At 50.6% G+C, this 70603-nt stretch overlaps 1 protein-coding gene and 1 long non-coding RNA gene across 2 annotated transcripts; one reads left to right on the top strand and one right to left on the bottom strand.

The window, feature by feature from the left end:
- The first annotated feature begins 10994 nt into the window (after nucleotides 1–10994).
- LOC309858788 lies at nucleotides 10995–16395 on the top strand. The gene is made up of 2 exons (XR_014308322.1): nucleotides 10995–11067; nucleotides 16123–16395. It is a non-coding gene; the product is annotated as an uncharacterized lncRNA (long non-coding RNA).
- Nucleotides 16396–16479: 84 nt separating this feature from the next.
- On the bottom strand, nucleotides 16480–61830 carry KY (kyphoscoliosis peptidase). Its single transcript, XM_082718165.1, has 11 exons — nucleotides 61599–61830; nucleotides 58330–58392; nucleotides 54638–54700; nucleotides 44344–44418; nucleotides 42538–42600; nucleotides 39592–39674; nucleotides 35484–35592; nucleotides 33868–33985; nucleotides 25360–25548; nucleotides 23954–24144; nucleotides 16480–19720 (listed from the first exon to the last, which is right to left on the bottom strand). The coding sequence occupies exons 1-11, from the start codon at nucleotides 61732–61734 to the stop codon at nucleotides 18825–18827; spliced, it is 1986 nt and encodes a 661-aa protein (XP_082574291.1). The 5' UTR covers nucleotides 61735–61830; the 3' UTR covers nucleotides 16480–18824.
- Between the last annotated feature and the right edge of the window lie 8773 nt (nucleotides 61831–70603).

Below are 70603 nucleotides of genomic sequence, written 5' to 3'. Positions count from 1 at the left end.
CTTGGTCTGAGCAAGGACAATTGATAACACCCTTAATGGCTGACTTCTTTGAGGTTTGGTCATTTTCTATGATTACACAGACGCCGCCAAAGAAAAATGCTCCCTAACATCCGAGGCCTGGTGGTCTAGTCTATTCCCTGATCACTTGTTCACTGTTTCAGAGCCTAGTCAAGGGCCCCCATCTCTCCCAGAACCCTTTCCTTACTCAGAGAAATGGGAACCCTTATACATTGCTGATGGCAAAGTAAAATGGTGCGGCCACTCTGGAAAACAACTGGACAGTTCCTCCAAAAGTTAGAGTTACCATTACACAGCTGTACCAACCCTAGGTGTATGTCCAGGCTCCAAAAACACATGTCCACTCAAAGTGGAGCACATGAATGTTCATAGCGTTACTCCTGGTAGTCACAAGTAGAAACAGTGTAAATGTCCATCAATCTGTGAGCCCATAAACAAAACGTGGCATATCCAGACAGTGGAATACGTTTTGGGAATAAACAGGGATGAAGGACTGCTGCCCCAACACCGAACCACTTTGAGAACTTTCTACTATGTGACAGAAGCCAGTCACGAAAGACCACATATGTATGATTCCATTTATATGAAGCGGCTATGATGGGCAAATCTGCAGAGACAGAAAGTACATTGGTGGTTGCTAGGGGCAGGGAGAGGGAGGGTTTGGGGGGTGCTGAAGACTAAAGGGTAAGGGGGTTCTTTTGGGGGGATTCTGAAATGTTCTACAATAGGTTTATGACAGTTACCCAACCCCGAATATAACACCACCCGAATCTATTGAATTACACACTTTAAATGGGTGAATTACATGGTTTCTGAATTGTATCTTTCTAAAGCTGTTACCGAAAAAAGCCTCCCTGATGTGTAGCAATGCCTAGAAAATTCAAGTTTATATTCAAACTACATCACCGCACGTTCAGCACACGCATGCCAAAGTTTCATCGTTTCCACTCCGTGCTCACACTCAGGAGTAACCGTGGTGGCCCTCTGTAGAGAAGGGGTGGCCAAGCTCCATGAGCGGAATTGCCTGTGAGAGGAGCAGTTCCTCGCTGCAAGATAATGTGGGCAAGGGCTTTGCCGGGAGCTGGGTGCACTGCGAGGCTCCCGCCCTTCCTCCTGCAGAGTGTGCTCCTGTGCTGCCTGCGAGCGGAGCAGTTTCCAGCATTCCTGAGGGTCCTGGCAGCGAAGTCGAAGTCCGTAATAACAAGCCAGGCAGAGTTTCTTGGCTCAGTATCTCGTATGGAGGGGCTGCGGGAATGCTTGGCACTAACCTCAGTGGTGAGGAGGGCTGCGTACAGAACGTTTCGGAGAGCGTTACAGACCAATGATGGGGGAGTGTGTGAATATGGGACTTGTGCCCTAACACTGCTTGGCAAATCCTCCAATATCTCTCCAAGCATGACTGGGAAAAACAGAGAAAGAAAAGCCAGATCCATTACATAAACCAGCTCATTTCTTCAGCTATGGAACCCAGATGAGCTAAGACCATTTGACACTAGTTTGCCCAATGCTTTCATGGAACAGCCACTCCTTTGGGAGGCATCTAGTGTGGCTGAGCTAGTTGTTGGTTCCCAAAGCTATTCTAATTCCCACAACATTGGCTTCGGGAAGCAATGAGGGCCTCTCGGTAGACCACCTCTTGGATTTGCCTTGCCCCTGATGGATAGCATGAACTAAAACAACTCATCAGTCCCTGAATCTTTCTGGAAACTAGAATGCATGTTTTAGGTCCTCAGCTCCAAATTCAATCCCATAAACAAGATAAGAAGTGTTTTCTACCAGTTAGTTTCCTTTCTTTTTTTTAATTAATGAATTTATTTTTAAAAAAATATTTGAGAGCGTGAGAGAGAGAATGGGGGGGGGGGGTAGAGAGAGGGAGAGAGAAACAGAAACATTCTCCCCCCTGAGCATAGAACCTGACACAGGGCTTGATACCATGACTCTGAGTTCATCACCTGAGTGGAAATCAAGAGTCCGATGCTTAACCAACTGAGCCACCCAGGCGCAGCCCAGTTAGTTTCTTCAACCATGGTGGAATATAAGCCTGATCCCAGCAGGAGCGTATACTCTGTGCACAGTTCCCTCTATAACCCAACAGAGCTGTGGCTGTGCAGGAGCCCAGTGGTTTCCCCAGTGATCTTCCTCCTGGCTGACAGGCCCTCAGCCCAGCATGGAATCCTAACCTATTCATATTAACAAGTCCTGGACCATGAGCAAAGGATGGGAAAGTTTCTAGGTGGCTTGTACATTCAGCCTGTGACCTCCTGAGTGAGCCCTCATTTGTAGACTAAGAAGGCATCACCTGATCTTTTTATTTTGCTCCAAAAAGTCTTAATATGAAAACATTTTTAAACAACACCAGGCAATTCCAATCTTCTCAGGTGAAGTCATTCCCTAAATCCATATTTTTCAAAAACCACTTTCCAGAGATCTGAAATTTTTCAGTGTTAATATGTATTCCTTAGAAATATGCCAAAGCAGAATGGGAAATGCTGCATATCTTATCTCCTAGGGCCAGAAGTGGCAGAACAGCATCTCCTCCTTTCCCTGGCCAAGATCCCTCCACTCCTTCACCCTCCCCCAGCCTCCCATATTGTTTTCCAAATCACTGGGAGTGAAGGCCTTAGACCCTTAGCCTTCTTAACCTTTTGTGTGCCAGGGACTTCTGTGCAGAGTGGGGAAGCCTATGGACCCCTCAAAATCATGACTACTTGCATAAAATACATAGTGCTAAAAGGAAAACCAGTTATTTTAATGTTCTGTTATCAAAACCTAAGAGGAAACAAACTTGTGATATGGTATTATATATGTTTCTTTATTAACATTAAATAACAAGACCAAGTGGCAGGTCTGTTGCAGACGATGCTTTCAAAGCAGGAGTGCATGAAAATAATATTTTGAGATGTCTACAACAAGTGTAATGAGATATGAAAACATCTGTGATTTCTTTTTGAATAAAGCCCCAGGTACTGGTAGTTGCTGTGGTTTATGGCTTATATTCCTAATGAAATAAAAACCAAATTTCAGTTAGAGCTTGTTGGGAATTAGGGTGTTGGTTTTCTCCATCCAAGTTCATTCTCTCCTTGGCCCCATTTGTAGGAGGTCTGTGAACTCCAGTTTAAGAAATCCAGAACCTTGGGGCACCTGGGTGGCTCAGTGGGTTAAGCCTCTGCCTTCGGTTTGTGTCAAGGTCTTGGGGTCCTGGGATCGAGCCCCGCATTGCATCTGGCTCTCTGCTCAGCGGGAAGCCTGCTTCCCTCTCTCTCTCTGCCTGCCTCTCTACCTACTTGTGATCTTTGTCTGTCAAATAAATGAATAAAATCTTTAAAAAAATTTTTTAAATAAAAGAAATCTGGAGTCTTTTTTAGGGCTTTCTTATGGTTTATTTATACCTGGTCAGTCTGGTTCTCTGCGAACATTATTATAGAGAGGGTAGTATTTCTTTTTTGTTTTATTTTGAGAGAGAGGGAGAGCTAGCGCGCGCACGAGAGAGAGCGAGTGCGCGCACAAGGAGGAGAGGGAGAAGCAGGCTCCCTGCTCAGCAGGGAGCTTGATCCCAGGACCCTGGATCTTGACCTGAAGGCAGACACTTAACAGACTGAGCCACCCAGGTGCCCCAAGGGGATAGTATTTGTGCCTAGTGTCATCAACTTACACAATGGAACTTTTTTTTTTTTTAATTTTTTTATTCATGGCATACCTTTGAGCATCTTGGAGAACTAGTGTTGTGCATTAGCGGGCCAGAGCATCCCACCTGGGTCATTGGGGTCCTTGGGGTCCTAGAAGCTCTCAGCATTTGGGACAGCCAGATCAAGCCAGGGATGGGTGTGTGACCAGGGAGAAGCTGGACCACTCGGACACCTTCGACAGCTGCAGAAGGTGCTGCTGTCCACAGCAGACAAGGGCCCCATGGCCCACTGGAAGAGCTGGTGCTCTGTGCACCCAAGGAGAATTTGCAGCCCAAGTGCAGCTGTCTGGAGGCTGTGGGGCAAGGGACAGGTTGAGGGTGGTTGATGTAGGGGGTGACCAGGTGATATTCTTCTGGATGTAACTCTAGACAGCAGACTCAAATCTGTCTTCGCAAAAACACTCCAACAGTCTCAATCTTTCTGGAATCTCATGACATAAATGTTTAAATACTGCAAACAAGGCAAAAATTATTGTCCTGCTGAGGTCAGATAGTCATAGCTGTCTGCTGATGTACCCTGCCACCCCTTACTGCAAGCTAGCTACAGGTTGACCACTCCAAGATTCAGAAGTTTTTCAAATTAGTGTTTCACATTAATACTAGATCTAAAAGTGTTCGATTGGATTAAAAGTCTATCCATAATATTACTAGAAACCTCAACAATAGATTTGTCAATGAAAGAAGAGAAATTACAATTAGTCTTTAAATACAATCTGGATTATAATTTCCAAATTAATGTTGTAAAGAATATTATCACTACTTTGCAAAGTTTCTCATCAAGGTGGACTATGAAGAATTTAAAGACACTGTTAATTAAAAACACCTTGATCAGGAGTTGTGTGTAGCAGTTTTAAGTATAAATCCTTATATAAAAAGTTCAAGTCACAAAAGAAAGCTCAGGTTTTCATTACTTTCTTTTTTTTTAAAGATCATATTGGAAGTTTTATATAAAGTCAATGTCTCTTCTGATACTAGCATTTGTTTTATCATTATAGTTACATATTGCAGAGAAAATGTAATGAATTTTGTCCCATATAGACACCTTTAAATCCTCTCCTTTTACCCCAGAGGGTTGTACAAATATCACTGCTCATGTGAAGTCCTCTGTGAAATGTTCCGCTATGAGATGAGACCTCGTGGCGGGGCCTGACATGGGTTCTGGCATGTCGTAGGCCCGCCCTTCCTCCTCTTTATTTGCCTCAGCTCAAATATTTCTGCAGTTGAAATCTATTTTGATTAATGGTTAAACATAGGTGGGCTACTCTGATGACAGCTCATCCATTTATTAGTTCATTCATCAAACATTTCATCAAGCAAACCCCTCATCTTAGAGACCCGAGCTCCGACTACTCCCTGCAGATGCCAGCGCAGGTGACATGGACCCGAGCTCCCTTCCTGCTCCTAGAACCTCTGACAGGTGCACGAGGCAGCCTAGTAACACACTTGAGCCCTTAGCAATTTGCATCACCAGTGCTTCAAGACAGCCCCCACTAATGCCCAGGGCTATGGGGCCCTGTGGAGGGACTCTGAGAACAGAGGGGGAGGGCCTCAAAGCCAGAGGGCCACTTAGCAGCTGTACGCCCTTGGGCAGTTTCCTCCTCTGCAGAGTGTGGACTCTGATCCCGGATCAGTGGGGCTGTCAGGAGGCCAGGTGAGCTACTGAAAAGGAGGGGATGGAAAAGCTGGAGGTGAGGCCTTACAGGTAGCATCAAAGAGGGCAGCTGTAGGAAAGCAGGCACTCAGGCAGCTGACCCTGGCCTCAGGGTCTGGGGGACAGTCAGAGGGGCAGGTGTGGAGTGACCTGGACAGCCAGCTTGTCCAAAGGGAGTGCTGCAACTCAATCCCCTGTGATGATCACAGGCTTCTTGAGAAAAGTTGGACAGATTTTGATGTGACTTTCTTGATTTTTAAATGTTGGCACTGATAAATGCTTTTTTCTTTCTTTCTTTTTTTTTTTTTTTAAATACTGCATGCTGAACAGAAAAGTTTGCAACCTCTGCCCATACCAGTGTTAGGGTGATAAGGATGACTGGAGAGGCAGGGTCCCTACCACAGGCAAGGCCCCTTGGAAAGGGAGTAGAGAAAGCACAGTAGGAGGAAGGGTCATCTTCCTTGTCAGTGGGGCTCCAGGGGAAACTGATGCCACAGAGCTTGGTCAACCACCATGTGTTTCTTCCATCCTCCTTGGAGAATGGGGCTCATTTTGCAACAGCAACTTCTGTTAAGAGCTAAAACCATAAAACTTCTAGAAGAAAACAGGAGAAAATCTTTGAGACCCTGAGTTAGGCAAAGATTCTTTTTTTTTTTTTTTTTAAAGATTTATTTTTTAATTTGAGAGAGAGAACATGAGCAGGAGGGAGAGAGAGAATCTCAAGCAGACTGCACTGAGCGCAGAGCCCAATGCGGGGCTCCATCTCACGACCCTGAGATCACGACCTGAGCTGAAACCAAGAGTTGGACGCTCAGCTGACTGTGCCCCCCAGGCACACCACCCTTTTTAAAAAAATAGTGACATGAATGGTTTCTTTCCCCTGGAATTTAACAAACGCCAACATTTCAACGTATATTCTTTGAAACTTACATAGAATAAAGGATTACTGAAAATGTCTTTGTTTTGGTCTAATTCCATCCCTTTCTTCTGTTTCCAGAAGCAAATGCTATCCTGGTGATGGTGCTAACACCTCACAACTATATTTTTGGATTTGTACATGTCCACAAAGAACACACAGCATGATTTCACGTAGTATGCTCCTATGTATATGTCTATGTGCTAGAAACAATTAGAAATTGAACTTTAAAAAATTGGTACCATGAGCACATCATGAAAATACACCTGTCAATACCTAGAAATGTACCAAATAAAAGATATGCAAGACTCCACAAAACTCTACTAAACATTACTGAGAGAAAGGAAGAATTTGCTACCTCATCCTTAAAACTGGGAGACAGGAAAGGGGGCTGGAGATGGAATGGCATGAGGTGTCTGAACGCACCATCTAATGCACCATCAGTATTTCACATTTATGTTGTTAACACCCTGCAAATACTGCATTTAGTATACTGGGATTAATATGATATTTGGGGTATACTCTTTCTTCATGAAATTAGCATTTACTTTGTTTCAACACAGCTTTCACCAAATAGTCCTGCAAACTCCTCAGTGTCATTAAAATAGCCACGTGAAGTCACCTGTATCGGGTAACTGAGTCCTTGGTCTCATTTTATGTTTTCCTATGACATGCCTCCTTCCAAGGCTGGGTCCATCCTCCTTGCTGGGCAGCTGTTCTGCAAATTTGTCCTATTACCATCCTCCTGGGTACCCCCTTGTCCCCCCTTTCTGTAGGAGCTTCCTGGTCCCAGTGCACCCCATTACCTGTTTATAGGAGGAAGAGTTTTAATCGTGAACATCACACACTGTGATATCTGTCATGTTCTGTTTGTTCGAGGAGAGTCACTGAGTACAGCTCCCACTTCAGGTGATGGGAACCAGGCTCCACCTTAGGAAGGGAGGAGTACCAAAGAATCTGGAGATGTTTTTAAAAGCAAGATGCACTCACAAACTTTCTGTGTGTGTGTGTGTGTGTGTGTGTGTGTGTGTCTTTGGCGAGGGATTCCTAGAGGTGGTCCAATTGGGTTCTGGTCCTGTCACTGCAATGCTGCCTGTAGATTGTACCGATGGGTCATTTTTCTTGGGTTGGTCAGTTTCCTCAGAGAAGAAATGCTTGGAGCATATAAGTTAGGAAGGCCAGGTTCAGGGCATTATATGGGATGAGGACTTGGGGTGGGGTCACCAGACAGTATGCAGATTGTATAACTTTTCTAACTATTGCTTTAGTTCATGTAGTTTCGGATGCTGATTTGCAGGCTCTCTTGAATGGGAGATTTTCCTTTTCTTTCCTTCTCTTTGGGCTCTCCTTCTTTACCTAGGTAGCTGACAGCTGTTCGAGCCAGCTCCCAGAAGCCCCAGATGAGCTGGGTTTTGTACTGGTGGCTCAGGCTGCCTGCCCTGTGGTCACCTTGGACCTATTACAGCTATGATTGTGGACCATTGGGAGGACTGACTCAACTGTTTGAGTACACGGCGGTCATATATAGGGAGGATCTTTTAACAGAGGTGTCCAGTAATGGGATAGCTGTTTCACAGAGCAATGAGCTCCTGGTCTCTGGAAGATTCTAGAAGAGGCAGGTGGCCAAGTGTTGGAAACAGGATGTCTTCTTTTAGAGGCTGGCATCAGTGATGGCTGTGATTTCAGGAGGGGCCTGTGACCTCTGGATTCAACCCATAGCACAACACATGGCACTTCAGTCACATCCTCATAACGCCGAGGACACCGGTGGTGTGGGGTGATGACAGCTGACATTCACGGAGCAGGTACTATGTGCCAGGAGCTATCCTGCTCCCTGCATTCATGTTCAGTCATTCAGTCCCCACAGGAAACTTGCATGGGGGCTGTGACGATTATCCCCAGCTCACGGCTGAGGAAACGGGGACAGGGAGGATCAGCACTTTGCCAAAGGCAGCAGGAGGTGGCAGAGCTGGGACAGGAGCCAGGGGGCTGACGGAGGCTTTGTGCCCAGCCTCATGTTGGTGGACAGGGTCAGAGGTCTGGGGGCCGGCCAGAGCCCAGTGAGGAGGGGTCTCCAGCTAGCTATGAGGCTTCCCCAAGTCAAACCAATGTTTACAGAAAGAAACGAGGCTTCAATCATACATTAATGGCTCCCAACGGTGCGAGACAGCTTTCAAACAGGGGGCCAGCAGCTAAGAGGTCATCTTTCCAGAAAGATGCCATTGTCTTCTCAAACGGACTCTTAACAGTCTTCCTGAGCTTTAAAAACGTCAAGTGAAGCTTTGACTGACAGAATACATTTCCTCCTGCAACCAGGTTAACGTGTTCTCTTCACTGTGTTTCTCCTGGGAGCTGGGGAAGGAGGTCTGATGCTAAAGAAATGGATGCCAAGGGGTTCACAGTGCTCACGCTCGCTGCAGTTCCTGAGGGCGGAGCCATCATGAAATATATGGGCAGGGGAGGGGATAACCTCCAAATGCCTCGGGCATCTTGTCCACATTTAATTGTTTACAGTATAATAAAATGTTAATTTTCTTATCACCTTGGTGTTCACACACATGTAAATACATCAGCCAAGTATTCAGGGTGTATTTTGTAATCCTGCAGTGATTTTGTCTTAAATAAACATCTCCTCCCCATCCCCCAACCCCCCTCCCCATCACCCTGCTTTTTCTATGTGGGAGCCACCAGGGGCCCTCACCCCCAACACCTGCACTTCATTCATCAGGCAGCCCAATTGTTCCTGGCCATCCACTGTGGTGGCTGCTCGCGTGCCTTCCTACCGCAGGCTTCTCCACGGTCGTCCCTGCCACCCTGGGGCAGGGCACCACTGTCTCTGTCCCCGCACAGCTGGGGTGAGGTGATGGCTGATTCCTTGTGTTAGAGAAGCAGTCAGCCATCCCTCCTGATGGAAACAAAGCAATCTCAGTGCAGGCCAAGGGCGGTGGGCTCCTGCCAAAGAAGGGCACTCCTCTGATCGATCGGGAGCCCTGATGGTTTCCTGGTGGCAAACCGCGCAAGCACTCCCAGCTGGTGGCAGTTTCTGTCTTCCTGTAAACAGACATTTCCCACGGGGGGGCAGAGCCACTCACTCCTGGGCCTGTGCTTTTGTAGTTAGTTGAGCAAAAGAGGGAAATGACTTAAAGATGTTGTAACTTAACAGCCATGTAAATAAATCCAGTGATCTATGAATTCAGTCTTGAAATGACAGATGGATGTTCACTTCAAAAATGTATTGATCCTTTATCCTAAATGCAGGTGTCCTGTAAGCATGGTGATGAAACGGCGAGCAAATCCAACTGGCTGCCTTCTTCCTGGAGCCCAATGCTGGCGTGCATCTTCATGCTCCGAGTGGGTATGGCGGGTGGGGCCCTCCTGGAGCCCAGAGATGTCAGGAGGCCTCCAGACCTTCCTCGGACCTATGGATGGACGCTGACTGGTTGTCAGTGGGCTGGCTTGCTCTGTTTGCACGGCTGGAGGTAGGACTGGCAGACACCATTCGCTGAGTTTGCGTGCTGCTATACAGAGGCACCCAAAGCTTGGTTATAGAAGCTCCTTCAAACAGGGTCCTGGAGGGGAAGTCTGGGGCAGGAACCGCAATTAGGTAGAAGAAAGGCAGTTTCATAAAGCTATCCATGGCCAGAGGGTCCTGGCCATTGCCTGCCACCGGCAGTCACAGATAAGGTGGTCGTTCTTCCCTTGTCAAGTTCAAGTCATGTGTTCGTTCGAGTTCTGATCTGTGGGGTAAGCGCGTGTTCTCCTTTAGAGCCTCATAAATAAGTGTGGGCTGCTGGTCTTGGTAATAAGGCCACCATCTTCCTTGAAGACCCACATGAACTACGTCCTCAACCATCCCCAGGGTTCTCATTCCAGTATCGCCTCCAATCCCAGTTTCCCAGCCCTTTCTGGGGGGTGGACCTCCCTGAGAACGTCTTGGGTTCTCCTCGCAGTTCAGGCTCTGGTGTCCAGAGCTGGGCAAAAGCCACAGGAGCCAGTCTTTGTGAACTGGAAACATGTTTCGACAAATGTCAGTGAACGGTTATTGGACTGCTGAGTTATGTTACTTCACTGGTCCTGTCTTCATCTTTCCTCTCTGTTGTCCCAATGAAACACTTACCAAGCGTTTACCAAACCCCGATTTTGTGCCATGGAGAAAAATCAAAGTAACTATGTTCAAACAATTCATCACCAATGCACGAGCCTCCAAGTACCCCCCAATTTCATGCATCATGCAGCAAGTACCTGGTTGACAGATGAGCTGACAAAAGGCTAAGGGAGCATGGAGGGTGGACAGATAGGGGCTGGTTCAGATCCCTGAAGACCAGGCAGGGCTTCTCCAGACAGAGATGGGGGGAAGGGTTTCCCAGTGAGAAGGAACAGCATGTGTGAAAAGCACCGTGGTGAGAGGGTCCATGGCCTGTTTGATGTCATGTGGTTGATTTTTGCAAAAATGATCTTGTGGAGAGTAACTAGAGACAAAGCAGAGAAAACAGTGTGAAGCCACAGCGGGGATTATAGATTGAATGTTTGTATGCCCCCCAGAATTCATGGGTTGAGACCAAATCCCCCATGTGATGGTGTTTGGAGGTGGGGCCTTTGGAAGGTGATTAGGTCGTGAGGGTAGAGCTCTCATGGATGGGAGTAGCTTCCTTATAAAGAGACTCCAGAGAGTAAGCTTGTCCCCTCCACCAGGTGAGGACACAAGAAGAAAGCAGCCATCTACGAATCAGGAAGTGGGTTTTCATCAAACACCGAATCTGCAAATGACTTGCTCTCAGATTTCTAGCCTCCAGAATGGTAAGCAACAAAATTCTGCTGTTTATTAGCCTCTCCCATCTCTGGTATTCTCTTACAGCAGCCAGAACAGACTAAGACAGTGGGGGACTGAGTCTTACCCCTTGGACAATGGGGAGTTTTGGGCAGGTTTTAAGTAAGCGTGTAACATGAGCAGATCCTTCTGGCTTTAGTGTTAAGGCTGCTGTGGGTGATGGAAGCAGGAGGCCAAGATGGAGAGGGAAGGAAGAAGCTGCCTTCTGTCAGTCGAGTCTCCAGCACCTTGAAGGCAGCCCTTGGAGGATGTGTTCCTCCTGTCAGACATGGATCCCACCTCTGTCCCTTCAACAAACCATTTGGTGGCTTCTCACCAGTGATCACTGGATCCCAGATGGCTTTGAGATGAAGCTACACCCAATCTTTTCTGAATCCTTTGCCGTAGACACAGAGATGTATTGCTCAGCTTTCCTGTCAAGAGAGAACTTGATGGTTACCTGTAAGGGGTATGTCAGATAGCTGAGAGCTCTCAGTTGGCAATCCCTTCAGGGTCTGCCTTAGCTTTATACTGTGTTGGATTCAGTTTGCTAATGTTTTTGGAGGATTTTTATATCTGTTTTCATGAGAGATATTCATCTGTTTTTCTATTTTCTTATAATGTATTTTGTTTTGGTATTAGGATGATGCTGGCCTCAGATGAGTTAGGAAGCCCTCTGCTTCTATCTTCTGGAAGAGGTTGTAGAAAATTGAAAATTGGTATAATTTCTTCTTTAAGTGTTTGGTGGACTTCACCAGCGAACCTCTCTGGGCCTGGTGCTTTTTTTGTAGAAGGTTATTGATTATTGACTCAATTTCTTTAAAAGTTTATAGGCCTATTCAGATCACCTATTTCTTCTTGTGTGAATTTTGACAGATTGTGTCTTTCAAGGAATGGTAGGTTATCAAATTTGGGGGCATAGAGTTATCTATAGTATTCCTTTATTATCCTTTTATTTTTTTATTTTTTATTTTTAATTTCCTTTATTATCTTTTTAATGTGCATGGGATCTATAGTGATACCTCCTCTTTCACTTCTGGTATTGGTAATTGTGTCCTTTCTTTTTTTCTTAACTAGCTTGGCTAGAGGCTTATAGATGTTATTGATCTTTTCTAAGAACAAAGCTTTTGATTTTGCTGATTTTCTCTATTGATTTTTTATTTTCAATTTATTGATTTCTGTTCTTTTTGAATCATTTATTTTCTTTTGCTTACTTTGCTCTTCTTTTTCTAGTTCCCTATAGTGGAAGCTTAGATTATTGATCTCAGAGCTTTCTACTTTTTCAATATTTGCTTTTAATGCTCTTAATTTCCTTCTAAAGAGAGCTTTTGCTGCATCTTTCAAAGTTTGATAAGTTGTGTTTTCATTTTCCTGTAGTTCAAAATATTTCAAAATTTCTCTTGAGATTTCTTCTTTGACCCATTAGCTATTTGGAAGTGTGTTGTTTAATCTACAAATATTTTGGGATTTTCCATTTACCTTTCTGTTACTGATGTCTAGTTTAATTCCACTCTGGTCTGAGAGCAGACATTATGTAATTTCCATTCTTTTCAGTCCATTGGGGTATGCTTTATGGTCCAAAACGTGGTCTTTCTTGGTGACTATTCTATGTGCAATTGGAAAGAATATGTAATCTGCTATCGTTGGATGAAGTAGTTTATAGATGCCAGCTGTATCTAGTATTTGGGGGTGGTGTTGAGTTCAACTATTTCCTTACTAATTTTCTGCTTGTAGATGGATCCATTCCCCCTGTCCCAGAAGCATGAGGGGATTTTTCTCTGATATTCACTGTGAGACCTGGTAGAGATCCAGGAGATAAAACTCACAAAAATGTAGGGGTTCTGATGACTGGGTCACCCTGGAGAGTTTTCAACTCTCAAGACTGTCCACACTAAGCCCCAGCAATTTGTCAATTACAATTCAGGTTTTCCCACCCAGGCAATAATTCCCTGGGAGGCTCCTATTCTGGTGGACTGTGATTCTTGGTATCAGCTGTCATTCTCTCCAGTTTGGGGAGGGGACAATGGTTTACCTTGTGACTTCACTTCTCCTACAGACATAAGTTTGATTTTTCCATTTGTCAGCCTTTTATCTGTTGGAGGGAATGTTGGCTTCTAGACTTCTTACACGCTGGATCAGAAACCGAACATGCGTCTTAGCTTTTGAACTGGGTCCAAGCTTTTCCTGGTCAGCCCATAGCCAATGACTGAGCAGACTGGGGTCTATAGGGCTTGGCTGTTTAGACTTGGACGGCTGTCTGAAGTTCTCTCTGCTTTATCTTTCATGGGCATTACACTCTAGTACCTTGTTTGCATTCCTAACTCTGTCTCAGCATCTGCTTGCCAGGGAGCCCACCTGGCACATTTGAACATATATATGATCAATACTGTTTTGGTTCCAGGAGGAAAGCAGGGAAACCTGTGAACCACGGATGTGGATAATCTGATTTACAAGGTGTAGCTTGCTAACCTTCAGGCTAGTCTCCACCACTCACCCTGTCACAGGTCCCTCTTTAGGTGTGGTTCTATGAGCCACCCCACATAGTGCTGTCCGGAGTGAAGACCTTAGTTAGAACCTGGCCTCTTCAGAATCCAGGTAAAGGAGGAGTTTCTGCCTCTGTGTCAAAACCAGTTTTTGTTTGAAGACCTACCTTTTCCATCAGCACCTGACACAAATTATCCTTTCTCCAAAGACAGCAGACTTCTTCTGAAAGGCTTTCATGGAAACCTTGTCTTAACACAACCAATAGTTCTATATTCTTATAAGAAGATACACGGGGAGTCATGGGGCAACTGGTGGTGGTGGGGTTCATATCATCGTGGAAAGCAATCACCACAGCGGAGCTGTGAGATGATGAAGGCTTGAATTATGGCAAAGGCTGGGGTTGGATGTGAGGCTGGGAGAGTGGGTCAGAATGGCCCAGATTTCATCACTGAGGGGAATGAGGGAGTCACTAGTGACCATCGCGGCTCTGACTCAGCTACCTGGGGGATGGGGATGCATTTACTGCACTGGGGGCCCAGGAGGAGTTGGAGGGAATGTAGAGGAGAAAAGTGACTTCAGTTCAGTATCTTTTGATTTGGGGATGCCTGTGGGATATCTAAGGGAAGGCATCCCAATCGCTGCCTGACTTTTCATTTTCTTTTGTCCTGCTTGCAAAATCAGAGAGAAGCAGCATCCTGTCAGGGGCTGTTGCTTTCCCTTTGGTCCCTCTGCTGGGTTTGCTCCAGCCCCTTGCCCTCAGGCAAGAGAGGAGCAGGCAGCTCAATCTGCTGGAGGCTGCAGGGCAGGCTCTTAACACAGCAGGGCCCTTCAGACGTTCCCAAACACAATCCCAGGGCTACCACCTGCCAGCATATGTTCACAGAGATGCAGCATCACAAACTCTCCGGACTGGAAGGGACGTTAGAGGTCATCCGTTCCAGCCTCCTGGTTGGCACTCTCAGATTGTCCGAATCATTTAAGAGTTCCTTTTCTGAATGCAAGAGACTCTCTTATGACTTCTCCTTAAATATGCTGTTAAAGACACGGTCCATCCGTGCGTTTCCTTCCTCAGGAGACGTGCGTGGGGGCCTCACATTGGTGGGTCCAGCGGGGAGAGGTGCTACAAGGCCAGATTTGAGAACACAGTTCTTTCTGTCCTTCACACTACAGCTACGACGATGGTCTCCATGGTTACGGCAGCTTCTCAGGGGTACCTGGCTGTTCGTGTTGTCTATTTCCCTAAATGTCTAATTTGTGAATAACCTGTTTAGGTAACCTGCTGGGAAGTTTCTGTATTGTATCTGAGAATCAAGACATAGATATATACTCAAAACAACAAAAAAAGAAGGCTGATAGGCATTTTGGGTACATTTTTTTCTTTTACTAATAACAGAAATTAGGATTGACTTGAAAAATTTCAAGTTAAACAAGATTCAATGAAAGAAACACTGCCTTCATGTTCTTCAAAGGCATGTGAGCCAGAGAGGGGCTGATCTAACCTAATTATGTTTTCTTTAATGTGAAATAGCTATTTGCCTGACATTCCATTTGCATCTCCCCATCACATTCAAATGGCTGGGACATTGATTTTTTTTTTTTTTTCCCCGCGGACTCCCTTTGAACATGAAAGTGTTTTTTCCTATTTTTTTCCCCCCTGGTGAGAGCAGTGATAAGTACGGATCGATAATTACATTGTTGGATAAAAATGAATATAAATTTTATTGAAAAACAACACCAGCAACAATGTGGGGAAAGCCTACTCAACAGCCACTGGCCCACACAACTCAACACACACGTTATGAAAAGTAATCAGCTCTTAAGATTTCTGGCTACTTCTTTCCAATGAAAAGAAATGATAGACCCCAGAGAAACTGATGTGGGACACAGACGCACATCACCCCTGAACACACTACTAACAGCGAACGATGTGGCAATCAGTACTGTTCACTTTGTGTTTGTTGGGGACGATCTAGTGTACTTGAAGGATTAACTGGTTTAGAGAGAATTTAGTCCTTCCAGTTAGCCTAGCATCTAAAACCCAGACCACTGGGAAAACTTTTCCAGTTTTCAGAGTCCTTTGAGAAGAGGATTTTCACAAACTTTCTTGGCACCCTGCCCCTCCTGCTTGAAAACAGGAAATAGTTCTTTATGTCTAGCCTAAATCCTTCATGCTTCAGTTAATCTATTTATTTCCTTTTAATCTCCGCAGGCCATGAGGAGTCTGTCTGGGTGGGGCGGTGCAGCATATGGGGAACTCACAATGACCATAATCAGATTGAAACGGCGTCCAGCTGTGCTGCTGGCACACTGAAAGGAGTTAATTGCCGTTGTGGTTGTAGCCCATTTGCCCCCCACTCCCACACCCTCCCCGACCTTCTGCACCCTTCTGCCTGTGGCCAAAGCCCTGAGTGTGATCAGTCTCGGTCCTTCACCAGCGTAGTAACGAGCGCGGTCAGAGCGGTCTCTTCCGGTCCCATATCCAGCGTTGTTTCCATTTCAAGACGTGATTTCTCCGGAAAACACCCCCGAGTATTACATGCCTTGTCTTCTCACCCTGCCAGGCAGGCCCCGAGCTCGCCTCACGGCTTGCGCGTGCCAAAGATGTGCTCCGTGTGTACATGAGGGAACACCCAGTGAACTGAACATAAACGTCTCAGTAGCGAATTTCAGATTCTGCCTAAAACCCCCGGGGGATCCGCTCGCCCTCGCAGTTCCGCTCGCCGGCAGCTCCACGCTATGGGCACCAGGGGGCGCCCGTGCCATTCCACCAGACGCCGGGACTCGGGTACCAGGAAACAAAGATGGGGATTTGAATAAAAGGCTTCAAAATGCAACCCTGAATTCTATCCTGAGCAGCATGCGTGTAAAAATTCATGAAGATTGGATTTCATTCCATGTATTTTTACTTCGGTGGAAAGAAATTCAGGTGATTTCTGACAGTGCCTACAGCTGTCTTTACAAGGGTGGGGGGGAGGTTGACACAGAAGGAGGGGTTCCGGGTTGCTCTGCAGACCTTTGGAGAGGTTGGGCCTGGCCTTTCTGGGGCAGCTCCCGTTGTGCCGAGTGGCATCCTCTGCCCGCTCCAGAATGTACTGATTAGTTATATTATTTTTATAAAAAGGTACATGTTGTCCTCATCAGGACTAGCTATGGTTCTGGGTCCAGGGAGTCACATGAGTCATAGAAGGCACTTGTTATTTGGATAAAACAGCACATTTCTTTCAGCCCATAAAATCAAAGGTGTGAAAAAAGGCTGTTTTCAGGGTGTAAGAACTCCCCTTGTTTTCCCGTCGTGGTTACTGCACAGCGGTTCTGCCTTGGGGGCCTTTGTGCATTTTCCAGGTGTGAGTGACAACAGTGCCAAAGGCTTGGGTGGCAGAGCCTGCCAGAGGGTACTGGACATAGGCCAGGGGAGAGCGCAGACCCCCATGGTGTGCTGCCCTTGTATTCTAGGGCCCCCACCTGGTGAGGGTTGGGTATCCCTGTCACATGGCTCAAGGTCAGGTCCAAGTTGGGTGGCAGCGAGGACCTTTGGGGAGGTGATGAAGTTTTGGGAGCCTGGAAATTTAGGCAGTCCTCTTTGGCGTGCTGCCAGGCTGCTGCCACCCACCTTGAGCTCTGAGATGGCAGGGGCAGGACCCCCTTGGTTCCCTCTGTTACCACAGCATCTCACACGGAGCCCGGTGCTTATGAAGGGCCCCGTGAACCTTTGCTGAATACACGAATGTGAGGATGATGGCAGGGAGGGGAGGCATGGGCATCCGGCTGGCTGGCTGTCGCTGATCCTGAGGACATGCAGAAGAGTAGTTGAGAGCAAGGGCGCTGGGCAGTGCCAGTTCTCAGGGTGAGGGCACTGACACTGGAGGGGGGCTGCCAAGCTGACAAGCCAGGAGGTAGGGAGCCCCGGCAGGGGCTCCTCGTGCTGGGAGGGTGCTGCCATGGCCACACAGGGCCTCTCCCTCCTTCCTTCTCCCCTGCCCTTGCAGGAAGGAGCCAGCCTTGCCGCCGTTGCCACGGCAACACGGGCCTGAGGTGCTGCTGAGGGCCGCTGGGCAGCTGAGGTTCCTAGGGCTAGAGAAGGCGGCGTGGAAGGCAGGACCCCAGGGGTCCCTCATGGCAGAAAAAGGCCAGAAGGGAGATGGGATGCAGACAAGCCCCAAAACAGCTCCCAGAGCAGGTGGAGGTCCCTGTGTGGGCTTTGCTGGTGGGGACCCTTGGGGGTCAGCAGAGCCCTGTTAGCTCATGAGTCTCCTCGGCACTGTGGTATTTGCTCTACTCCCTGCCTGGCCTCCCTGCCCAGGTCTTGATTTAGGGTTATCAACAAGACCCCCCAACCCCTCAAGGGCCTAGCAGCCTCTTGAAGCAACCCGTGCAAGTGCAGGCCAGGGCCTGAAGGAAGCCCAGCCTCTGAGAGAGCCTGGAGGGCCACCGACTCACTAGACTGAGCCGGACTGTGGGCGCTTCTGAGAGCGCGGAGTCGGAGGCCTCGCACTCTCACTCTTAGGGGATGGGGCTGCTGGGGTGTCCCCGGCCCTCCGGCCTTCTACCCAGGGCACCCAAGAGTGGGCCCTGGGAGCCCCCTCCTGACTCTTCTATCGCCACATTCTCAGTGTTTCTGGGACTGTGGAGCCTCCAGCCAGACGCAGGCTGGCGAGCTTCCTCTTCCCACCTTCCTTCCTCTAGGGCTCTTAAAGAGCAAGAGACAGCAGGAATGCAGAAGATGGTCAGGTCTGGGGGGAAAAAAATGGTAGTCTGACGCTCCCTGGGGTCCAAGAATCCGTGAGAGACGCTGAGGCTACCTGAAAGGGGCTCTGTGAGTCATTCAGGGTGACTCAGCCTTGCAGGCCGGTCTCTCTTGGGCACGAAGGACAATTCTCTTACCATCGCGTGAAAAGCTTTCTGCCTGGGCAACCTCCCTGCTTTCCCACATCAACCCTATAAAAACAACAAGAGCATTAACACGAGAAGGGGGCATCTGGGCAGTGGTGTATGGTTCACAATACCTTGGATTTACATAGCACCTTTTTCTTCTAAAGGGCCCATGCCTCCGTCCCCTTGGCCGCGGCCACAGCCAAGTGAAGCCGTGGGATGCAACATCCCCGCCTCCGTGGCCAAGTGGAGAGACTGAGGCAGAGGCCTCGAAGTGGTTTCATGCAGGCTCGGCGGTGTCTGGGGCTCTCTGCACCTCCGTCGGGCCCTCCCTGGGCAAGTGTGGGCTCGGCCCTCTGGGAAGGGGCGGAGGGGGTGGCCGGGGCACCAGACCTCAAGGGGCGTTCACTTTGTACTTCAGGATGTAGGAGTAGAAGTTGTGGTTGGCGTTCTCCAGCACCATGACGTAGATCTCGCGGCAGCCGGCCGTGCTGCAGCTGCCCTCCCAGTAGCCCTCTTGATTCAGGGTCAGGGGCCACGTGTCCTGCCCCTTCACCAGGGCTTTGGCAACCCCATGGAGTTTCAGTTTGAACGAGACGTCCCGGTTGGCGGGAAGCACGCCTGACAGAGGCTCCAGCAACTCATTGTCCTGCCCCCAGTTGCCAAAGCTCTCGGGGAACATGGGCCAGTTCACCTTGGTGTTGGTGCAGCACAGGAGGTAATTGAAGACGAAGACGTAGTTGCCTGGCTCCAGCCTCTTCTTAACAAAGATCTTGAGGGCAAACTTGCCCGCCTGGGGCAGCTGGACCTTCAGCTCGGCCCGCTTCTCCCGCTGTAGCTGGAAGATGTAGCGTCGCTGTGTCTCCTCGGTGATGGGGCCTTCGTCCCCATGCAGGGAAGCCAGGACGCTGATGCCCTCCTCCACATCGAAGCTGATAGAGCAGCGCCCGTCGCTGGTGTGGATGATGGGGTCGGGGTGGGAGGGCTTCACGATGCCCATCTGCTCTGAGAACCAGCTGGGGCCCACGGGCTGGTGCAGCTCGGCCGGCAGCCGGACGCTGAGGTCCACGTAGTTGCACTTGAGCGTGTACTCCAGCACTGAGCTATAGACGTCAGAGTTGCCCTTGGCAAAGATCTGCAGCTTGTGGGTGCCCACCGCCGGAGGGTATATGTCCAGCTTCATCCCGTTCTTCCGGAGGCTCAGCAGCCCGTGCTCCTGCTTGCCGTTGAGCATGAACATGAAGAGTGTCGGGGCACGGCTCTCAATGGTGATGGTGGCTTTCCCGTTCACTGTGGAGAGAGAGCCAGGGTCAGGGGCGGCCCGGGATGTGCCGATGTGCTGCTGAGTGGTTAACACCTGGCTCTCGGGGGAAGAAGCCCTGACTCTACATCTGCCTATTTCCACGGTGTGAGTGTTTCCAGCATGATGGATTTTAGGTGATCGAGACGATGTCCCCGAACACCGTGTAAGCCAGTCGCGGCGCACCACGGGAGGGGCTCCCCTCCGGGCTGCGGGTTGTTCTCTCAGGGTGAGCACCTCGGCAGAAAATCTGCCCCAGCTCTACTTGTTTGCCGCACCCAAGCGATTCTGGATTTCATTTAGATGAAAGTGGCCTGGAGGCTTAGCCAGATTTGAGCAGGGGAGAGGGCTTGGGGGCAAGGAGGGCCTGTGACTGCGTGGAGGGGCTCCCTTTGTCTCCTTCCAGTCTTAAGCCTTATTTCAGGTGCTCCCTCCAGCCTCTGTTTATTACAGCGGCAGTGTCTGTCAGGTGAACACTGGACCTTCAAACCTGGCTGGGAGGGTTTCATTGCCAGAGGCTGTGCTCAAGGGGCGGGGCTGCCTCCTTGCTTCCCCCACTGCTGCCACCCCAGGACTCTCACTTGGCTGTGGCTTGGCCTATCTCTGGAGGACTTTTGCCTCCCCTCCCCCTCTCCCCTTGCCCTCTGGTTTTGTCTTCCTCTGTCCCGGTCCCTGTTTTTCAGGGATAGGTGGTCAGTTCTCCTGCTCTACCGACCATGAGAACTCCCCCACCTGGTCGTCCTTGCCTTGCAGGACCATAGGGAGGGGCTGTGGCTCCTTGCAGAGCCTTAATCCTCTTCCTCCCTGAAGCCCCACACCTGCGCCTTGTCTCAGCAACTGCCCCAGCCCAAGTCAGGTTCACAGGTGAGTGCAAAGTAAGGGGACAGGCCACCCTCAGAGCCACTCTCCACAGGAATCTTTTCCCAGTCTGAGGTCGAACGCTTTTGCTGGGGAGGCCATGCCTGGGCTCTAGAACAAGTACCTCCAAGACTTCCCCTCTAATCTGCCCCAAGGCCCTGACTCCAGGCTGCTCTGCTCCTGAATTCAGTGCTAATTCCCAACTAGCCAGTGAGAATCCCAAAGCAGCCGAAAGAAAGGATGGGCATTCACTGGCTGGCTCCCTTCTGTTTCTCCACGGACTTCTTCATCTGGAACCTTTTCCCGGCCTTCCCTTGCAGGGAACCCCTCCCCGCTGCAGTCCCCTTCCTCCCACATAACTCATCTGGCCTATGTCCCCACTCTCCAAAGACTTCGGTGACTTCCTTGGAGCCTCTGGGCTGCTGGCCCACCCTCCTGGCCGCCCTCTTCTCCTCTCGCAGCCCCGGCCCGCTCCAGCCCTGTCCAGCCACCACTGCACATTCCACTGCCATTTCTTCCCTCTCTGCCAAACTGCTTGTGGGGTGCTTTGGGCTATCTTCTTTGGCCACTTTCTTTCTCCACTGCCTCCAGCCACTATGGGACATCTGTCTTATGGTAACCTCCAAAGGAACGTGCCCCAGAGCAACAGACTTGTTACCAGTCTCTTTCTGTTGAATCTCTCCTCTCCCCTTGCTTCCTCTTTTTTTTTTTTTTAAAGATTTTATCCATTTATTTATTTGACAGATAGTACAAGCAGGCAGAGAGAGAGGAAGGGAAGCAGTCTCCCCGCTGAGCAGAGAGCCCAATGTGGGACTCGATCCCAGGACCCTGAGATCATGACCTGAGCCGAAGGCAGTGGCTTAACCCACTGAGCCACCCAGGCGCCCCCCCTTGCTTCCTCTTATAGACAAACTCAGTGCGCAGAGGTTGTCTCAGCCTTCAACTGCTCATGGCCCCGCCCTGTTCCATCTTGCTTCTGAGTTGGCTGTGAGATGGCACAGAATTCACCTTTGATGTGCAGTCCCACCCGAGGGCCCCTGGCAAATTAGCTGCCTGGTCACTCCTGTGTTCACTTGTGTGAGTCACTATCAAACTGGAGACCAGTGAGAGTCCTGTCCCCTCCTGCCTGGCCTGAGTCAGGACCTCCTTTCTGGGACCACAGTGCATTCTCCTGCCTCCTCCAGGGTACACATCCCAGAGCCCTCACACCTGTACTTCCCTCCACCCTTTTCCCCCAAACCAGATAAGACCTTGGCACAACGTCTGACTGTAGAGAAGCCTTTTCCTGAGCCCTCAGTAAGGTCCAGCTCCCCTGGAGGCCTTTCTTGACGCTCCACATCCCCTTCAGGAACCTTAGCATTGTTGTACTGAATCAGTTCCTGTGATGTCTATCTTCTCCATAGGGGTGAGCACTGTGGGGAATTGGCTTCCTGCATCCTTTCCTGCGTGTCCCAAGCCTCACCAGGGTGCCTGGGCCAGCAGATTCTATGCAAAGGATTGCTGAATGGCTGGAAGACTTGAAAGAAGGACTGGCGGCCCTAGGGACTCTGTGGGAGCCCCTGGCCTCTCCTGCATCTCTTCTCCCTCCACCTCCCCCGGGCCCCCACATCCCCGTCCTCTTCCTTCCCTGCTTTTCACCCACCTGTTTCTCCTCCTGCTTTCTTCTCTTCCCCACTCTTAACAAAACTAGCTCCAACAAAGAAATAGTCCTTAAATATGCATCACGAATATGGGATCAAATTTGAGATTACTGTATATTAAGAAACCCAGTGTTTACATTCTGTGTCTCTTGCCAAGGCAAGTTCTACTCCGTGGCGTTAATTTGACTTTGGTGTGGCCTGGTCCATTCTTCCCTGTGGTTCCATGGCCCACACCAGTGAGAACAGGCTCCCTGTCTGATCTGTGCCCAGAAAACGTGTTCTTGAAGATAGCAATCTCACACTGTCATTTTAACAGCAGGAGCCTCCAGATATTTGTAGTTTTAGAAGAGTATTCGAGAGCTCAGCAAACTGGTTAAGGAAAGCATTGTGAGGCAGAAGGAGGAAATCAGCTAGAAACAGCACAGGGATACCTGTGCTCCCCGTGCCCCTATCCCTCTACATGGGGGCTGGGGCTCACCAGCAGACACGCCCACAGACCTCTTCATGCTAACAGCCAGTGCCAGCTCAGGTCCTCCCTTTTGGGAGTATGGGGACCCCCTACTCTCCGAGATGATGCCAACAGGCAGGACTTTCCTGAAATGTGGGGGTGTGTGTGGGTGGGCTTGGGGGGTAGGTGCACCAACTAGGCTGTGGTGAGCCCTGTAGTGTGTCCAGGTTATGTGTCCAGCCCTGGACCAGGCACCAGGGCCTTCGACGTACATAAAGCAAAGGTCATGAGGCTCGTGACCACAGTTCTGTACCCTCTCCCTCACAGCTGCCCCCCCAAACCCCAGAGTGCCCAAACACACCTGGCTGGGTGCCTGTGGCCCCTGTGGGGATGTGGGGAGCAAAGATCAGTCTAGGCCAGCCATGGGGACAGCTCAGCTATGGGTCCTGCCCTTCCTACTCCCAGGGAAGTTGGGAGGAAAAGGCTGGACTCTGCCTCCAGGAGGGAAGCCGGCAGAGATGACAGGCATCTGAGCTGGTCAAGGGAAGGACAGAGAGGAAGGCAGGCTGCACCCCTGGAGCCAGCCCTGGTCTAGGGGTGCTTGAGTTCAGACGTTGGGGGGCTTGCTGTGTCCTTCCAGAGCGTGTCTGTCCCTGCGTGTGGTGACGCCTGCTCTCTTCCAGCTCCTAAGGCCCCGCTCAGCAGCTACTCCCTGATAAAGCCTCCCCCGGTCCTCTGTCCCGGGAGACCCCTGCTGCTCTCCCACTCCCTGCTTGGACTGCCCACACACAGAGACCAGCTTGGCTGAGCCAACATGTCCTTCTTGGTCAGGAGTTCGGGAGAACACAGCAGGCTAGTGAGCTTCTGTCAGGGATCCGAACTGGGAGGTGCGGACAGCCAGGCCTGAGGCGATCCTTTACCTGCTGCAGGAACTGAGAGAGATTCACCCAGCTGGGGACCCTCTGTTCCTGGATCCCTGACAGGCTGGGCTGTAATTGGGGTCCTAAGGCCTAGGGAAACCCAAGCGTTTCCTATGCAGCTGCTTTTTGGTTTATGCTGCCGTGAGGAGGTGTCTGTCCCTGCAAATGTGACCTATGGCTGTGTCCTCCCCCGGGGGCCCGATGGCCTTGGCTGCCTTAGTGGGCATCTGCACATACACACAGCTCACAGGGAGCTCCCGGGCCCCGGCTGGGTCCCCTGGGTGCCCAGATGCCTGAGGGGCAGAGCTGGCTTCCTGTCCCTGCTGCCAATGTGGCAGCCACCAGCTTTGGGCTTACCTGTTCTGAGGACAGAAGTCTCTGGGTGGGCGCTCAGCATCCCCTTGTTGTAGAATTCACTCTTGTGATACATGTTGCTCTCAAACTGCCTCAGGGACTGAGGTGGCTTTAGCAGTTGCCAGTTCTTGTTGTCTGGGAAGTGGTCTTCAATGAACAGCGCAGGGTGGGTGAGGAAGTAGAATTCATTGTAGCTAGAGGTGGGGGCGAAAGCTGGTCAGTAGCCATGGGGGTAAGTAGGCCTCAGCTCTGTGGAGAAGGAGGTGGGGGCTCGCAGGGGGACATTTGGGGCCTTCTCTTGTCTAACACCTCCACAGGAGGGGTCCTGCCAACAACCCAATGGGGAGAGGCACTATCTCCAGTCTTATCACGGGCCCCGCAGATGGCCCCTCCATGGCTGCTTGCAGAAATAGAGGCCATGGCAAGAAGGCCTACTCCAGCTGGAGCAGTGTCCAGGTGGGGAATGAGTTCTGCCTACTCTCAAAGCCCAGCCGAGATTTAAGGGGGCAAAGGCATAACCCAGGCACCCGGTGTCAGCCAGTATGATGGACGGAGGGCAGACAGTGGAGGTGCTGGGTGAGCAGCCCTCTTGCGATCCCTGGGCCCAGTGAGACAAGAGCGGTCAGTGATGAAGATCAAGAGAAGAACAGGGAGACTCCTCTGAGCTAAAGCTTCATGCGTAGCTTGTGTTTGGCTTGTATGCTGACCTGTTGAGATTTAAACTGCAAAAATCAGAGACAACGCTCTCATTTTTCTAGATAAAAAAGAATCTGAGTCACTGAGAGATGTTATAATCCCGGGTGGATGTCATGGCTGTAGGGTAAAACCGGAGTTGGCCAGAGCCTTGGAGAAGAGACGTGCTGTGGCGTCCTGCGGCCCAGCACCCTGCCCCACCGTGGCTAACAGGGACTCTGTGCACCCACAGCACCCTTTCCCTCAATCAGAACCCCTTCCTCAGTGGTGCGATGTGGCTGCATTGGGCCCAGAGAAGTGGAGGAAGGGAATTCAGACTTTCTTGTATTGTAAACATCCAGTGGGTCCAAGGCCTGAAGGGAATCTGCATCTGTGGACGGCGAAGCAGCTCTCAACTTTCCTTCCATTCTTGTATGGCCGGTGGGCAGATGCGGGGCTTTCAGCCCTTGGGCCAAGGCAGTGATGGGGAGCCAGAGGAGGGCTTTAGGCAGTGGACGGTGAGGGGACAGAAAGATCCATCCCTTCCTATTGGCTTGGACCTAGCACACTGCAGAGCTGGAGGAAGCCTGGGAGTGGCCGGCAGCAAGGAGAGGTGCCCTCGGCCCTCCCGGCCCTCCTGGCCCTCCCGGCCCTCCCGGCCCTCCCACTTACTTCAACCTTGTGCCTCCCCGCTTTCCACCAGCTGGACTCCCAACAGCCCTGAGATTTCTACTTACAGGAAGGTGAATTTGGAGGTGCTAGAATCCACCAGGCCACTGCCCCAGGTGCTGTCCACCAGGTGCCATCTCCCCTCCAGGTACACAGCGTTCCAAGCATGGTCAAATTCCCCCGAGAAGCTCTGCCCCGTCTGGTAGCCAAAGCCCTTGGAGTAGCCAGGCACAGTCACGCAGTGCACTCCAGCGATCCTGGGGGTGGGACGGGGGTCTGAGAGGTGGCTCCTGCTGGGGTTGCCGGACCCCTGCAAATCTGTCTATGGCCCCAGGCCTCAGGCAAGTCTGCGGTCAGTCCCTCTGTGTCTCTCCTTTTCCCTCCCTTTCACACAGTCCCATACAGACAGCCTGAGGGCTGTTATTTCCAGGGCTAGGAGACAAGGGACACAGGGCTGGCTGGTCCTGCTGGTGCAGACTGGCTTCAGTCCCCACGGCCCGCTCCTCCCTAGAGACTGAGCAAATCACCTCAGAAACATCTTTCCCCAGATGGAACCCGCCTGAGTGCTCCACCTGGGGTCTTCATGAGGACAATGGGTGCAGTAGCAAGGACCCCCCAAGAGCATGGAAACCAGGGAAAGGATGATGTTTTTGAAGGATCAGAAAAGCTCGAAACATGTGGCTGAGGAGTTGGGTCTGGGTGACAGGAATAGGGTGTCAGGGAGGGGTGGGGTATGAGGGTACAGAAGAAAGCTGAGCCCTACTCTCTCCATGACATCATGCTCTAGGACACCTGTGTTAAGACAGCCAGGGTAGGCCAGCCAGTATGTCCAGCCCTGCTCAGAGCAGACGGGCCCATGGCTCAGATCACTCAGGTCCACCTGCCAGGGCTACCACAGTGCGTTCAGGTCATATGCTGACTGACTGTCCTGGCCACAGTTTCGGTGTCCCCCATAGATGTCCTTTGAGGGTTGGAAACGTTGGTCCTTCGGCCTGAGTTGTCCATCCCTCTCAACTGTGCTCCTCCATGGCTTACAAGCACTCTGGCACCACTTCGGTGGCTGGGAGAGTGAGGGATGGATGGCGGTCACCTGTGGGGACCACAGAAATCATGGGCAAGCTACAGTGTGGGTGTCTGTAGCTGAAACCCCGAGGCACCACCCCAAGATCAAAGCAAGAGGCCGAGAGTCCTTCCATGAGCAGCTGGCCTTCGTCTGCAGCTGCCTGCCCATGCCACAGCAGTTACCAGGGCCGGCTGCTATTCTGACCCGGGGACGCCCTGTGCGAGCCCTCTTGGGGGTCTTTGTGTGAAGGAAAAAAAGGTGTTCCTTCTTAAAGAGACTTTCTTTTGAATTCTGGCAGCTTGGTATAACAAACACACTGTCTATGCTCCCCAGGATGTTCACAGTGGCTCCCTCAGTGGGGCTCCTCTAAGCATCGCCAGCTGCCCTACTCTGTGCTCGCCTCACATGAGTCAATTCTGTACTCTCTGTGTCAGCCAGGCTTGGTGGCCTCTGGTGGCCGGGGGCCTTCTGTGGACCAGCACTGCGGACTCCAGTGCCCTCAACAAGAAGGCCAGGGGCCTCTCAGGGTGATGGAGGAAACAGCTCCACTTTCGTTACAGAAACAGGGGAAATTTTCCCTATAAAAACATATGTTTCTAATTTTTTTTTTTTTTTTAAGAGAGTTAGAGAATGGGAGAACACCTGCATGTGAGCAAGCTGAGGAAAGGAAGTGGGGAGGGGAGAAGCAGAGGAAGAGGCAGAGCCTTCAAGAATCTCAAGAAAGCTCCACACTGGGCCAGACTCCACCTCACTACTCTCCGAAATTCAGTCAGACGCTCAACCGGCTGAGCCGCCCAAGTGCCCCCAGAAAGTTTAACTGCCCACTGGAATACTGGATTAAATATTACTTATCATTCGTTGAGAGAAGCTGTGAAGTGAAATGGGGAGCCTGCTCGTTTCCACATTCCACCCCGCTTCTCCTGAACAGTGTCCTGTTCCCACGTGTGCCTGGGCTTCCCTCCTCCATGGGGTGCAGGCCTGCCTGCGGCTTCACAGAGGAGGGCTGAGCCTCCCAGGCTCTCTGAGACATGCCAAGGAAACAGAGCAGCCAGGCGCCCCAGGAAGGACTTCAGGAGCACTCGGGGAACGGGGACAGAGAACAAGAGGTACGGGATCCCGATGTCAGGTTTTTCTGCTGATAAAGGCCAAAACTTACTCCTGGAGCAGCCCAGAGGCAGGAAGCACAGGAGGAAGCAGGCCCAGCAGAAGCCCTCGGGGTGGGGTGGTGGGGAGTGGGTGTGAGGGTTGGGGGGCTGTGCATGCCTGGGGAGTCCCCTGCCTCAGAAACTGCAGAGAGGGTGGGGGCATGATTCTGGTGGTCGGAACTGAATGTGTTCACTCAGAGAAAACAGGCAGCAGAGGGGGAGGGGCGAGAGCAAGGCTAGAAGGGTGGGATGGAGGGGCCCACTGCGGGGCTTCCCTCAGAGGCAGGGCTCCCCTTACTCAGAGTGAGTGAGAAGTGTGACGTAAGACGTGCTCCTGACACAAGAGGAACGAACAGAAGCCTACGAAATCCTGCCATCAGAACGAGGCCTGAGTGAGTGAGTGTGTGTGTGTGTGTGTGTGTGGTTGGGGGTGGGGTGTGCGTGTACAGGGCCGGAGGCGGAGAAGGAGAGCAGACTGCACCTGGTCTCCTAGTAATGCCATTATGGGCAATTGTAATTTTCTTCTTTAAACTTCTCTGGATCTTCTAAATTTTCAGTAATAATTATGTGTTACTTTTAGAATTGGAAAAAAGCCATAAATACTCCTTGAAATTACATTCTTCGATGAGTTATTTTCCTTTCTTGCCCAGAAACGTCTGTGTGCATCCATTTCCTGGTGCGTGCAGAGGGATGTGGAGTCCCAGGAAGAGTTCTGCACTAAGGGACTGACAGAGGGGAGCTCTGGACCTCTGGATGTGCTGCCTGTGGGGGCCTGGCCTCCGCTCTAGCACCTCATGGTCCAGGAAAGAAGGGGAGCCCTGCACATCCCCACAGCCCTGGGGGTTGCAGTGAAACAGAGCAGGTGTCACTGTGGGCAGTGTGGCTGGCCGTGTGCCTGGGCAGTGGGCCTAGGGTACCTCCCCGTGAGGGTGGATGTAGGCCATGAGAACCAAGTGGGGGAGCAGCAGTGAAAGCCTGACCCCAAGCCTGGGAAAAGCAGAAGGAGGTAGAAGTGCGTGGCTGGAGGGGAAGTCACTGGGCCAAGTTAGGGGATCTGGGCTCAGTCTAAGCTCTATGGTCGCCTCCAGGGTAACCTTGCCAGGCCCATCATGGACAAAAAGAAAGGTTGGCATTACGTGATTGATAGGCAGGGCGATTCTCCTAAGACAGGCTGGAGGGAAGCTGTGAAGGCCATGGAGAATGCCTGGGGCAGAATAAAGAAGAAAAAAGAATCTTAGCTGTGAGCTTACACCATGATTGACTATGATAGGAGGATATTTTATTATGTGGCAGCAATATGCAAGGTGGATTGGACAAAGAAGTCATGATGTAAAGCATTGTTGTTAATAGTCCATAATTCTCATGCAAAATTGTGGGACTAGTAATTCCAGCTGCTGGTTGCTAGTCAGGACGACCCACAAACATTTCTTGCCATTGAAAGACCACTGACTTTTGTGCAAAGTATGTACCAGGCACCAGGGTTAGGGTTAGGGTTGTCATATCATATCATATCATATCATATCATATCATATTATATAATAAGCACTATGGCCTAATAAAATATTCTGAAAGGAAAGTTCATTGGCTGCCCTAGATAAGTGAACTATCACTAAATTGCTAGTGATGCACACAGCCCTTTTAGGGGACCCAAAGGAAGAGGAATTTGCCGGAAAGATCTAGGAGAGCATGGAATAAGAGACAGAAGATGAGAAATGTTTCCACCTCCTCATGAGATCTGGCTGGCCATTCTAGAGCCCCAAATACCACTCCAGGACATCGATTTGATAACCTCAGGCCGCAGGGTCTTGGTTTGTACCTGTGGTAGCTTTTAAATGGCCAACACCTGTGGTATCAGTTGCAGAGGGGGTGCAGCCTGTCTGTGACTATTGTTATATACAGACAGGGTCCACAGCCTGCCGTGGGAACCTGGAACACTGCATTTAGCCCCACCACTGCCAGGCCCCCTCTGGGTGGCTGTGTTGTCTGGGGTGGGCCATGTGCCCTGCAGGCGTCAGGCTCTGACCTCAGTGTACCTCTCCAGCTCCCATCAGCTCTCCAGGGAATGGGAACCACATGGAAAATAAGAGAGGGAGGGAGGGATGTAGTTAATGGGAGATGCAAGGAAGCATGCTCTTCTTCCTTTTTTTTTTGTATGTTGATGAAAACGTTGATTGTATTCTATCCTTTTTAAAAAAGATCGATCGATCTATCTATCTATCTAGAACACATAAGTAGTGGGGAGGGGCAGAGGGGGACCGAGAGAAAGAATCATGAGCAGGTTCCGTGCCGAGTGCAGAGCCTGATGTGGGGCTCGAGCTCATGACCCTGAGATCATGACCTGAACCCAAACCAAGAGTCAGCTTCTCCACCAACTGAGCTACACGGATGCCCCCCAAATTTTGTGATTTTTATACCAAAGCAGAACAAGCAGAACCATAGCTTATGTTTTGCTGTTTATAGAGCCAATTTCCTGTAAATCTGACAGTGCCTCTGTTTCCACTGCACAGTCTCTTTTCCCTTTTCTCTCACCACCCTTAATGGTGAGGTCAGTAACTACAACCGTAGTAATTATTCTCACTCTGAGGCCCTGTGTCGGGCCTTTTGGGCATGTGACCTCAGGGCCCTCCTCTCTGACAAGCGAGGAGTCAGAAGAACAGAAAGGGAGGCTGACTTGCTTGGGGACACACAGCCCACCAGTGGCCAGAGCAGCCGCAGGACTCAGCTCTCCTGACACACACAGTTCAGGAAGCTTTGTAATGTCCTTTAGTAAGCCAAGATATGTTTTAAATTATAAATGAATGGGCGGAGCAAAATTAAAGGATGGTTTATTGGAGTGACATCCTTCATCTCCGTGGGCACTAGCCTTCACTGTATCTACAAGGGTGGGGGAATTCAGATGTCCTTTTCAGAGACTTTATATGACAAAGTCAGATCTGGGCATAACTTCAGGTAAGCCCTGTGAAATGGTCACTCTCCAGCCTTTGGGGCCTTTGGAAGCAAATGATGTGTTGGGATCGTCTGGGACATCCGGCTGAGGAGAAGCAGGCCACTGCTCTTGCTCTTTGTGACAGCAGGAGGATGGACGGGGAACCGGCTGACACCTGAATGGTGACAACCAGTCTCCCCAGCATCAAAGCCTCAAACAAGCAGGAAGCTCCAGGCTTTCCCCAGAGTCTCTGGAAACTCTGCCAGCTGGTGGCGCCAGAGTCATGATCAAGGCGGGGCCGGGGGGAGGGGGGGTGCGGCGGGGAGGGGTGGTACTGGAGGCTGACTTGGTGGCAGGAATCTGGGAACTGAAGCTTGGCCCCTGCAAGGAGGTTAAGCAGAATTCATGAAGGCTGAGGGGAACTGAGGCAGAAGAGGGGACACTAATGCTGGATGGTGGGAAGTCAGAAAGAAGCCAGACCAGCAGTTAAAAGCACTGCACTAACAGAAAAAACTCACATCGGTTACCTGGGAAAGACGGTGAGGAAATGAAGGATGTTGCAAAAATATCTGCGTTCCCCACCGAATGACTCTATTCGATCAGTCTTTAATGAGGCCGCTGCAAGGAGGCAGAATGGACGGGCAGCAGTAATGATGGCCGTGTGGGTACTACTCTTGCTAAGAGGCCGTGCTGACAGCCGAGCCGGGATCAATCAGCACGTGAGGATTGCATGTCTTCTGTTATTAAGGACTCGGCTAATGAATTTACCAGACCTCTGGCAATTATTCGGAAAGTAGGGGAATTAGGAAAGTGATGCATGGGCGAGGTTACTGATCTTTAAAGCCAAAGTTAAAGGGATCCAGGGAACCGTGAGCTACCGTTAACCGTCTGAGCAGCGAACAGTTTTCACATGCTGACTGCCAGGTTGGAACCTGGCTTGAAATGATGCAAAAATGTTGGGATGTGATTTAATCATTAGCTGCAGCCCAGAGGAAGGCCATTGTTAAGCATCCGGATCAGGCCCAAAATTGACAGGTTCACTCGAGGCAAGTGTCAGTTTTCTGAGTCTATGTGTGTCTGCGGGACAGTTCCACTGAGTGACAGTGTTCCCATACTCAAGAAAGGCAAAGTTAAAAACAAAAAATGAAAACAACCCAACAACCCCAAAGTCAGGTGAGCAAACTCCGAACTGCATGTTCTCACTTAATCCTAGCACTGCCAGCAGGCACTACAGTCCCCATGTACAGAAGGGAAAACTGAGACTCTGAGAAGTTACTGCCTTTCCGGAAGCAATGCAATTAACAAGTGGTAAATTGAGGACTGGAAATTAAGGACGGGGGAGCTGAGGACGGCGAACGTCTTTCTGACTTTCAGTCTGGCACCCCTCAGCACCATGCTTGGAAGGCTTATAACGGGATAAAGAAGGATGTATCCTATGCCTGAAAAATCTTATGCCTGAAAAATCAAGTTGGCCAGCTAAGATGAAAATTACACTTTGAAAGGTGCCAGGCACAAATAGAGCTGAAAACAGACTGAGGGTTAGTCCATGATTTAAAATGAGAGGGAGGCCCATTTCATACAAATTTGCTATGAATATCTTGTCATTTCTGGTCATCCTGGGCCTATAGTGTGTAGGATTCTGAGCTGGGTATTGACAGGGGTAGCAGAAACAAAGAGAGGGTGGCGGAAGACACATAAAAGACCTATTAGCCCCACAAGACAGGTAAGGAAAAATGAGCACAGGTAACATGTATATGATAGAACAGAGTCTGGGAAGGAATGTGACAAAATGTTAAGTGTTATCTCGAAGTGGTCAGAGTGACCTAATTTTCTTCCTTTTGCTCTGTGCCTTTTATAAATCATCTATAATTAATAAGGATTTTTTTTTTATTATTATTTTGGAAAAGTTACTAAATAAAAGCATATGGCAAGCCCGGAGCCCGTGTATATGGTGTGTTGATGACATCAAGGGAGGGGACAATGTGGGGGGATGGGGGGGTTTGACCATCCAGGAGTGGGGCTGGAAGGAGCATTAGAGAGAGGGGAGTGGAGTAAGCTTGAGGACACAGAAGTGCGGGCAGTGTCTCAGGGTGCAAGGCTGGAAGGGAGCCAGAGTCGGATTTTGGAGGACTTTACAGGGCAGTGTGAGCCTGTGGGTCCTGTTCAGGAACCCAGGGCCTAGGGAGTCTGGGCAAATGGCCAGTGAGGATCCCGTTTCCTGGAGAGGCCCTCAGGCATGTTGGGGTGCCCAGGGCCTGGAGCCGGGGTAGGAATGGGAGGGGTGGGAGGGAGAGCCCGCTCTGGTAGAGTGGATGGGCTGTGGAGGGGCTAGCATCCACAAGGGCCTGAACTGTCCTGGTTGCCTCTGGGACGGGGGTGTCAGGGGTGGGGCATGGAGGTGGGGGACACAAAGAGCATGTGGTATGGGGAGGTGGGAGAGCCCAACAACGGGGTGGTGGGGAGGGGAGGAGGGTTGAGCCAGGAAAGAGCTGTGTGACTGCAGGAGCAGGACGTCTTGGGCTGTCTGCGTCAACATGTACACACATCCCCGACATGTCACAACTGCCCACCTGTGGACCCCTGAGTGTCTGTTGCTGCACTTGGTTTGACGAATCTGCACCTGAGTCCTGGTGGGCTGACATGGGTGCCTGCGAAAGCCCACTACCAGAGGCCTGCGGACATGGTGGGCGGAGCCTATCCATTTCCCCGGGGAAGAGGCTCTTCAGCAGCCTCCTGGGCTCCCTGTCTCCTGAGGAACCCAGCAGACCTTGGAGCGTGGGCACGGAAAGCTGTGAGGTTGGCGGGGCTCCACAGCCTGGAGTCTCTCTGGAGGTCACCTAGAACTTCCAATGGTGCCTCCGCACACAAGTGGTTTCCTTAGCTGCTGTTACCCACTGTGGGGCCTGGCCAGGAGCTCGTTCCCAGAGCAAGGAAAATGGAGCCCAAAGCCTCCAAGAGAAAAGCCTAACTTCCTACTTATTCAGCTCCTCTAACTGACAAATCCTTTCAGATAGGAGATCATCTGTTCCCCCCGAGAGAGGGACCCCGTGCCAGCCCGAGGACAGGCTTTCACTGTCCCCTTGGCGTCAGCAGCCACTGTCCCACTGCTCCCAGACCTGCCATTCTTCTAACCTTCAGCCATGCAGAGATCAGAGAAGGTGGAAAAGGGGCCTTTTATAACCAAATTATCTCTGTGCTTTCATCTGCCATTATGTTAATGCATCGCGAAACCCGGCAGATGGTACAAAGTCAATTATGCTGGTGTTAAAGAGGGAGAAATTGACCTTTTTAGGACTCACTTGGATTCCAGAGAAGAGTTTGCAAATTCCGTTTTCAGGCCTGGCATGTGGGCCTTGAAGGTACGTGAGGAGCTTTGGAAAGGGAGAAGTGGGGGAGGGGTCGCAGTGGTCAGCCCAGATGGGCCGTGGGACCCCGCTCGTACCTGCACATTTTCTCAAAGAGTCCAGCGTAGCCGTCACAGTTGGTCTTCTGGGTCCGCAGGATGTCTGTGGGCTTGAAGGCCTGGCGGTCCTTCTCTTGGGCAGCCTCGACGTCATACTCTGGAGGGCAGAGAAGGCTGTGAGTAAGCAGATCTTGGGAGGCAACCAGGGGTGGTTGCCTGTGGCCCGTGACACTGTCCCCACCCTCTGCTGGCTTTTCAGCACTATTTGGACTGGCCTCCCTCAGGTCCCGGAGAAACCACCGCAGGCTGAAGGGAACCAGGCCCAGCCAGGGCAAGCTCTGGGAAATGTCACACCTCCTTGTGCAGGTGGCAAGCTCTGGGAAATGTCACCTCCTTGTGCAGGTGGCAAGCGGGAGAGCGAAGCATCGGCAGAGCAGGCTGCCTGGCTCGTTAGGCCTCTGAGGAGAGGCTGGAAGGGAAGGGGGCCAAGACAGCACCAGGGGGTGAGGCCCTTGTCCTCTGCCCTTGTCCTCCCCACCACACAGCTCCGTAAGCAGTTCCTGGGAGGCTGCTCACCACCCTGCTGCAGCTGCTACCCCAAGGTCTCATGCTGACCCACAGGGGGCGTTCTGAGCTACCGCTAAACGGGGCTGCTCGGTAGTGAAGGCCTGGCAGGAGGCCCTGAGGCAGGAATCACGGTGGCTGCTGAGGGCATGAAGGGGACGTGTGTGAGGGTGGCAGACAGGAAATGTATGTCTTACTAATGTTCTGTTTCTGATTCTGCCCCCTTAAGGCCCAGGCTGAACGGAGCTGCTGGCTTTGGGGAGGGAGGAAGTGGCCTCTCAGGCTCTGTGGTCAGATACTCTACCTGTGTCAGGTGAGTTCATCCTCTAAGCTGCATCCCTCACTGCTGCTCTGGGAGGACAAAGGAAAAGCCCAGTGGCAGCAGATCAGGAGAGCCCCTCCGCCGGTGAGAAGGTCATAGGGAAAATGCTAGAAGTCTACCGCACCACCTGGCTCTTCCACTGACTGCAAGGGGCAGCATCCAACATCCAACATCCCCCTAGCAACCCCTGTTGGGCCTGGCTTGACCTGGCCAGACTCTCAAGGCTGTCCTGTGCAGAGCTGGGGACAGGTGCACAGGCCCAGGCCCAGGCCCAGGCCCCCTGAGGTTGCTCTGAGTGCCTGGAGATGGGGCTGAGGTCGTGGGTGTGGGAACAGGGAGAGGGAGGGGCTAGCCCACTCTTTCTGGCACTGGTGTTTTAATGAACCTTCCCTATCCTTCTTGGGAATGACCTTCTCTCCTGGGTTCTCAGATCTGTGCTGCAGGTTTACCAGGGAGCCAGGACTGAGCGAATGCTGCCCCTGGGTAAAAGGCCTTAACTCTGATCACTGGCTGTGGGCAGATGGCCACGGGGGATCCCCCACCCCATGACCCTTTATGGAGACTGTTAGTACAAGGCATGTTTTACCCTCCTTGGTTAGTCTTTGGTAATTCAACCTAGCCATCTGGGAACTCTTCCCCTCTACTGTCTGTCTCACGCCATACACACTTGTGGTCAAGTGAATCCCAGACGGTCTCCTCTAGAAACAGGGTCCTTCAGGGAGTGGCATCAAGGGAATCCTAGAGCCAGCAGCACCCCAGGTGGGCCTACCTATGTGGTGGCAGATCCAGATCCAGATCACGCGGACCCTCTCCAGGTCACTGTGGGCCTCCTGGAGCAGGTCGCTCACCAGCTCGTCCAGGCCACTCTTGACCGTCACCTGGGGGATGGGAGGGGTGGGCTATGTCAGGGCCTGGATGAGGGCTGTGGGAGCCCCAGTGCCTTGCTACTGGCAGCCGGTGCTGCTTTTCCTCCAGGCAGAGAAGGAGGAGGAGAGGGCCAGAGGCACAAGGGCTTGGCTGAGGGCAGCCTTTGGTTGGGGGGCTGGACAGATCAGGGAGAGCTGACCAGCTGAGTCACTGGCCCTAGAGCCACACACCCTTTCTTGGCAGACCCTGGAGCCATCCAGGTGGGTGGACATTGGGCAGCTGTAGCAGCTCCTACCCATATTCAGTACTACCCAAAGTGATCTATGGACTTAACACAATCTCTACAAAATTCAAACAACTTTTTTTTTTTTTTTTTTTTTTTTTTGCAGAAATGGAAAAACCATTCATATGAAATGGCAAGGGGCCCAGAATAGCCAAAACAATTTTGAAAAAATAAGAATGAAGTTGGAGGACTCACATTTCTGGATTTCAAAACCTACTATAAAACTATAGTAATCAAAATAGTGTGGTACTCACACAAGGATCATATAGGTGAGTGGAATAGAATTGAGAGTCAAAAAATTAGCTTATACCCCTATGACTAACTGACTTTTTTGTCAAGGATGACAAGTCTATTCAGTGGGGAGAGAACAGTCCCTAACAAATGGTGCTAGACAACTGGATATCCACCTACAAAAGAATGAAGTAGGACCCCTACCTCATACCATATACATAAATTAACTTGGGGCGCCTGGGTGACTCAGTCAGTTAAACAGTCAACTCTTGGTTTTGGCTCAGGTCATGATCTCAGGGTTGTGGGATTGAGCCCTGTGTCGGGCTCTGGGCTCAGTAAGGAGTCTGCTTGTAATTCTTTCTTTCTCTCCCTAAATAAATAAAGAGATCTTTTTAAAAAGTTAACTCAAAAAGGATCAATGGCTTAAATAAAAAAACAGACATGATAAAACTCTTTAAAGTAAACACAGGAATAAATAACCATGACCTTGGATTTGGCAACAGATTCTTTGAAAGAATGCTACAAGCACAAGTTACAAAAGAAAAAATATTTATTGGGCTTCATAACAATAAAAAACTTCTGGGCATCAAAGAACATGACTGAGAAAGTGAAGAGACAACTTATGGAATGGGAGAAAATAGTCACAAATCACATTTCTGATAAGGGATTAATATCCAGAATATATAAAGAACTCCTGCAACTCAAAAAGACAAACAGCCCAGTTTTAAAATGGATGAAGGATTTGAATATATACTTCTCCAGAGATATATAAACGGCCCATGAAAAGCTTCTCACATCATTAGGGAAATGTAAATCGAAACCACAGGATGCCACTTCACACCCACTAGGAGGGCTATAGTAAAAAAGATAGTAAGGATGTGGAGAAATTAGAACCCTTGTGCCCTGTGAGTGGAAATGTAAAATGGTGCAGGTGTTGTGGAAAACAGTTTGGTGGTTCCTCAAACAGCTGAGCAGGATTATCATATGATCAGTAATTCCACTCCTACGTATATGCCCAAGAGAACTGAAGAGAGCGAGACAGACATTTGTTCACCTATATTCATTGCAACATCATTCACAATACACAGAAGACAGAAACAACGCAAGTGTCCGTTACAGATGGACAGGTAAACACATGAAGTATATCTCTACAATGAAATATTATTTATCCATGAAAAGCAATGAAGTTCTCACACATGCTACAACACGGATGAACCTTGAAAACGTGAGGCTGTACAAGCCAGACACAGAAGAACAGGTACTGGGTGATTCCACTTAGGTGGAATATCTAGAGTAAGTAAACATGTTCAGAGAGACAGTGAGTAATCCAGAGGTTACCAGGGAGAACAGAGAGTGACAGTTTTTGTTTGGGGTGATGGTTGTACAATATCGTGAAGGCAGTCAGTGCCACTGAGTTTCAAACCAAAAAATGGTTAATGTGGCAAATTTCAAATTATATGTATTTTACCACAATTAAAAGAAAGAACATATAAGGTTTTCTTGCAGGGGCCCTCGGGAGGAAAATTGGCTGGGATTGTAGGCAAGGCAGCCTTGACTACGTTTAATCTTTCTAGAGAAGCTGGGGCAACTGGGTGCTTAATTCTTGCCTGCGTCTCGGCCAGCCCCCACCCTACTGTACTCCCTGAGCTCCTGGATCCTTTCCACCACTCACCTCAGCACTCCAGGATGTACTGTCTGACCACAAGGAGAACTCGACCCCGCTTCTGCCTCCCACCTACCCAGCTGCTGCCTGCCTCCTTTTGTTCAATGTCTAGCTCCAAACCCGTCTTTGTGCCTCCCTCAGGGCCAAGGACAGCGTCTGACACATCGCAGGGCCCACACTCCAGCCTGGGTGACTCCTGACTTAACCTCCTGGCTTCTGGGCCAGTGGTCCTTACCTCCCGGCTCTACCAGGGCCTGGCAGGCTCTGGACACCCACTGCTTTGTGGCTGGGTCTCTGGCCTCAGCTGGGCTCCCAGCACTGCTCTCCAAGCCTGGCCAGCAGCCTGTCCTGTCCCTTCTGGCGGCCATTACAACTCATCCCACCCTCCTCAGATCCCAACACACCACCCTTCTCTCCCTCTGAGACAACCTGGCCTCAGACTCAACAAGACTCAGGCAGGATTTCCCTCCCGTGCAGCCAGCCTCTCTGTCAGCCTTCGGTCTGGGCCTCTTGTCTTTGCAGGCCTTGCTCTTCTCAGGCAGTGCCCCTGCTCACCTGTGTCCTTACCTCCTCCCTTCCAGTCCTGGCTGACCTATCCCCTCCTGTCTTCACCCCCTCCCCAGATCTTCTTCTTAGGGCTACCTACATCTCACCTCCCTTTCTCTGCCAGGTTCCTGTGGGGTCTTCTCTTCACTCCCTCCTCCTTCACCCCTGCTTTGTTCCTCAGCCTGGCTGAGTCTGGCTGAGGAACTGACGCTCCTCTCAACTCCCTCTGGGAATGGGAAGTGCTTCAATGAGAAAGTAGTGGAAATGAGTCAATCCTGACCTCACTGGACCAGACAGAACGGCTCATGCTATTGACCATCCTTGACCTCAGGGAGCTCTCCTTGTACCTTCGAGAACATTGATCCTTCCTGGTCTTGCCCTGGTCTCAGGTGGCTCAGGGGCCTTTTGGACCTCCTGCCCTGTCCTCCCCAGGATGACACCCACCCAGCTCTTAGCTTAATCTGTTGGTTCCTGGATCAGGTTTCCTGCCCAGATCTCTTCAGGCTGGTGAGGGTTCTGGGCTTGGAGACGGGCTGCCCAGTGGTCACTTCCCATGCTGTTCCCCAGGTACTAAAGCCGACTGTCCCAAAACAAACTCATCACCCCGGACCCTTGCTCCCTGTAGTGAGGAGCTATCCCACCCTCCCTCCGTCCCTCAGTCCAGCAGCCTGTGAGCCCCCTGCCTTCCACCTCCCTCACACACACCGGGATGCAGTCCTCCCTTTGCCTCCAGCTCAGGGCTGAGCTTTCCACTCCTCTCTGCTCTCATTTTCCCCACTTAATCCACGTCATACCTGCTCCTTCTGGGATAGCGGACCACCCCCTGCTGATGGTCCTGCCTCAAATCTGACTCTGGATTCAGGTCCCTATCCATCCACTCATCAATTCACCAAACTAGCTTCCTGAGCACCTACTAGGTGCCAACCACAGAGTGGTCTTTTTAGACTATAGATGACCTCCCTGCTGACCAGCCTACGATGACTCAACTTCGGCAATGGACCCAGCTTTGTGGCCCTTCCAATCAGACATGCCTGCAGGGTGTGCACCCTGGGTGGGGGGGTACGTCAGGACCCCGTGGGCAGCACTGGGGGGATGGAATGGGCTTCTGTCCTGGGCAGGGGTCTGGTGCCTTGGCCTTCTTTTCCCCATCCGTATGATGTGAATAAGCACTCTAGGCCATCTGACCAAGGGACTGCAGGTGCACTCAGAAGGGACCCGAAGAAAGGCTTCATTATCCTGACTCAGGAATCTCCAAGCCACCTTACACAGAGGGGTTTGTTCCCTTACCTGTGAGGCATAGGTGTCCAGTTTCTCAAACTGCCGCAGGTCCAGGGGCATGGATTTCAGGCTGGACCGATCCCAGGGGTAGGCTGCAAATGCAGGAAGGCTTGGTCAGCTACTGAGGCCTGCTGACGAGGGTGGCCTGGCCCAGGCCTTTCTGTCTTTTTGAGGAGCTAGGATTGCCCGACCTTCAGCATGCTTCCCAGAGCCTGAAACACTGCTCCCAAAGGACTAGATCTCCTAGAAGAGTTCTTTAGTCAAATGGGCTTGTGAACAATGGCAACTCCTCCAGTTCTTCTGGAGACTCACAGGGGATCTAAGCCTATCTGCAGACCTCGGGAAGTCAGCAGTAAAGAAACTGGTTTCCCCTCAATGAACTCAGCAGTGTTCAGATATATTAATGATGGAACCCCTTCTCTCCATCATACAATTTTCTGTAGATTTCCTGCTAACTGTTCCAGGAAAGTATGCTTTGTGGGAAGCATCCAGGAATGCTGCCAGTCCCTGGCGGGCTCAAGGAGGGAGGGTCTGTGCCATAGCCACGGCGCCCAGGGTGGAGGGCACCCTGGGTATCGAAGGAGGGTGTGCTAACACCAAGCCATGCAATCTTCTGTGGGTTTGGCACTCAGACAAGCTTCCTCCCAAACCCACAGTTAGCTGGAGATTGGAGGACCCCAGGAAAGCCAAGTGTGCGCTAACGACGTGCACCCCAAGTGCTGTGGGCAGGCTTCAGAGGGAGGCTGGTCCCCACAATCACTCATCTGTGCTCGCCTTTCTCATAGGAAGCCAGGACACAGCACAGCCCCAGTCAGCTGCTGCAGGGCTAACTGACCAGTGGTCAGACCAGCCATGGATGGGCAGCAAACTCCTGTCTCAGGCTGACAGGGAGCCTGGGCTCTGGCAGGGTCCCTCTTATTCAGGGTTCCCTTATTCAAAAGGCCGACCAAAGCAGGCAAGATGGGTGGGAGGCCAGGGTGTAGGTGAGGACAATGGGTCCAAAGGGACACTCATCCCAGAACTCGCTGATAACCCAACTCTGGGCTGGGTGCTCTTGGGCCCCCAGAGAATGGCAGCCAGCTTGGAAACCACAGAGCAACATGGGAAAGTGTCCTCTGGGGGCTGCATGAAGCCTTGGTTCTCACAGGGGCCTCCCCCTCCCTGGGGCTGTTGGACTCAGCCACTGGGCTGCAGCACACATCTGTGGGGCCACCGGGAGAGTAAAGGAGATGGTGGATTGCGTTGTAAGGTTAGTGGCACTCTGCTCCCTGGGAGGGCGTGGGCTGGGAGTCCCCTGTGGGCAAACACAAGAGAGAAGGTATAAAGGTATAAAGCCTCAGTGCCCGCTGAGGGGGCTGTGCATCCCTCAAGGTCTGCGAGAGACCCGTGCCTTAGTGCCACAGGCCCAAGACAGGGGGTGAGGGAGTGGGAGGAGCTCCTGCACAACCCTCCTGGGCCAGCATCAGCTGAGGGGCAGTGGCAGCTGGTTAGGGTGCTGGCCAACTTCCAGCCACAGAGGAGCTCTCAAACTCCAGTCAGCTGTCTGAGCAGGCCATGTGGGTCTGCCCGCACTTCCCAACGGGCCTTCCTTCCTTACAACCCCATCAGCTCTGGTACATTCCCCAAGGCTGCTTTGCACTGCATTTTTGTTTCTTGCTGACATCTGCAGTGGCCCCTAGAGGGGTTTGGTCTCTTTGACCCCAAACCTCTGAATGTGTCCTCACCACCTCACGGGCTCAGACACAACCAGGATCTGAGGGCTGTTCCTCTCCCGAGAGGGGGCACAGCATGCTGGCGGGGGTGGCAGGCTGCCCAGACCCTGAGGCTGTGGTGGTCACCCACCAGTCCAGCATTTTCTTTCTGTGTTTTTCTATTCCTTCTAAAAGGGCCAAGACGTTTCCTGGACCCTTCCCAAATCTTCTGCCCAGTATACTCTTACCCTGGGGCTCCCTGGAGGCCCAGCACCATTGTGGCTCACATCTCTGATTCTGGAGCTGGGATCTCTTGTCTCTTATTACTTAGATCACTGTCATTCCCTATCCTGTGTGGTGTGAGCACAGCCCTTGCCCAGCCACCTCCAAGGGAGGAGTTAGGGACCGGCGGCAGGCTCTCAGTGACTTCTCCCTCCACAGAATCCGGGTCCTGCCACTCTCTGACAAGGGCTAGCAGGCTGACCTAAGTGGATATGAAGTGGACTTACATTTAACAGATTTCTGCTCAGCACAACTCTGCAAATGAGGTCTCCCCCGCCCCCACTGAAAAGAAGGATGACATTTCTAAAATAGGACTCAAAACCCTATTACTAATTTTACCCTTTCTTGGTTCCATTTTACAATATCTGAACATTAAAAATACCCACAATGATTTATGCCTCATTAAATTTACCTTCTGAAGAGATTACATAAGCTCTAAATATGATTTTGCATAAATACATTTAAAATACCAGTGGCATTAACTGAATTATTCTAATTTTAAAGCAAAACAATGGGAAGAAGTGCCAAACTCTACCAAACCTTAGACGTCATCTGGTCTACTGAGAGGAAAACTGAGGCCCACAGAAGGTGAGTGAGGGACAAAAATAGAATTAGAAGGCAGGCCATCTATCATCCCACTCAGGGTTTTACCCTCTGTCCTGTTCTGCGTATTCACATGCCTCCTACCTTACAGATGCTTGGCATTCCATTTAAAGTTAACACAGTTCTGAATTCTGTTTTTAATATGTTTTCTGTAATGGGTTGCCTTGTTATTGGGGTTTATGCTTCAGCTTTGGGGTCACATGGTGTGTGAGCTTCTCATTACCCTGCCTGTGTCCATGGCAGACATTGCTAATCAATCATGATTCTCATCCCCATCCTGAGCCCAGGGGTGGCCCCCAACTCTCACACAGATTGGCCTACGAGGCTAAACCAATTTACCATCCCACAGAATGGCCCTGGAACAGGCGTTGCAACTCACCGTGGGCATCTTTCGTTCCAGGCTGCCGGGGTCTTGTGTTTCCATTTTTATCACTTTGTAAACCTGCAATATCCCAAAGGTCAGAAGTGGAGACGCTTCAAGAGAAATCCAAATGCAAGCACAGACAATAGTCTAGGTGGTGGTCCTGGCTTCTGACCCCTCCTTCTCACTGTCTTCCCCTCGCCTTCTTGCTCCCATATCACCCACCATCCATTACTGCTGGAATGACTCTGGACTTCCTCCTGTGGTTGAGGAAGCACTGGCAACAAGGAAGGAATGACAAGAGAGAGAACAGTGGTCTGTGAGCAAAGGCAGGATTTACTCTGACATCAACAATTAGTGTTCCTTTGTGAGTCTGCCTGGATCCTGGAGCTCCCGCCTTGCTCCGGAGTCCCCTGCCATCTTGGAATGCATCTGGGGTTGCTAAGATCACCAGTGCATTCATTGCCAGATAAGAGCTGACCACGGGAAGAAATAAATGTGGGGCGAGGGAAAGGCAGTTCCTATGGAGCTGAAACCCAGAAAGGTCAAGCAATCATTAAATGATTCCTCAGGAAGGAAGGCTCAAGGCAACCAAATCCTATTAATCCTGGACTTTCACACAGAATGGTTGCCAAGGATTATTAGACTCCTCCAGGAGAGGGGCTGCTGCTTTGAAACCAGGTCAGGAAGATGTGGGTCCCTAATGGAACCAGGAGGAAGTGGGGATAGGGTGTCAAGGTGGGCTGTTTTACATACCCTTGAAACCCACCGAAGGTTATAAACAACAACGGAAGGATGCAAATGAATGGAGGCACAGAGAAACAGTGGTCCTTGTGTTTCTTACATCTATATTTTATTTCCATCTCCATTATTTGGTAGAGTGATGAGGGTTCAACAAGAAGCTAGCATTTCTTGTGTACTTCCCATGGCTGCCTTATGCTTTAGATGATCTCATTTAACTTCACAACAGTCCTATGAAGGAAGGTGAATTATTTTCCTCCTTCCATAGATGAGGAATTTGATTCCAAAAGAAAAGTTAAGCTACTTGTCCAAGGTGAGAGCAGCGATCTGAGCCCAGCCAGTTGACTCCAGGGCCTGCCTGCTATACACCTGACTGCCTTTCTGAGACCCTGACCTCCGATGGCTGTAGGAGCAGGCAGCCAGAAGGCCCTGCCTTGCCCATGCGTGGACATAGAGAGAACCTGAGCCCTGGCTGCTCTGGAGTCGACATTCCTTGGCCAGAATTTCCCTAGGCCTCTTTAGCCATAAGGTAGACAGATGTCTGGAGAGGGCCAGACATCTGGAATAGACATCATGGGCCTGGGTCTATGCACCTTGCACAAAAGGCAGCCAAGCATGTGGCTAAGAGTATAGGTCTCAGGCAGACCTGGTTCTGACCAACTTCTAGCTGGTACTTTACCTTCCTGGGCCTCACTTTGCTGACTTATAAGGTGAGGATAATGTTGGTTTATAACAAAGCACTAAAAAGCTAATGAATATAAAATCTTTACCACTGGGTCTGCCACTTTTGGGGAAGACAATAAAGGGCATCTAAAAACAATACTCTTGTGATAAAATTCATCTTTAGCTAAATGCCTTGGGTTACCCACACCTAACTGCACAGACTCAAGAACAGTGGCTATCACTTATGGAGAAAAGAGGCCCCAGAATGAACCCATCATGCCTCTGCCTCCTGCCAGTGTGTAGACCTACATTACTCTTCTCCTGCTCCCATAAGAGGCCTAGTTTGGGCTCTGGCCCATTAAGTGACTTTGATTCCTCCCTGCCAGCCCTCCACACACACATAGCCCTGTACGTACGTACGTTTAGCCAAGGAGAACTTCTTGAGCAGCTGGGGCATGGCATCTCGAGGGTGGACCTCCACAGTCAGCTGTGTCCCTGCAAAGGAACGGGAGGTGATATTCTCAGCTGGATGTTGCCAGAAAAGAGTGCAATGTCCCGTGACAGATGTTTGAACAACAAAACACAACTGGTTTTAAACTTTCTTCTGAATATACAAATAACTCTTGTTTAAAAATTAAAAAAAAAAACCAACAAAATACAAGCAGTTTTCAGATCCAGGCAAGATGGAATAAGAACATTCTACCTTGTCTTTCCCACTGAATGTGACTATAAATGTTGGAAAGAATGCATGGAGCGACTATTTGCGGATTCTGTAAGGTAAATCGGAGAAGGCGAGCTGGGGAATAGAATTAGCATTTAAAGCACCACCAGATTTGCAGTGAGCTCACCATTCCCCTCCCCTGTCATATTACTTAGACTGGACTCAAAGGCAACCCCAAATCCAGAAGTACACAAAGGGTAGAGAGAAGCAGTGCTCCATGAGAAGTCCTTTCTTCCAGCTTGTGGATTAAGAAAGGAAACCTCTAAGGGTCAGAGAGTGTGGGGGAAATTTCTTGCTGTACCCCCACCCTTTTTTCCGTTATTTCCTCACTCAGCCCCTAGCAAAGTCTGTTGGTAGCAGTGTAGCAGTGATTTAAGCACCCGAGTCTTTGAGGGAGGGCACTAGAGAAGTTATGATTCCCTAGAATGTGAGGGCAAATACTCAATTTTTTCCTCTCTCTCTCTCTCTGTCCCCCACTGATTGTCTCTAGGTGCAGACAGAGTTGTGAGAAGTACCTGGCAGGGTGGGGAAACTAAGGTCCAGCTTTCATGCTGGAGAACTGGGAAGTGAATTGTGAAGGGGAGGGAGCTCAAGAAAGCAAATCTATGCAGGTATGGATGAACTCTTTTGGTCACCTCTGTGTTGAACATACATGGATCTCATCCTAAGCATCATACTGCATCATACCACAGTCTTTGGGAACTAAACTGATGGGGCAGGTCAATGCCTCGAGTGGCCACTGGGAAGTTAATGTGCAGGGCAGGTCTGCATAGCATTGCAAAGGCTGCAGTCCAAAATTACCCAGCATGGGTAGAACCAGGAGTAACTGTACTTGAAAGGAAAAGATAATCAACAGATGGTAAGTCCAGGATGACATAGATTTTGGAATCATCAGACAGACTTTCAAAGAGCCATAGTAACCATGCTCTAAGAAGTGATGGCAAATTGTCTTGAAATAAATGGAAAGACGCCAAGAATCAACAAAATAACAGAAATTATAAAAATGAAACAAATAGAAAGTTTAGAACTAAAAAATATAATAGATTGAAAAATTATCTGGATATACTAAGTAGTAATACGGAGATGACAGAGGAAAGAGTCAGTGAATTTGAAGAAAGATCAATAGAAATTATCCAATATGAACAACAGCAAGAAAAAGTGAACAAAACTTCAGGGACCTGTGGGATAAATCTTAAATGTCTAACATTCATGTTATTGAAATTTCAGAAGGAGACAAGAAATAGTGTGGTGTAGAAAAAAAATGCAGAAATACTGAGATAATAATCAATGAAACCAGAAGCTGGTTCTTTGGAAAGATCAGCAAAATAAGAACCAGATTGAGCAGAAAGAAAGGGAGGTAAGACACGAATCAGGAATCAAGACACCAGGATCAGGAATGAAATATGTGAGACCCCTACTGATCACATATGTATTAAAAGAATAATAAGGAAATATTACAAACATCCCTATGTACATAAACTCTACAACTTAGATGAAATGGACCAATTCCTTGAAAGTTACAAACTACCAAAACTCATCCAATGGGTAGATAACCTCAGTATCCCTGTACCCATTTTAAAAACTACTTGTAGTTCAAAATCTTTCAGAAACAAACAAATGCCAGGTCTAGTCACTGACAAGTTCTAAGAAATATTTAAAAAGAAATAAGACCAATTTTTAAAATAAGATCTTTCAGAAAACAGAAGAGTAGCAAATATTCATTACCCATTTCATGAGGCCATCATCAATCTGATGCCCAAACCGGACCAAGATAGCACAAGGAAGGAACCCTACAGCCCAATATTTATTTTCTTTTTCTTTGTGTTTTCAGACCAGTATTTCCTATGAACACAAAAATTCTCAAAAAATATTGGAAAATTAAATCCAGCAATATAGCAAAAGACTAATACACCACAATCAAGTGTGATTTATTTAGGCAATTCAAGCCTGGTTCAATATTTGAGAACCAATAAATGTAATTCACCTAATAATATTAGCAGGCCAAAGAAGAAAAACCATGTGATCATATCAATTGATGCACAAAATGCGCTTGACAAAATTTAATATTGGTAAAATCTCTCAATAAACTAGGAATTGGAGGGAACTTCCTTAAACTGAAAAAGGGTATTTATGGAAAATCTATAGCTAACAGCATATTTAATAGTCAAAAATGGAATGTTTTCTGCTGAAGATGGAAACAAAGCATGGATGTCCACTCTTACTGCTCTTAATAAATATTACACTGGAAGTTCTACCCAGTGAAATGAAACAAAACAAAAAGCAATAAAAGCCCTATCGATTGGAAAGGAAAAAATAAAACTCTCCTTTTTCACATATGACACATCTATCTACATAGGAAATATCAAGTAATCTACAAAGAAATTTCCTAGAACTAATAAAGTTTAGCATGGTCACAGGATACAAGGTCAGCACCCCAAAATCGAATACATTTATATTTGCAACAAATGATTGGGAATTGGTTAAAAAATTAATATTTACTATAGCCCCCCAAAATTGAAATGCCTAAGTGTAAATCTAAAAAAGAGTTCAGGAGCTGAATGTTGAAAACTACAAAATATGATTAAAAAATTAAAGAAGACATAAATAAGTGGGTGAACATACCATGTTCATGAATTGAGAACTCAATATTGTTAAATTGGCAATCCTCCCTAAATTGATCTATATAAATTTAATGCAACTTCATTCAAACTCCCTGGAGGAATTATATATATATTTAACCCACTGAGCCACCCAGGCGCCCCAAGAATTTTATATATTTCAAATTGAGGCAAGGTGATTCTAAAATATAGATGGAAAGATAGAGCAACTTGAGTTGTCAAACCGATTTTGGGGGAAAAAAAAAAGTTAGAGGACTCCAGCCAGCTGATTTTAAGATGTGTTATAAAGCTACAGTCATCAGTGTGATATTGGTAAAGGGACAGATATAGATAAATAGAGCACAGTTAAGAAATAGAGCCATGCAAATATGGCAAATTGATTTTTCACAGAAGTGCAAAGACATTCCAATTAGAAAACGAGTAAAAGAATAGATATTCACCAAAGAAGGGATTACAGATGGCAAATAAGCATAAGAAAAGATGTTCAACATGATTAGCCATTAGGAAAATAAATTAAAACCACAATGAGATATCATACCTATTAGAAGAGCAGTAATAAGAAATAGTGATAACATACTGACAAAGTTGTGGAGAAATCAGATCTCACACACTGCTGGTGGGATAAAGTAACAACTCTGGAAGATGGTTTGGCAGTTTCATATAAAACAAAACATACACTGAACGTATGACCCAAAAACTGTAGTCTTGAACGTTTATCCCAGAGAAATGAACACTTACGTTCACATGGAAACCTAGACAGAAACATTACAGAAGCTCTATTCACAGTGACCCCAAACTGGAAACAACCTAAATGTCCTTCGGTGGGTAAATGGGTAAACACCCGGTGCTAGGTCCATATAAAGGAATACTTCTCAATAATGCAAAGAAACTCTTAGGAGAGGCAAGAGGATATAATTACGGAGATTCTGCACAAAGGAATTTTGGGGTGACAGAAGTGCCCTGTATTCTGAATGTAGGGGTGATAACATGAGCAAGCATTATGCATGCATTAAAACCCATTAAACTATATAAGAATCTGGATGATACAGGAAGATATAAAATAAAGAGTGAAAGTCCAAAGCAGGGTTAGAGTAAACTTGTTCTTCATAACTTGCTTTCTTTTCTTGGCTCTTCACGTGTCAGTGAATATAGTCCTACATCATCATTTTCAGTGGGCTGCATAGTACTCTATTCTACATAGGGTTTATAATCCACATAAGCCATCCCTTTTGGTAGGATAGTTAACTTTTCCCCAATGTTTTATTCTTATAATCAGCGATGTCTGAACATTCTGATACACATCTCTTTACGCTCTTTTCAAATCAGTTCCTTTGAATAAATTCTTAAATATGGATCACAGCTTATAGAGATTTTTAAGACTTTTGTTATATACTAGCAAACTTCCGGTGAATGATTTTATCATTTGAGGACCACACCCTTAGCATGAGAGGATGCCCGCTGTGTTTGCTGTATTTGATCGCAAAACTGGTCACAAAACTTTGTACTTCTGAGAGGTCTTTCGTTCTGTCCCTTGAATGTGAGCTGTCTGTCCTTACGATGTGGTTTGGCTAGTAAGCATGTGATGTTAATATAAGTGATGCTGGGCAAGCTCTGGGCAAGGTCTCAAGAAATTTTGCAGCTTCTGTCCTCATTCTTGGGATTCTAGCCACAAATGCCATGTGCATGAGCCCAGGCTGGCCTGCTGGAGGAGGAGAGGCCACGTGGAACAGAGTAGAGGCATCTCAGGTAAGGCCACCCTACCCTACGTGGTCTCCAGCCAACTTACCAGCTGACCACGAATACACGAGCAAACCGGGCCAAGACCTGCGGTGAACTGGGTGTGTCTCAGGCAAGCACGCCTGGCCAACCTGTGCCCTTGTGAGCTGGTAAATGCTTACTGGTTTAAGCTACTGAGTTTTAGGGTGATCTGTAATAGAAAAATAGGTCACTGATATACTCACTGGTGTTTGATTTTTATCAATCTCAGAAATTTTTATTAGTGAATAATGACATCTCATCTTTGTGTATTTAATTTTTAGTGTATTTTTCATATGTTCATTTGCCATTTAAAATTCCTCTTTTGTAAATTACTTATTTTCCTACTCATGTATTTTTTCCTTATTAATTTTGTAAGAGTTCTTTTTACTAACAGGTCCCCTGCTAAGTGTATTGCAATTATTTTTCACAGAGTAACAATATTGACTTTCTTGCGTGGCTCATAAACTTGCTCTACATGCCAAAGAGGGTAAATCTCAAATAATTTTGTAAGATACAATGTGGCCTTCCAAATAGCGTTACTCTGTAGAGGTTAACATCACTTTGAGTGTAGTTTCTAGCACATTCACTGTGAAAGAAAATCAGTGTGTGATTTTATAATTAAGACTCTAAGTATTTCAGAATTCAAAGCATAATTCGGTTCTGGTCCTAGGATCGGGGTGCCATTGCCAAAAGCAAGCATTTCCTGTGTGTCTTCTCATGCTGCATGGGCCTGTCATCCTTTGCCTTTCCACTTTTTCCATCGGAAACACTTTCAGGTGTTTTCCAAAGTGAGTGCCAAGCTGTACTTGGCTGCAAGATGCCTTACAAGAAACAGATTTAAAACACCTGCCCACTCTCTCCCCTTTTCTCAGGTCTCAGCATGTAATGCTCTGAGAAGTCCTGCAGTGAAGAAGTCGGTATGACCCAGTACTATTTTGTGAAACACAATTCAGAAAATGCTGGACTGGAACAATACCCAGAAGCTGTAAGAAGCTGCAAACCTGAACAATTTGGTTTAGGGCTCAATAATAAACCCCTTCCCCAAACATCTCACATCTAACATCTAGGCCCTTCTAACCACCCCCAATTCAGCCATGCTTCTTTGTCAAAGAAGGAGTGAGCTGAAAAACAAGGGACTGTTAAAGCCCTGGCTGAGGGTGGCTGTTGAGATATTCTGATACACTGACGTGGCCTGCAAGGTCCAACCAGCCATTTCCAATCCCTTCTCTCTTTCCTGCACTTCCTCTTCTCTACCTGCTCATGGATAGGGGCTCAACTTCCACTATTCTCCTGAGCCCCATTTCCTGACTCTCCCCCAAAGCAGCATTGCTTGTCAGATCTCTTTGAGGAAAACAACAAAGTTCCCTGGTCTCCCTGATCTGTGGGATTGTGATACCCACTCTTATCACACACACAGGTATGTGAGGACCCTTGCCAGGGTGGCTGGAGGGGGAACTTCTCTGCCTCAGAAACTGGGCCTGGGTGTGCTGTCTTACATGAGCAAGAGTCACTGAGGAGCTCTGTGCTTCCTAAAGGTGTGAAATGGTAAGATTTTGCAGACTACTACATTCCTGTATCACATAAAACTCTTAATTTAAGACAAAAATTAACTTGACCAATCATCTGATGATAAAGAGTGGAACATCATTTGGAGCAAGATTTCAAGTAAGGACTAAAGCCCAAGTACAGTCAGATACCATGACACCAATCTTAACGGTCCTACCAAACCCACAGGAGGCCCTTCCTGGGATGCCAGGTCACCTGACTAGCTCTCCCATGGTGCCCCTCCCTGGTTCTGCCAGTTGTCACCCAAACAACATCTCCGAAGCTGCAGCCTTGGGTGTGTTAGGAGCAGCACATTCATAGGTGTCTCCTGCTCCCCTTGACAAGTGGTTGCTGGGGCCCTTTCCCAGATGCCACCAGCTTTGTTTCCTTTTCCCTCTCCTCTGAGATATGGAGACACAGCTGGCAAGCCTCAGCACGGCCATGGCCGACCGCCTGGGGTCTACCTCGTACCTGGTCAGGAGACTTCTCTCCCTCAGCAGCTTCTCCCCAGGTCTCTGCAGGTTTGAATGAGGGTTTGTCTCCAGGCCTAATTTGCTCAGAATATCTAATGCAGAGATGGCAAACAGATTTCCCATTGTTCATTAACTCTGACTGACTGGAAGTGGCTGCCTGGAGTGTCGATTAATTAGCGAGGACTGTGGGCACATGAGTGTGTGTGTGAGTGTGCACACATGTGCGGGTGTGTATGTGTGTGGCTGGGGGCAGGGGCGGGGGCTGGGGGATTCACGTCAGATCCTTGCCACCCTTGGCTGAAGGGGCCTCACTAATGCTTTTTAGAACTGGAACTTGGGTTAATAACCGGGTTCTTTGCCTGGAAATCTTTCCCTGCAGGAGTTGAGAGTCAGGAAGCCTCAGCTAAAGCATCTGTAATTCAGAGACACTCAAAAAGAGCTCCAGGGTAGGTGCTTGGCAGAGGCGTGCTGTGGTTTCTGCCCGGGGAGCAGCAGTCCACACCCAAGAAGAAGTGCCCCTGCTACCCCGGAAGCAGCACACCAGAGGGTGGCAGGGGCAGTCCAGCTCTGCAGACTCCTCACCAGCCTCCGGCCAACGCAGCGGGAAAGGCCCACCCAGCAGTTCTCATCACTGGGCTCTTGAAAACTCAGAGGCCTTCAGCGTTCCTTCTGCAGAGCAGAGCCCACTGGAATGTTCCAGGTCTGGAAGTGCAGGCAGTGTGACCCTAGTGCCTGCAACATCAATGAAGGTCCAGAGTGCCCGCGTGTGGACAAGGGTGCAGGACCTGGCAGGACAGAAGCCTCAAAAGGGAACTCAGGAGTCACTTTTGGGACCTGAAATCACAGGGACTCGGGGGATCACGCTCCTGTCATTCCACCAACCACCCATTACAGACCAATCTTCTGAGGCAGCCCTCTCAGCCCTCTCACGAAACTCCAAGATTCCAGTGATCTGTTTGTCACCCCCTGCATTAGGTTTCTCATACCTGGTGCTCCTGCTAGAAGCTCTTCCCCGTTGCCCATAAGACTGGTCTCCTCATCTCCTCCCTTATGCAAATGTCATCTTCTCAGGGTGGCCTCCCTCCATGACTCTGTTTTACATTGTCCTCACATGGCAGGCTGTGTGATAGCCCTTAAAGACATCCAGGCCCTCATTCTGGGGACCTGTGAATGTTACCTCACCCACCAGAGGGGACTGTGAGATGTGCCTAAGTTAAGGATCTGGAGAGAGGAAGATCATTCTGGATTATCTGGTGGGCTCAGTGTAATCCCAAGGATTCTTATAAAACGGAGTCAGGAGATTGAGCTACTTATGTGGAGAATAGGCAATGTGACAGTGGTCACAGACAATGGAGTGATCAGCTACAAGTCAAGAAGGGCCAGCAGCCTCTGGAAGCTGGAGGAATCGAGGAACAGATTTTCCTCTGGAGCCTCCAAAAGGAAACTTCCCTAGGGACACTTAGCCCAGTGAGACTCACTTGAGACTTGTGGTCTCCAGAGCCCTTGAAGAGAATATCTGCATTCAGCCACCAAGCTTGTGATAATTTGTTCCAGTAGCCATAGGAAACCAACACACACCCCAGGGAGCTCACTCTCCCCCCATCCTCCTCCCGCCTCTGTTCCTTCCTTCAGCCTCATTCAACACCCTGCACTTTACTTCTGAAGGCTGTCTGTCTCCCTCAGCAGGGAGGGGCAGGAACCCTTGTCCATTTTGTTCTGGACTCCAGTTCCTCCCCAGAGAGGCGCAGCCTTTCCCTCACTGGGGCTCAGGCTCTCACAGGATCCCACTGGGCCCATCTTATTCCAACCTACAAGGCTCTGCTCTGCACCTAGGACACCAAGCCTGCCATTCTTTTTGCTCTCTGGAAGCCTCGAGTGCTAGTAGGGGGAACGTGAGTGGCCTTCAAGTTGAGAGCATGAGCGCGAGGGTGTGGTGTGCCAGGTGAGGCTCTGGGGACTTGTGGGCCCCTTCCCATGCCCATCTTCCTGGGACACGGTGGGGGCAGTGCCCTGTGGAGGCCTGGCAGGTGCACCAGGCTCGGGGACCACAGCATCCCCTGGCTCGGCTTTCCTGTGCACAAGCAGGGATAACACCATGACCCCAACGGGGACTGTAGCCAGAACTAAGCAAGATGAGTGATGTAGTGGTAAATCCACTTTCATGTTCATGAGGTGTTGGTTCTTTTTGATTTGTGGTGAGGTGTGTGCTGCTGGTCCGTTTTGGAGAGGCAGGGGGCTTAGGTTTGTCTGGGTGGTGTGCTCAGGGGGGAAGGCAGGGGGCCCGCTGAGTGGTGCCTGTTCTGGAGCCATCTGCCAAGAGATATAGTGGCCCTGGTTGCAAGGAAACTTGGCCTCCTGCTGCTAATCCATCTTGACAGGCCTTTCCTCACTGCCTGCCAGGGCCTGTCTGTGGGGATGCTGGATTAGTCTGTTTCTGAGGGCAATTTCCCGAGAGACTCTGAGTCCTCCCGGGACTCCTACTTTACCACTGCCCCCTGGGCATGGTCAGATCATTTCCTTACAAGTCAGGGCATCAGCACTGAGAACAGCAGGGGTGCAAGTTTAGGGCTGAGTCTAAGAGAGCTCTCAGGTAGGTACCAGGCCCTCAGTCTTTAAAACGGAGCAGGAAACCAAGGTGGGAGGTTAGTATGTGGGTAGGGGCGGAGTGGGGTTAGTGAGGGGGCGGCTGTCTCTAATTAACCTGGTCTCCCCTCCAGCTGTAGCTGTAGAATCCTCCTGTCTCTACCCCTGCCGCCTCATTCCCCCCCCATGTCCACTCCCCCCCGGCCCCATACCCTGTGTTCCCAGATCTAGTCAACTGCAGAGTCAGCATGGTGACACCCTTGTCTGAGCCCCACAGAGTCCCCCAGAACCCATCCCTGTGAAGTGAGGATTCTCAAGGAAGGGCCCTCTCACTTCCCTTTGCTGAGTTAAATTCATCCCTGGGTGGAAGGCCCTGGAAGGCTGCGTCTTGGAAGAAGAGGCCAGGGAACCGCAGTGACTCAGGAGGAGGGAAGGCTTGGACAGTGAGCAGGCAGGGGGAAGGCCGCTTTCCAGAAGCTCTGTCAAAGCATTGCTGTGCGAGGGTTAACAGCATAGGTCTTGGGGGTGGCCATGGGGAGGTGGGGGTCAGGTGGCCCCCCCACTCTGATGCTTTCTGGCTCTGTGCTCTTGGACATATGACAACCTTTCCAAGCCTCAGTTTACTACTCATCTATAAATCGAGGCCAGCTGACAGTACGGATCACATGAGTGTGAAGTTCATTTGCAGGAGGATAGTTATGTAAATGGACCATCAGGGTGCCTGGCACATGGTTAGCACTCATAAATGTTAGCTCTGGTGATGACAGCAAGGGCCCTGAGGACAGCTGTGGGTTCTGTGGCCCAAGGACTTGATCACTCTCTCGCATGTCATCCCGCAGCTTCTCACTGCTTCCCATGGGATGCGGGGAGAAGGAGAGGGAGATGGAGAGGGTGCTCCAGCATCCATAGGGCAGAGAAGAAAGTTTGCCTCTTCCCTTGCCGTGGTTCTGGCCTGGAGAGCAGAGACAGACAGATGGGGGCTGGAGGAGAGGCCACGGGGCATGGTGAATCCTTACCTTGGTTGTCGTAGGAAGTGATGACCTGGGTCTGCTGTGGATGCTGCTTCTCCGCCAGGCTTCCTGTGAAGCAAGACAGATCCGCAGTGACCACTGGGACAATGGCGCGGAATTTGCCCCGGGCCGACCAGGGAGCTGGGTGCATCTGCAAGAAAGGCAGGCTGGTGGGGGGTAAACTCATGCCAAGCCTGGCCTAAATGTGTGCCCATCTGTGTGCACACACGTGTGACTCAGGCCCTTTACACACCCGAATGCAGAGGCAAGTGACTGTGAACCTGTGGGCACATACCCTTACATCTCTCAGCGGTGCCAGCAGAGGCTGGGTTTCTTCTTGAGAAGTAGGGTGCCCCTCCCATGGGTCCCAGCTTCAGTGTGGCCGGGCTCAGCCGCCAAAGTGCAAAGGGATGCCTTGCTGATCATCACCCTCTCTGTGGAGTGGCCCGGGGAGTGGGGCTCCTACCCCCATTTTATAGCTGATAGGCCTGCAGCCTGGGCCTAACTTTTGGCTAAAGATGTTGCCCCCAGGGACTTGAGCCCCCAGTCTCCTGATTTCTAGGTCAAGCTCCTGCCTCCCTCTGAACAGAATGGGGACAGTTTGCCTTCTACTCCTGTTTAGGAGTTGGGGTGACCTGCAGTATGGGTCAGTTTCACGGACATTCGCAGGGCCCCCACTGTGCAAATGTTCTAGGGATCCCGCACTAGGGATCTTTATGTCTTTGGAACATTGAGCTGTCCTCAGAGCCTAGTGGGATCAGGCTGCTGCTGTCAGAAAGGCCCCATTCCTACCACAGGCCATGAAGGGGGAACCCACAGGCTTACCTGCCTCTCTTATGAAGCAACGCCTTTTCCTACGTCTTTCCCTTACCAGCTGCTGTGGCGGCCTGGTCTTGCTGAGTCTGCTGCAGGTATCAGGGGAGGGGCTGGGGAAGGACCAGGGCCTTCCTCCACAGTGACCACCCTGGCCTGCCACCTTCTCCCTGGCCTCCCACTGGTCTGCAAAAAGTGTCCAGCCTGCCACTGGAAGTGGTCGCTAAGGGTAGGGCCTGGGTCTGGAAATAGCCTGCCTTTGGGGCGCTGGTCTCAGCAGATTCCATTCAGACATCTTCCTTTGTGCACCCAACCAGATCTGCCACTCAGGGCTTCCCACACCTGGGCCCAGGCAGAAGGTGGTCAAGATGGATAGGCAGGTCACTGAGCTGGGCTGGATCTTTGATCCCCCTGGCAGGGTCTTGCCCTGGAGAACCTGCCTACTCTAGTCTTCTCCTATGAGCAGGCCCAGCCAGGACCCTCACCCTGAGGGCTGAGGTCGGTGGGCTGGCCAAGGGCTAGGAGCACTGAGTGTGCCAATCCACGATGATGTCTGTCTGGAGCTCTAGGCCAGACTCAAGCGAGGACAGCGAGGCTGCCTCCTTCAGCCACAGCTGGCTACATCTCCTGCTGGGCTGGCAGATGAAGGAAACAGGATCCGGGAAGGGAATCCTCAAGGGGGACGATTGGCTGGCATAGCTGCTGTGGGTATTTATAGTCAGGGCTGCACAACTGGTTTCCCTGTGGCTATGGGGTGTCGGTCCCCATGCTGCTAGGCAGACTTCGGCCAGGACCAAGGAAAGTAGCCAATCACAGCAGGGGAAGCCCGTTGCCGGGCAAACTAATGGGGTTGGCTGGGCCCGAACACCTGCTGCTCGGAAAAGTTTGGAGCAGTCCAGGCTCCCCCCACCCTGCCAACACCCCGGCTCAAGGAGCACACAGGGCAGTGAGAAGGGGAACATGTGCCTTTTTGGATCTGCCCCATGTTCGGCCACATTTGTGCACACTCCACCAGCACAAGCCATCAGCTGCCTCCTTTGCAGATGAAAGCCATCCCGTTTCCAGGGCTGGGTGCCTTGGACGCCAGTGAAGGAAGTATGTACGCAGAGTCTCACCATCAGAAAACACAGAGAGAGAAGCTGTGATTCTAGTTTCTGCATGCACATGTGCAACTTGAAAACATACATAAAGTTTTACTTTAAAATACCTATACTGGTGGAGTGATGCAACCCTTATCTTTTCCAGGCTCTGCAGAGCCTCTGTCCAGGCCTCCACTTACCTGAAACTCTCAGTTTTCTCGGGTGGTTTGGCAAGAACTACTTTCACACTCATCATTTTTTAAAAAATTATTTTTAAAAAAGATTTTTATTTTTTTAAAGTAATCTCTGCACCCAACATGGGGCTCAAGCCCACAAGAGCCGCACACTCCACCTACTAAGCCAGCCAGGTGCCCCGTGATCCTCTTTATTTTGTTGTATTTTCCCACTAACCTTCCCTCAAATCAGGGGCCTTAAAGATGGTAAAAGTAGGATAAATTCACTGTATTTCAATCGTCTCCTAACGTAATAACATGGCTGAGAAGCCTTAAGATGAATTTCCGACAACTCAAGGTAAGAAAGCTATAACAAATGAAGATGGCTGTGTTTCTTCCCTCCCACCTCAACCCACTTTTCCACTCACCCGCTTGTACGCTGGCCAAGCGTGCATATTTGCATTGCCTGCTGTGCATTTTGTGGACAGGTTGCTGGTGGTCTGATTCTCAGAATTCTAATGAGCCTGCAGTCTAGTTTTCTAACTTTGGCATCTGCTTTGGTCCAGGTAGAGCAGGTGCATCTATTGTCTTATGGCCCTGAAACAATGGTCAGGAAGCCATCCCACCATGTATGCCCATGAGCCAGGACTCCAAGGGCTGGTCCCCAGGGCAGGAGCATGTCTCAAGTATGATCTGTCTTCGTGCATAGGGCGGGGAACACAGGAAAGCTCTTAACCTCCAGGGAGCTGGGATTCTATTGCAGTGAAAAGCATTATGATTATAATCATTAACATGGGCCCACGAAGGCAGGGGGTCTTGACTGTTTTTATTCCAACACCTAGAATCCTGCCTGGCATGAAGGAAACACTTCAGACCTTTGATGAGGGAATGAATGAACGCATTTACTTTTAGAATTTCATCCTTTCCTTTTGTTACTGTCAGGAGGGCAGAGCATAGCTGTTTGGTCTCATTCAGCTGGGGGCCCGATTCTCCACCTGCAGAGGATTCTTCACGCCAGCATTTGATGAGTCCAGATCTGAATGTGACCCCTAGTGGGGCCCCAGGAGTGGAGATATGACTCTTGTTAGAATTCTCATGTGCCCACAGTGCAGTTTCGCTGATGTTTGTTCTTGGAAGGTGGGCTTATGAATCTCTGAAGGGTACAGAAAAATACCTAGTAGGGTCAGTCCATGGATGGCATTCCCAGAGCTGTCCTGGGCCTGCAGGGTGACAGACAGCTGGCACCAGAGAAAGGAGGCTTTGGAAAAGGACTTCTCTCAGATCTTACTATATTCTGGGTCCCCAGCCAGACAGGAATACAGCACCCATCTCCCTAGGCCTGGAGTAATAATGTCCCCAAACAGGCCACCTCCTTTCTGAAAAAATTTTCAAAGGGTAGATACCGGACCTGATGTGAGCAACCCCACTTCCAGGGGGAACGCACTCAAAATTTGGGGGATGCAATGCCAGGGAAAACTTTCTGGGGTCACAGTGGCCCCAGAGGCATGGCTGAATCACGAGCAGCCACTTTCTGATTGATTAGATATCTAGAGCCAGTGAAATTGAATGCTTCCATCATTTTTCAATGTGTTGAATTACAGAGACATAAAAAATAAGATGAAAAGAGAGTTACCTTGCACGTCATTTCCTTCGAATCTCTGCCATCTCCGGATTCCGTTTCTGACGCCCTGGAATCCTGTGGAATATAGGGTCTGGCTTGAGGGTCTCCACAGTGGGAAGACCCAGGCCAGCAAGTGATGGGCCAGCTGCTAATGCATCTGGGCTGAGGTGGGGCTGGAGGAATCCAGCTCTGTTGGCATCCGGGAGAGGCTGCCACAAATGAGACACACTTTAAAACATTAAAGGAAAATATTAGAATAGCAGTTTTCAAAGGTGATTGTCAGGATCATTCGGGGAGAATTTCCACAGTACAGATGCCCATTTTTCACTCCATATCTCTGCTGCATGAATATGGAGGCACATTGTGGAAGATGTTCATCATTCATTTTGCCTACCTATTTCCCTATGCAAGGAATCTCCCGCTTTTAGAGCTATGATGTAAGGTAGAGGGTGGGCAAAGAGGGTCTATCCTTATAAGAAACTCAAGTGATTGTTGGAAAACTGTGAAAATTCTCCCTGGATGATAGTCTCCCAGCCTCCCTTGCAGCTATGGACAAGCTATGGACCTATGCACCATGGACAAGTGTGGCCCAGGCACAGCCACTCTGAGGGACCTGTGTCTGCTTCCACCTTAGGACCTGATGATGCAAGAGAGAAGCGCTCGCTCTCTCTCGCTTTCTCTCGCTCTCTCTCTCTGGTCATGGCTGGAAGTGGCAGCTACGAGGTCGAGTTCCTGGCACAGAAATGGTGTACGTTCTGGCAATGGGAGCAGCTGCGGTAAGATCAAGCTCCTGATGAGGAAGGAGTCCCTAGGGTCCTTTGGTGGCAACTGAGGTTTCCTCAACAGACCAGCTCAGCTGGGCAGCTGATGGTGCTGCTCCAGGAAGCTCGGCCTCCAGCCCGGGTTTCTAGCCCTTGCAACCCCTGCAAGTCCCCCAGTCCCTTCCCAATGCTCTTCTTTTCTCCAGAGCTCTCTGAAGCTAGGATCCGGGCTTACAGCTCGGAACCCTTGCTGACACCCGTGTGGAGTGGAATGCACACATCACACCAACTTGGGGGAATGAAACCTGACTATGGGGCACTTTTAAACTGGGTGGAGGTGGCTTTAGGCCACCTCCTCCAGGGCACAGGTTAGGAGGTGAGGGTGTCCAGGCATGCTTTTGAGAAACACTGTGTAAAGGAGAATGGAAGGGCCGTAGAGGAAAGAGCAGAGAGCATCTGTTGGCCACCGGGCACACACTCTCTTTGCCTCCTTGTCCTTCTGACTCTTTCTGCCACAAGGACACAGCAGAAAGCCACCCGATCACATCTTTACTTAGCCCTCTGCATTGTGACAATTATGGAGCTCAGGTCCTCCTTCACAGAGCCAAGGACCTGGGCTGGAGGGGAGATAGGAGGAGATGCCTGGAAGAGGTGTGGGGACATTTTGGATCTTGTGCCCCAACAGGAGGCCTCGGAACATGCTAATTTAATTCAGTGTTTCCCTGCCTTCAGCTGTGTGGGCCCATAGGCCGGCTTAGCCAGGGGTCTCTTGGACATCAACACTGCCCAGCAGACTTGGAGGCTGGACACTCTCCCTCTGCTTCGGTACAGGCTGATTGTAAATAAGTGACACTAGTCTCTCTGCTTGTCTAGTGTCTGGGAGAAACCTCCTTCAGGAAAATTTTAGAGACAAACAGCAGAAATAACAGACCCTTGGCAAGCAGGGTCTTCTTGCCTTGCATTGTGGCCATGAGTGTGAAATGTATTGGTCTGGCGTCCTGTAGGGTGTGTGCTAGGGGTGGGACGCCTCAGGGAACAGTCCTGATCCCTGCCATTTCTGGGGCTTCTCTGTGTTCCTCGTCCTCTCTTTCTAGTGTTGGAACCTTTAGGAGAGATGCAATCAGAGGGGGGAAGGGAGGAGGGGGCTCATAGGCTGACCAGGAGCTGGGCCTCTTGGGGGCCCTCTGGCCTTGCCACAAACTGGGGGAGGCCTTCTCAACCACAGTGTCTGGAGGAGAGGTAGCTTCTTTTCAATCAAGGAGCAGGTGGACTTACCAATTTCCTCATTACAAATACCCGGGTGGGCCATTTCCACCTCTCCTAGGAGCAGCTCTGAGAGTGAAAGAACCAAGTAACCCAAACAACTGGCCCCAAATCCCTCCAGAGACTGGAGTACCTGATAACATGCACAGCCCTCCAGAATCTATTTCTTTCCCCAAGAGGTCACCAGGAACTATGGGGCAGCTCCAGCCTGTGTGACTGGTGGGGGGCAAACCAATCACAGCACCACTGCTTCTGTGGGGCAGGTAGAAGGTGGGGGTTCAGTGCACACAGGGCCTTTGCAGACAGAAGAGCCAGAGGCAGACTCCGAGGAGCTCTGGTGCTGGAGGGCAGGCAGGAGGCAGAAGTCATTCTACCCCATGGGTTATTAAACATCACTCCCAAAGCACTGGCCCATGGTCAGCCTAGCACAAACCTCACACCAGCCCCCCAGAAGGGTTGGGAGGGCTTCCTCCTAGACTTAAAACTGATTCCCTAACTTCTGAGGGGCTTATCTAACATCTGTGATTTCCCCATCTGTATTCTCTTCAGTGTGTCCTCTTTGGAGATTAAGTGAGTGCTGCTTTCCACAACTTCTCTATAAACAGTCACTTTATTTTTCCAGTCTACCCTTCCTCAGACTTTCCTCAGAAAGTCTGTAGGAAGAGTAAAATTAATAGATCCGTGAGAGTGGAAGAAAGCAGATTTTAGCTGGCCCGACCCAAGCCTGTGTGCCTTTTACATCACACTTTAAGGCTTCTACTGTGGGAGGCCAGGAGAGGCTTCAAGATAAGGGAAACTGAGGCCAGGAGTTGTGCAAGGACACCAAGAGAGCTCCGTGTCAAAAAGTCTAATTCAGCACACAGACTTCCCTGGGTCCCCTGTGCTCCGCAATGTGCCATGTGAGGAGCAGGTCTCGGCCACACAGGGGTCAGGCCCGAGGCTCTGGCCCCCTTCCTCCAAGGCATCTTCTAACCCTGCTGTGCACCCTTCAGAGAGTGGCTGGGAGGAAGGTGGCTCCCCAGGGGGCTGACGGAAGCACCGACCAGCCCACGCAGGGAGTCAACCCCGGAGCAATCACCGGGCTGCGCGTTGCCACGGGACGCCGGTGCCAGGGCGCAGAGGCGCAGGCAGCGACGGGGAGAGGGTCGGTCTCGCTGACCTCATTCGGGGGTGCCTGCGGCGCGCCCCCGGCGGGCGGGCCCCAGGGCGAAGAGGCCGAGGTGCGGGGGCCGGGGGCCCGGGCCCGGCGCGCGTTACCTCCTCTGCGCTGCGGAAGCGCGCCCGGGTCCGCCTGCCGGTCCGAGTGCGTGCCCTGCGCGGCGCGCCGCTTCTCCGAGTGCACGATCAGCAGCATGTCGATGGACACGGCATTGCTGTCCTTCTTCAGCTCCATGGTGCCGCCTCGCTCCCCGCCGTGGCGCCGCGGCCGCTCTCGACGCTGCCTGCGCTGCAAATGGCCCCGTGCGCGCCGCTAGCTGGCGCGGGAGACGGCGAGGGCGCGGGAGAGGGCGCTCCCCCGCCGCCGCCGAGCCGCTGGGCGCCGCGTTTCGCTGACTCTGCCAAACACGCCATTAGGGCCCGCCCGGGAGGGCGCTACCCTAACGAAGCCGCTCTAAGTCACCTTTGAAAAGAAGTCCCCAGCCGAGCCCTGACTTGCACCCGGGCCGCGGGCGCCACAGCCACCGGCTCCAGAGAGCCTCCGGCCTGGTGCACTTGGAGCGCTCGTCCCGGCCTCCGGCGCTGTTCCCCGGGGCTGGCCCCGCGCTGCCTCGTCCCCCGCGGGTTCCAGGGATTCCCGGGGCGCCTGCGGAAGGGGCTGCAAATACTGACACCACACAACGCTGTCAACAGTGCGAGTCCGTTCTGGAAAAGGAAAAAAGAGCACGGGGTGGTCCCCCTTCTTGCCTGTGTGGGTTTTGGAGGTTGACGGCCTCCTCTGTAGGAGGGAGATGAGTAGGGTGTTGGGGTCTGGACCTCTGCGATTAAGGCTGCACCAGGACTTGGAACGTGACCATTGGGCATCAACTTAGCAGTTCTTTCTGGCCTGTGGTGGAAGTTTTAACATCTCTGTTCCTTCTAGAAGCCCGGCTCACGCTTGGTGGGGCAGGGGGGAGGGGCGAGGAGGAGGCTGGGACAGGGAGCAGCCTGCCTGCTGTGCTCAGGGAGCTGGACCCGAGAGCCCATCTATTTTTAGTGGGGCCTGGCCAGGCCGGCCAGCAGCAGCAGGGCCTTTGGCTCCGAGTCTCAGGAGTGTTTACAGCCGCATCTGCCTGGTAGCCCTTGGCACAGTGAGCCCACCCAGCCGGGGCCAGTCCCCTAACTTAAGTTTCCACCATTAATAAATGCCGTGCACACGGAAGCCTTTGCCCTGGGGCCCATCCCACTGGAGGTTAATGACCCTGGGTGGCAGCGTGGTCCCTGAGGGCTCCTACCTCCCCCTTGGAGGCAGACTGTATTGTGCTAGATTGCAGCTCTAGCTCTGCCACTGGATGCCCATGGGACCGTGGACAAGCCATTTCCCCCCATGTCCCCACCCCTCTTGTGGGCATTAAATACAGGCTCTCATAGGACTGTTGTGAGAATGAAGTGTACTTAAGCTGCTTGGCGCAGAGTAAGTGCTCTCCCAATGGTAGCTGTGGTTCAAGCCTCATTTTAAGGGTGAGGAGGTGGACAGGCAAAGTGACAAGTCAGTGATGGAGGCAGGGGCCGCCCAGATATACCCTCAGCTTCTGAAGGGTTCAACAACCCCCCACCCCAACCAATGGGACCCCAACCAATCTCAGCCTGTGATTTATACCCTGGGTCCAGCCTAATTCTATAGAGTCATCTCTTCCTCCTCCCCTGCCAACTCACACATGCGGCAGCCACAGCCATGACCATTACTCCCCAAGCACATTTACCTGGCCTTTCTGCTTCTAGGCTTCCCTTAACATACTAGCCTCACCATCCTGACACCATCTTAAACAACTTGGAATTCAAGAACTTCCACAATCTGACCCAACAGGTTCATCCACATCCTTGTTTAGGCTTTGACAAACCAGGGGCTATCTCTATTCTCGGGCAGACCTTTAATTATCTTAATCACAATGAGTTGGAAATTTCAGGATGTAAAAAGACAAAGAACAGTCAAAATGGTGTACTGTTGCCTTTATCCTCCATTACAGGAACACTCAGTCATGTCCTTCTGTCATCTACACTGCTTCCACCCTTTTGCTTGAAGATGGGATATATCCGTGGGCCCAGTGTTCTGAGCCCTGAGCTGTCTTGGAGATGGGGAATGGTTGACAAGGGGAGGCTTGCTTCTGGTGATGAGGTTTTCACCAGAAAGGGTGTGTCCTGACTCACATTTTAGCTTTTCCTAAGAAAGAGTGATGACCACCCGTCTTAACTCTTTCAGCCCTCTAGAGATCTCAGGAGGTAGGTTTCTGTGTTCTCTAGACAGATGTGACAAACAAAGCCAATACATGGAAGGCTTTCTGCAGGCAATTTGTAGACATGACGTGGTATTCTGCATTGGTACAGTGGGGGAGGGGTGCACAGAAAGTGGGGCAACTCGGTAAAGAGCACGGACTATGTTGTAGACTCTTCACACCCTCGCTTCTGTTGATATGGAAAAACTGTTACATGAGGCACCAGAGAACTTTCCCAGAAACCTTTTCGGAAGCTGGGACTTGCTTCTTAGGCTGCCTTGACCAGCCTGGCTTGGCTTGCTCCCACTTCTGAATTTGCCATTGCTGTCACTTCTTCCTGAAATGCGTGTTTGTACATTCCTGACAAGTACAGTGTGGCCATCCTTTGAAGTCTGACACTGGCCCTCACCTCCACCCTGAAGCCTTCCTGGTCACGCTGATTCTTGGAGGCCCTGAAAGATGCCAGTTCTCTGAGTTGCCTCTCTTTTTAACCCCCCTCAGTTTCCCTTTTGGAATCGCATGGACATTTAAAAGTTAGTTTGAGGGGGTGCCTGGGTTGCTCAGTCATTAAGCCTCTACGTTCTGTTCAGGTCATGATCCCAGGGTCCTGGCATTGAACTCCCCGGCTTTCTGCCCAGCAGAGAGCCTGCTTCTCCCTCGCCCTCTGCCTGCCACTCTGCCTACTTGTGCACTCTCTCTCTCTCTCTCTCTCCCTCTCTGTCAAATAAATAAATAAAACTTTAAAAAAATGTTAGTTAAAAAAAACAAAACAAGACCCCAACTCTTCCAAACCACCTCAGGTCTCTTCTACTTCATAGCACAGTGTATGGTGAAGTGATTGCCTGGCCTCAGACCACATTAAGCTCTTGGAGGGCCGGGTCATGGTCTTCCTCATTCTTGAATTCCCTCCCATCTTCCTCCCCCACACCCCACACTGGGCCTTCCGTGTGTATCACACACAGGAGGTGCTCAATAAATGTTTGACTCAAACTGGACAGAATGAGCGATCCCCGCCAGCCACGACTTCCCCCTGTAGCCCGGAGGCGTACCAGCCTTCTGGGGGTTTATAGCATTTGCTTCTCTGTGCCTTTCTCTCAGACCATAAGGGAATGGAAGAGGAGGTTAACCAAGGACAGGCAGCTCTAAAGGCACCTTCTCCCACTGCTGACAGAACCATCTGGAGCATGAATTTGGGGAGTGCTTACTTCTAACAGCACTGCTCAGTCCCATGCGGCCACCTCCACCCTGCCCCAACCAGGAGCCAGGAGCTGTGACTTTCCTGTTAAACACCATTCCCTTTCCCAGCCTTTCTGACCTGTCTCTCTCCCTGACCGGCCCGACAGCCTGGTTCAGTATTTCTATCTATGACGCCTTCATTGATTCTCCTTATTTTTCCTGTCCATAGCTTAGTACAATCCCATCTCCTTGACATCACAATGTGCAAATGCAGGAACACTACATCCCAAGTCCCGGGGAGTTTAAATTTTGGAGTCTTTATACACTATGGCATTCTTGGCCTTTTCCTGTGGATGGAGATGATGAGAATCAATTTGTCTCTCACCACCACTTCCAAAATATCTCCGGGCATGCCAAGAGAGGTATCCAGTGGCACATGAAAGCCCATGGAGAGATTACCTCTTCAGCTTCGCCAAGTGTTTATTGCCGAGCTATTGAAATGCCCCTCGCATATTCCTCGGTCTGCCTCTCTGAGGGAAACAAGAGTCCGCACGCGGACTTCCCGCGGCAGGGTTCCTTCCCTGGTGCTCAGTGATTCCTGTACAGAAGACTGCATTTTGACTTCCACAAACTCACGGATTCCCACAGTAGCCGAAGGCTGGCCTGACACCTTTATGCCCCTTTTACTGACACTGAAACAGGATCAAGAAATGGGATGGTGCCGTTTTCCCAGGGAGTCAACGTTGGCTTCCAGATGGGCCCATGGCTCCCACCAAGCCTAACACACTTGCCGTCCTGCCTGCTTTAGTGAAAAGGGGCACAGAGGTCTTTTCCACCTACCGGCTGAGATTTAGGCCAGCCTCCCCAGAGGCGGGGCCCAGGGCAGTGCTCTGAGTGACACGTGTCGCCCTGTGTCGCCTGGGGAGAGAGCACTCACACCTGGGTGCTGAGAGATTGTCTAATGAGGTGGTGAGGAGGGTCAGCCCTGGGAGACAGCCTTGGAGTGTCTGTGTGAAAACACAAAGGAAGCCAGAACAGCCTTGTGATTATTCCTGAAGACCCCTGGCGACTGTCGGAATGAGGCGTTGTGCCTGTTGACCCCAAATGGGATGGGCACCATGACCTGGATCCCAGGGGGCCAGTTTCCAGTCAGTGAAGCCTCCAGCCTTGCCTGTCCCCGGGGCACGGCTTCTAATAGGAGCCACGGGTATTTTTAGTCTCACGTGTGCAGGCACAGGACAAGGAGAGCTGGACAGGAACAGCTAATAAGCCATGGTCCTTATTAAGTTGGTTAGGGTGAAATGAGGGGGAGGACAGGGAGCCCAGTGGAACTTTTGCACATGTCTCCTTTTCAGAGAACTCTTTTTCCATAATTCACCAAGAAAGATTGAGGTCAGGGTGATTATGCATAGTCCCAGTTAGAGACATCTGAAAGTGGGACGTGCTCCCCTCCTGAGGCCTGCAGGTTCCCTCCCAACAGACCCCACTCTACCCTCTAAGAGACAAGGTTAGGCAGAAGGGGTGATCAGCTTCTGGGCTTGGATCCCCAGGTGGGGGTAACGCAAAAGGACCAGACGAGAGGCCAATTCCCAATTCCCAGCAGAGGTTTGAGCAGTATCAACTATTATCCTGATTTCACAGGTGAGGGAATGGAGGTTCAGAGAGCTGCAGACCCTTGTGCAAGGCCACACAGCTGGGAAGTGGTAAAGCCTGGATTCAAGCTCAGTGTCCTAGATTAAGGTCTACCATTGTTTTTGAATACACCCCTCTTTCTCTGAAGTGACAGTCAGAGTGTCTAAGACTCATTGTCCATTTTATTTAAACACAGACATTTTTTTCTACACCAACTCGGTGCCAGGAATTCCATCCCTGGAATGAGCAGTGAGGATGGTACAGTGGCTCTCAAGACCTCTTAGCGACGGCGGCATAGAGACAAGTCGCGGCTGAACCTCGGCATAGCCTGCATGCAAGCTTGCCCTGTGGCAGAGGCAGACCAGGAGGTGAACTTGAAATTGACAGGTTTCCAGCCTTTGATGCTGAGCACGAGGACGGTCAACTCTGCTCACATGGTCAGTTCCCTTCTAGAAAGCATATTCCCAGGATGAGACCAGAATGGCCAGGGAGGGGCCAGGGTGTACTTGACCTTTCTCCAGTCCTGTGGCTCTGAGCACTGGGATGCTGGCAGTCTGGGGGCCAGACTCCCCAAGCCAGTGCTAGGGAAATCTGCAATGAAGATAGTACCAGGCTCCAGCTGCTGTCAGCCACTCCCTTCCTTCCCCGCCACATCTTCACCGTGTGAGAGCAGAAAGAGACAGTGAAAACATTGATTTGGGATGAAAAGCATCGACGTGAGCTCTCTGCACCTCCCTGCCTCATTGCAAAGCCCGCCATGACACATGCTTTTCTGTCCATCTGTTTACCCTCCAACAATCCACGCTTTCCCATCCTCCCTCACGTCGATCTGTCTGGGCCGTCCAGCCCCGCTCTCATCCATCCATCTCTCAGTCATTCGTTCACCCATGCCTCCCTCTCAACCTGAGCATCACCCCTCAATCTCTCTGCCAGCCCCATTCTCCTATCCCTTGCATGGAACTGCTTCCACCCACCCACCCACTCATTCATCTCTTTGCCCATTTGCTCCCCACCCCACCCATTACCATATCCTTCGTCCCACCCAGAACCAGACACTGTGCTCCAGGCCTTGTGTTTGGTGGCGTGGGGACACAGAGATGAATGAGTCTCTCTCATAGTTGACCTAGAAAATAGTGCGGACCCACTGCTGAAGGGAGCCGTGGAATCGAAGGGAGTCCTGGGGAGATGAGGGAGAAGAGGGGGCTGTAGGAGGCTCAGTCAAGATACTTAGACCCTGCAGTTTGGGAAGATAATAATGGAAAGAGAGAGAGAGGGCGGGTGGAGGATAAGGAAGGCAGGAAATAAGAAAAGGAGGCAGGGAAGGAAGGAGGGAGGGAGGAAGGGAAGGAAAAAAATGTGTTGGGTACCTGCTCTGTGCTGGACCCGTGCTAGGAGCTTTTACTAATCTTACTTATTTCAACAACCTTTTCAGGTAGTTCCCTGCATTTTAGAGATGAGGACCTGGGACTCAGGGCACGTGTTCCACATGAATAAAACATGAAGAACAAGGCAAGACTGAACATGCTTGCTAACACAGAGCATCAGAATGAAAGCCTGAAGCAAACAGGTCCAGGATAAGTGGAAAGCATGCTGTCTGACAGCTAACTTCTGGACCGCGTTGCCTGAAGTGTGTTTGGATAGGAACACACAGTCACTCCTATGGTGCCAGTGAGAAGGAGGTTGCGGGGAGGGGGGCGCGGACTGCTGTTGGAGTCTGATGCCTGATTGTACCTGTTTGATGTGGAACTGGAGCATCCCTTTGTGGCTGGGCCAGATCCAGCGTCCTTCTGGAAGATTCCTGGCCCTGGCGTCTCTCTGTGAGGATGCACCAAGCACCTTAGGCAGATCTACAGGCATTGGCACATCAGTCCAATGTCCAGCTTTGCTTTGCGTGTCTGGTCCAAGCTCTCCTCCTGAGAGGCTGGGGACTCTGGAGTCCCAGCATAGCCCCAGGGAAGAGAGCTCAGCTTCACCCCTTCTCTGTTAGGGCTTCAGCCAGGGGTCCATGAGCCCTAGCCCTAGGCCCCTCTGGCACGCAGGAGGTGCAGTTTCCCACTGACATATCGCTCCTGGCACTTTCTGGATCCATACCCAGTTCTCGTTGTTTGGTGCCACTAAATTGTTCCCTGGCCACCTGGTAAACTGTAAGTGTTGACAACCACCGTCCCAGGGCTGGAGGACTTCCAGATGGTTAGGTGGGTGACCCAGGCAACCACGGGCTCTACGGACATTCGGGGAGAGGGCTCTGGGTGGGGTCAAGTAGCTCTGCAGTTGACCAGACTGAGGGTTTCTAGAAACAGTTATGGAGCTCATGGAGTGGGAGATATGATGGCACTGGGGGAGGGGCATGCAGATGAGAGATTCTAGAATTACACAGGTCTCATTCACCTGAGCCCTGCTGTCTCCTCCAAACTTGCAGGTCTTCTGTTCTCTGAAGTCAGTGTGTGTGTCTGTCTGTCTGTCGAGATACTATTTGGCTTTGGCTTTGCCTACCCTGAAGAGTTTAGGGGAATGGAATGCAGGCGCCTAGGTACTGGAGCTGGGTCCCGTGGCTTCAGGGTGGCTAGGAAGAGGGGACGTGTACACAGAGGGGCTGCTTGAGGCCCCGGTTACCTCAGCCGTCCTTCCTCCTCAGCTTTCTCCCTCAGCATGACCAGGCCACCCACCTGCCAGCTCAGCTGTCCTCCTTGCTCACCATGTAATCCCTGCCAGGAAGAGAGGGGGGAAACATGAGCCAGCCTTCTCCCACTGCATCCTGCCTGTCCTCCCTCCAGCCAGGAGGGATGAAGGGAGAGGGCTGAGGACAGGGAAGGGTAGGCCCTGGAGGAAGCTCCCAGGCTCAGTGGCCTCCTGGATGCATGAAAACCACAAAATTAAGGCCTTCCGTCTGAGCCCACATGGCGGGGACTGCTCTCGGCTCCCTGGCATCTGGACACCTGCTAGGCCGGTTCCATCCAGCAGAGCCTCTCCTGCCTCCCCTGGGCTCTGCCTTCCCCTTCACTTCCCTGGGTCTGGGGTGGGGGTGGGGGGTCCTGCTGGCTGTTTTTGCTTTCATCCTAAAAAGGTCACTTATGAGGGAGCTCTAGTCCCAGCATTGCCAGGCAAGTGGGAGCCTCAGTCTTCTGATCTGTAACCTGGCCGCAGTGATGTCTAGAGCCCAGGATAGAAGACGAAGTGAGAGGGTGCAGGGTGCCGCCCAGCATGTGGCTGGCACTCGGCAGTGCCTGTTCTGAAACGGGGCCCGTTCTGTCCTCGAATATGGGATACAACCACAGACAGACAGCCACTCCCTCATGGTGAGGGCACCTCTGGGACACCGGATGGGACGAGCGAGGATAGAAACAGCCCCCGTGCGTGCCCGTCACTATGGGGTCTCGGGAATATTGGGAGGCAGTGTGTATAAGGCGGTTCTCAAGACGGTGCTGTCCATCTGTGCCTTCCTCAAGCAGCCTACCTCCCACCCGCAGCACAGGTTCCTTTAAAGCAATCCCGGGGTGTGTGTGTGGTGTGTAACGAAGCCACCTGGGTGCGGTGGGACTTTGGAAGCCTCACATCACCTTTCTGGGCCTTGGTTTCTCTTCCAAACAATGGGAGTGTTGATTCCTGCCTGATGCAGCTGTTCTGAACTCAGCAGCTGGTCTCCTCCATGGCACACAGGAAATGAGGGATCCTGTGACATCCGCCCCCTCGTCCCCATCCAGTGCAGAGGTTTGCCCCAGGTTGCCTTGGAGTCTGCTCCAGGGAGGAAGGGAGAGGAACGGCCAGATCACAGGATGGGAAATGGGAGTGGGGAGCCCTGGCTTCTCACCAGAGTCCGGCACTCTCTGCAGAATGAAGTTGGACTGGGCTGGCCTAAGATCCACAGCATGAGGCCACTGCGGGTCCCGCCCTTCTGGTCTGGGAAAAACCAGGCAGGGGACATCAGGGCTCTTCTTCCAGCCTGGCTTCTTCTCCTCCATGTCCTGGTATGAAAGGGGGAGCGGGTGAAAGTCTGTGTCCATGGAGGAACCCCAGGTCCCAAGGCTGTGCCTGGGATAAGCTTGT

The sequence above is a fragment of the Mustela nivalis genome, assembly GCF_964662115.1.
Source record: "Mustela nivalis genome assembly, chromosome: 1".
NCBI classification, from domain to species: Eukaryota; Metazoa; Chordata; class Mammalia; order Carnivora; family Mustelidae; genus Mustela; species Mustela nivalis.
Note: the sequence above shows the minus strand (reverse complement) of the source record. Positions and strands in the feature narration are given on the sequence as shown.

Bases quoted from the DNA above. Each gene is read 5' to 3' on its own strand.
- KY (XM_082718165.1), bottom strand. From the start codon at position 61,734: ATGGAGCTGAAGAAGGACAGCAATGCCGTGTCCATCGACATGCTGCTG. The intron at 54,701-58,329 runs GTAACTCTCTTT...CTTGCTTCACAG, and splicing joins CGAAGGAAATGACGTGCAAG to GAAGCCTGGCGGAGAAGCAG. The intron at 35,593-39,591 runs GTAAGGGAACAA...CCCATCCCCCAG, and splicing joins TGGACACCTATGCCTCACAG to GTGACGGTCAAGAGTGGCCT.